General features: G+C 47.0%; 5 protein-coding genes and 1 non-coding gene across 6 annotated transcripts; 4 read left to right on the top strand and 2 right to left on the bottom strand.

Moving 5' to 3' along the window:
- Nucleotides 1-36,497: 36,497 nt before the first annotated feature.
- LOC125512374 (DIMBOA UDP-glucosyltransferase BX8) lies at nucleotides 36,498-38,458 on the bottom strand. The gene has a single exon (XM_048677464.2). The coding sequence runs from the start codon at nucleotides 38,082-38,084 to the stop codon at nucleotides 36,681-36,683; it is 1,404 nt and encodes a 467-aa protein (XP_048533421.1). The 5' UTR covers nucleotides 38,085-38,458; the 3' UTR covers nucleotides 36,498-36,680.
- Nucleotides 38,459-38,953: 495 nt separating this feature from the next.
- LOC147963747 (dehydration-responsive element-binding protein 2D-like) lies at nucleotides 38,954-39,334 on the top strand. The gene has a single exon (XM_087529681.1). The coding sequence runs from the start codon at nucleotides 38,954-38,956 to the stop codon at nucleotides 39,332-39,334; it is 381 nt and encodes a 126-aa protein (XP_087385807.1).
- A 9,770-nt stretch (nucleotides 39,335-49,104) lies between these two features.
- On the top strand, nucleotides 49,105-49,264 carry LOC125517817 (U1 spliceosomal RNA). Its single transcript, XR_015609584.1, has one exon. It is a non-coding gene; the product is annotated as a U1 spliceosomal RNA (small nuclear RNA).
- A 1,857-nt stretch (nucleotides 49,265-51,121) lies between these two features.
- LOC125512375 (uncharacterized) lies at nucleotides 51,122-53,249 on the bottom strand. Its single transcript, XM_048677466.2, has 5 exons — nucleotides 53,073-53,249; nucleotides 52,771-52,983; nucleotides 52,506-52,682; nucleotides 52,053-52,406; nucleotides 51,122-51,455 (listed from the first exon to the last, which is right to left on the bottom strand). Exons 1-5 carry the CDS (start codon nucleotides 53,184-53,186, stop codon nucleotides 51,222-51,224), a joined length of 1,092 nt encoding a protein of 363 aa, XP_048533423.1. The 5' UTR covers nucleotides 53,187-53,249; the 3' UTR covers nucleotides 51,122-51,221.
- Nucleotides 53,250-59,064: 5,815 nt separating this feature from the next.
- AUG4 (HAUS augmin-like complex subunit) lies at nucleotides 59,065-63,156 on the top strand. Its single transcript, XM_048677468.2, has 13 exons — nucleotides 59,065-59,294; nucleotides 59,363-59,410; nucleotides 59,488-59,586; nucleotides 59,850-60,203; nucleotides 60,429-60,528; nucleotides 60,631-60,676; nucleotides 60,973-61,066; nucleotides 61,187-61,258; nucleotides 61,354-61,412; nucleotides 61,653-61,721; nucleotides 61,859-61,910; nucleotides 62,702-62,779; nucleotides 62,895-63,156. The coding sequence occupies exons 1-13, from the start codon at nucleotides 59,145-59,147 to the stop codon at nucleotides 62,958-62,960; spliced, it is 1,287 nt and encodes a 428-aa protein (XP_048533425.2). The 5' UTR covers nucleotides 59,065-59,144; the 3' UTR covers nucleotides 62,961-63,156.
- A 79-nt stretch (nucleotides 63,157-63,235) lies between these two features.
- On the top strand, nucleotides 63,236-66,006 carry LOC125512376 (butanoate--CoA ligase AAE1-like). Its single transcript, XM_048677467.2, has 2 exons — nucleotides 63,236-64,064; nucleotides 64,328-66,006. The coding sequence occupies exons 1-2, from the start codon at nucleotides 63,504-63,506 to the stop codon at nucleotides 65,813-65,815; spliced, it is 2,049 nt and encodes a 682-aa protein (XP_048533424.1). The 5' UTR covers nucleotides 63,236-63,503; the 3' UTR covers nucleotides 65,816-66,006.
- Nucleotides 66,007-70,978: the final 4,972 nt, after the last annotated feature.

Genomic DNA, 70,978 nt, shown 5'->3' with positions numbered 1-70,978 from the left:
ATTGGCTGTTCAGACCAACATAGATAACGGGGTATGGCCGGTTCAACAGAGTTGACCGCCCGCCTCTGAACTTTTTGGTCTCGCTTGTCCAGACTAGTGGTGAAGACATGATACTGCCCATTACTCAACTGCTTTGGGTTGCTCTGGTAACCTGACTGTTGCTGCTATTGGTTGTAACCACCCTGGTTGTTCTAACTATTTTGACCATTATGTCCGCCCGGATTACCATTGAATCCTGAACCGGAACTTCCTCCTCCGTAACCCGGCCCGGATCCCGAGCCACCGCCAGACTCGTGATCATACCGGAAATTATTAGAATTCTTGAACTCCTGCATAATAAAGCAATCTTTCCAAAGGTGGTTTGCCGGCACCTCCTTCGTCCCATGTCTTGGACAGGGCTGGCTTAGCAGATAGTTTAGGCGGTTTGGGTTAGGGTTGGGCGCTCCATTACGATTTTTCGGCCTACCCTTGCGTCGCTGGCCATTGTCCTGTGCGTTGGTATTAGCCACAAAGTCCATGTTACCATCCGCTTTACGCTTGCCTCCTCCACCATTGCCTGCCCAGTGATGTTGCTGACCTTTGGAGCTGCTGTTCTTCTTCCCTTTCCCTGTCTTGTCATCATCAGATTCGGGGTCCTTGGTGCTATCAGAATCAGCATATTTCAGCAAAGCGGCCATGAGGGTCCCCATGTCGGTGCAATGACGCTTCATCCGTCCCAACTTCAGCTTCAGGGGTCCAAACTGGCAGTTGCCTTCTAGGGTTAATACTGCGGTGTCAGCGTTGATGCGGTCTGAGGAGTGCAATACTTGTGAAACCCGGCGCACCCAATGAGTCGTTGATTCTCCTTCCTCCTGGACGCATGCAGCTAAGTCCACTATCGACATAGGTTGTTTACAGGTATCTTTGAAATTGCTGATAAACCGGGCTCGTAATTGGGCCCATGAACTGATAGAATTAGCCGGCAAGCTTTTTAACCATGTACGAGCCGTTCCTTCGAGCATCATGGTGAAGTATTTCGCACACGCCGCGTCATCCACATCAAGCATCTCCATGGCCATCTCATAGCTCTCCACCCATGTCTCTGGAGGTTGATCCGACGTGTAATTTGGTACCTTGCGTGGGCCTTTGAAATCCTTGGGCAGGCGCACATTGCGTAAAGCGGGGATAAGGCAAGGCACCCCCAAAGAACTAGAAGTAACACCAGGTTCAGTCAAGGTGGTTGGACGAACCGGCGTGAGCTGCTGAGCCTGATGCTGTGTGGCTAACTCGGCCTCCCTGCGCGCGCAGGCCCGGTCCACCACTCCCTGAGCGTCATCAGCACCAGCCGCCGGGTTGTTGTCATGAGGTGCCCCACGTCGTTCATTACTCGACACTACCGGTTCATCCATGTGTCTGCTATAGCTCCGGCTTGGATGGGGGGTCGAGTGGATCCAATCGCGGCTGTACGAGTATGCTTCCTGTTGGGCCAAAGCTGTCCTCAGAAGTTCCTTGACCCGTCACGTCTCTACTGCCTGCGGCGAGTCACCTTCAATTGGAATGGCCACCAGCCGTGCAGCAGCGGCAACAAGATTGTCCATTGGGTTGGAGTAGTGACCCGGAGGTGTTAAAGCAGCCTGAGGTACAACGGTGTTTTGACGAGGCGGGTCCATCTGACGAGGCTGAACCGCTGCACCGATCCCAGGGGCTTCTACTCGGTTTCCCTCCAGCGGATTGCCGGCTCTTGGTCCTGGAGTGTTGAAAAGGTCTCTGGCCTCGAAAACCGGAGGTAAGCGGGATCGGTGCTTCCTCCTCATGACTTCATGCGACGCGCTCTGGTCCAACATAAGCTTGTAGGCCTGTGCATCTAAAGCGGCCCGCTCTGCGGCCATCCTGGTGTCCTCAGCCGCCAGATTCGCCTTGGCCTGGGTGATCTGTTCCTTTACCTTTGCAATCTCCGCGTTGTGAACATCCTGATCCGGCGGATTAACTTCCGCCATAAGCACAGCCAACCCATCAAATAGTTCGAATAGAACCTGAGCCGGCGGGCGCACAGGGCCTCCTGCCCCGGCAGCCGTCGCCGTTGCTGAACCGGAGACCGTTGCCGCAGCTGTCGAAGAATGAAGCGATGCTTGTGTTCCGGCCATGAATATTCCAACCCGGTTGGGCAGATCAGAGGGGTCCGGAATACTATCGCCATCGGAACAACTCCCAATCCGGCCATCTTGTAGCTGATAAAGAGATTCGATTTCTCCGGTCGAAGATTCGTCACCGGAACAAACGACTGTCGCGCCGCGAAATTCCGATCCGTCCTCATAACTTCCTCCATGGATGACTCCCACGAAGGCATGCTTCATGGCCGGTTTAACCCGGGCGGATCGCGCACGCTGAGCCGTCTCGACGAGGTCGGTGCAGATGTCCAGCTCAGGGCCCGGTTCACCGATCTTGCCAATGAAAACGTGAATGCTACCAAAGGGGACCCGGTACCCGTACTCCATTGAGCCGGCCTCGGGGCCCCAGCCTGCGTCGTCGATGTAGAGCTTACCGCGACGACTCTTAGTCATCCGGCCTACAGTGTAGCCCTCGAGTCCTTCAAAGCGGCCCTCCAAGAACCGGAAACCATCGTGCGACAGCCCCGCGGTGGACGCCAACTGTCGTGGTTTTGTCACGGCAGATGTCCTAGAGAAAGGACTTAGTCGTGGAGCCATCGCGACTGGTTAGCTTGAAGGGGTTAAAGCGGACATAAGGACGCAAGAGAGTTTATACTAGTTCGGCCCCTTCGATGAAGGTAAAAGCCTACGTCTAGTTGTTATGGAATTGATGGGGCTTCGATGACTAGGGAGCAAACAAGCTTCGCCTATGTCTCGAGTTGTTGTCTGTTGTCCTTGAACCGCCGCCGGGTCGTCCCCTTATATACACGGGGGACTCCCGTCGGCTTACGGAGTCCCAATACCGGCTCATAGATGTGTCCGGTTTGGTATCTACTTATTCCTAACTTACAATACAGGTTAACTACTAACGCCGGTTTATGGCTACAGGCCTTGAACCGACCATGGGCCTTGAGCCCTCCTCTGTCTTCTTGGGTTTTAACATACTTAACTACTGACGAAGTTAACCCGGCCCAAATAGGCCAGTTTACGCCCAGTAGTAATATCCCCAACATCCGGGGTGTTACAACACTCCACCACTACGAAAGGATCTCGTCCCGAGATCTAGGACTGGAAAAACTCCGGGTACTCAGAACAGAGGTGATCCTCGCATTCCCAGGTGGATTCACGGTCGGAATGGTGTGACCACTTGACTTTGAGGAATTTGATTGACTTGTTGCGAGTCTTGCGCTCAGTCTCTTCAAGAATAGCAATTGGGTGCTCATGATAAGAAAGGTCTTCTTGGAGATCAATGCATTCGAAGTTGACGGTGCGGTCAGGAGTCTTGAAGCACTTGCAAAGCTGAGAGACATGGAACACGTCGTGCACATTTGCAAAGTTGGAGGGAATCTCAAGTTGATAGGCGAGATCGCCTCTCTTACTGACGATATTGAAAGGACCCACGTACCTAGGGGCAAGCTTCCCTTTGATACCGAAGTGATGAGTACCTTTCATTGGAGAGACGCGGAGGTAAACATGGTCTCCGATCTCGAAAGCTAAATCACGATGCTTAATATCATAGTAGCTCTTCTGGCGTGATTGCGCTGCTTTGAGGTTATCACGAATGACTTTGCACATCTATTCTGCCTCTATGATCAAGTCATTGCCAAGAAGTTGATGTTCACCAATCTCTGACAAGTTAAGAGTAGTACGGCACTTCCTGCCATAGAGAATTTCAAATGGGGCCTTGCCCGAACTCGCTTGGAAGCTGTTGTTGTAGGAGAACTCGGCATATGGAAGACAATCTTCCCACTTCATACCGAAAGAGATAACGCAAGCCCTGAGCATATCTTCAAGAATCTGATTGACACGCTCGACTTGGCCGCTGGTTTGAGGATGAAAAGATGTGCTGAAACAGATGTTGGTGCCCATGGCCTTCTGAAAAGAATCCCAAAACTTCGAGGTGAAGATGCTGCCATGATCTGAAGAAATCAACTGCGGAATACTGTGCAGAGAGACAATCCGAGAGATATCAAGCTCTGCCAATTGAGCTGCTGTGATAGACTCTTTGATAGGAAGGAAATGAGCCACTTTAGTGAGTTTGTCGATGACAACGAATATAGCATCATTACCACGCTTGGACTTTGGAAATCCAGTCACGAAGTCCATCTCAATGTGGTCAAACTTTCATTCTGGAATGGCAAGAGGTTGGAGGAGACCAGCTGGTCATTGGTGTTCTGCCTTCACTCTTCTGCAGACATCACATTCATTCATGAACTGAGCAATCTCGCGCTTCATTCGAGTCCACCAATATGCCTGCTTGAGGTCATGGTACATTTTCGTACTCCTATGGTGGATGGAGAGGAGTGAATTGTGAGACTCATCCATAATGACTTTACAAAGGTCACCTTTAGGCACAACAATGCAATCATAGAGTATCCTTGTCGTCAAGGCGATAGCACTTGTACTTGGATTGACTCTTGGCAATCCCAATCTTCACCTTCTTCACCATAGCATCAAGAAGTTGAGCCTCGCGAATCTGATCTTCCAAAGTAGGAGAGACTTGGAGGTTGGCGAGGAAACCTTGAGGAACAACTTGCAGACTGAGTTTGCGGAAAGCTTCACAAAGCTCGGGTTGGTAAGGCTTGAGAATCAGACTGCTGCAGTAAGCCTTCCTGCTCAATGCGTCAGCAATTACATTGGCCTTGCCTGGAGTATATTCGATACTCGGATTATACTCTTGAATCATTTCGACCCAACGAGTCTGCCTGAGGTTGAGATTAGGCTGAGTGAAGATGTACTTGAGACTCTTGTGGTCATTGAAGATGTCCACTTTTCTTCCCAATAAGAGATGTCTCCAAGTCAAAAGAGCATGCACAACTGCCGCCAACTCGAGGTCATGAGTGGGGTAGTTCTTTTCATTGACCTTCAATTGGCGAGAAGTATAGGCCACAACTTTCTTCTCTTGCATCAACACTGCACCAAGACCTTGAAGAGAGGCATCACAGAAGACCTCGAACGGTTTGGATTCATCGGGAGGAGTCAGAACTGGAGCAGTGACTAATTTCACTTTCAGGGTGTTGAAAGCGATGTCACATTCTGGAGACCAAACGTACTTGACGTGCTTCTGGAGAAGGTTGGAAAGCGGCTTCGCGATCTTTGAAAAGTTCTCAACAAACCTTCGACAACAGCTTGCGAGACCAAGGAAGCTGCGGAGTTGCTTCACGTTCTGAGGTGGTTCCCAATTCACAATTGTAGACACCTTCTCAGGATTCACCGCTATGCCCTTGGCAGATATGATATGCCCAAGGTAGAGAACCTCATCGAGCCAAAACTGGCACTTTGAAAACTTGGCATAGAACTTATGTTCTCTGAGCTTATCCAGCACCAAACGCAAGTGCTTGGCATGATCCTCCTTGTTCTTGGAAAAGACCAAAATGTCATCGAGGTAGACCAAGATGAAGTCATTTGTGTAGGGGTTGAATATGAAGTTCATCATGCGAGAGAATGTCGGAGGAGCGTTGACGAGGCCAAAAGACATGACAGTGTATTCATATGAACCATAGCTTGTTCTGAATGACGTCTTGGGGATATCTTGATCATGAATTCGAATCTGGTGATAGCCCATACAAAGATCAAGCTTGGAGAATACTTGAGCACCTTTGAGTTGTTCAAACAGCTCGTTGATGTTGGGAAGTGGGTTCTTGTTCTTTATAGTCTTCTTGTTCAATGGACGATAGTCAACACAGAGTCGGTCCGTTCCATCCTTCTTCTTCGCGAAAAGAACTCCACAACCCAACGGAGAAGAACTAGGTTGGATGAGACCCATTCGCTCTTGAATATCGAGTTGCTTCTTCAGCTCCTTCAACTCTTCAGGTCCAAGCTTGTAAGGACGTTTGCAAATAGGTTCCGTGCCAAGCTCAAGATCGATGACGAATTCAACTGGCAGGTGCGGAGGCATTCCTGGAAGCTCTTCTGGAAAGACGTCTTGATATTCGCAAACAATTGGAATTTGAGAGATGGCATCCAGTTCACCCTTCTCATTGAGAGAAAACAGACGGATGGTGTCATCACGAGCGGCAAAGACAATTACATCCTCAGACGAATGAGTCAATTGAATCTGCCTGGCAGCACAATCAAGATGAGCCTTGTGCTTAGAAAGCCAATCCATTCCAAGAATAAGATCGATATCCGAGTCGCCCAGAACAATAGGAGAAGCTAGAAATTTGTAGTCGCCCAGCGTGATAGTAACATCCAGGACGCAGATATTAGCTGTCATTTGCTTGCGCGGGGACACGATTTGCAAAGGTCTTTGCAAATGCTGATGATCGCACTCATACTTTGATGCAAAAGGTTTAGAAATGAAGCAATGTGATGCACCAGTGTCAAAAAGAACTTTTGCAGGAACATCGTTAACAGGAAGGTTACCCATAATCACATCTGGCGAGTCCTCTACCTGAGGTGCATTCAACAAGTTGACCTTGGCGTGCTTGGGGTTATGCTTGACCACTACAGTACTTGCCGATCTCACAGGAGGAGGAGGAGGGAGACACCTCTGATTGAAGCATTTGTTGGCATAGTGACCCTTCTGTTGTCACTTGTTGCACGTGACCTCCGAGAGTGGACGGTGATACGGAGCACTCGATCTTGGAGCTTGAGACGAAGTCTTGTTCTGAAAGCCAGAGTTGGGTGGGTGGGAAGATCCACTGCCACCTTTGCTCTTCTGCTGATAAGGCTGACGGAACGGAGGAGGAGGAAGCCAATACTTTTGCTGCTTAGCCACTTGAGTTGAGGAAGAAGGAGTTGCATCTCTGACTCGCTTCTTGGAAGCATCGCACTTCAGTTGAGTAGTCTCTTGCTTCATTGCCATATTGTAAAACTCATCGTACTTCTTGGGCTCAAAGAGGACGAGAGCTAGCTGGAGTTCTTCTCTGAGACCACCCCTGAACTGGTATATCATGCTCTTCTCGTCAGGGACGTCTTTCTTAGCAAAACGGGCGAGCTTCTGAAACATGATGGTGTACTGGTAAACAGACATAGTGCCTTGCTTCAGGTTGCGAAATTCCTCACGCTTGCTCTCAACCACACTCTGAGGAATATGATGAGCTTTGAAGTCTTGACGGAATTCATCCCAGGTAATCGCACGGGCTCCTCTGGAATCTTTGTACTGCTGAAACCATTCAGCAGCTTGGTCTTTGAGTTGGAAGTAGGCAAACTTGACAAAGTCCTCAGGCCTGACGTTACTGCACTCAAAATGCTTGCATATGTCCATGAGCCAATCATCAGCGTCTGAGGCCTCGACACAGTTGCTGAAGGTCTTTGGCTGGTTAGCAAGGAACTGGTTGAGTGTAGCGAACTGATTCTGATTGTTGCCATGGCCCTGGTTCCCTTGGTTGCGCTCTTGAAGAAGTTGCATGATCATCTACGTGTTTGCATTGGTAGCGGCCATCACAGCTTGCCATGCCTCCGAAGGTGGAGGTGGTGGTGGCAGATCAGGATTCGGAGTCGTGCGCGTTGGAGGAGCCATCCTGAAGAGGTTGACATCCATTAGCATCTTCACAGACAAATATTTAAGTTGAATCAAGTGGGTTGAAATTGTAACATAAAGTCTTCACATCCGAACAAAATGAACGAATGCATTCCAATTGAAATGGTCACATATCCATAAATTGAGAAGCCACTTAGAATTGAGGTAGAAGAAAAACAACAAGGTACGGACAAGAGCAAATACTTGGTGAGGATTACCCAATCCCAAACCAAATATCCGCGGAAGAAGAACTAGAGCTACAAGAATTCCCACCTATGAAACTCCCGAACCTTTCCGGTTATGCAATCAGGTGTTGGGGATACAGGGGAAGCATAATATCTCACCCAAATCTAGCAAATCCTACATCCAGCTGTATCCATCCTTCAACACATAACCGAGAAACCTTCGGAAATCATCTACCTCAACTTCGAAAAGCATCCGTTATACAAGTTATGGCAATACTCCCGAACTCCCGCCCCAGTACTGGGTGGTGTCGAGGTTATCTCACCAACAACTGCATAAAAGAGATTTTCGATGTTGGCGAAACTCAGGTATTCCAGAATCTCAACGATAAAATTGTGACGACAACACCTCGGAGCTCAACTCCCCGGGACACTGCCACAACCCCTAAATGACAGGAGGCACCAAGAATAATGTTCTCGTCACAAACCATCGGAACGATTCCAAGATACCCGCGTGATCCTAAAAAAAATTTAGTGAAATTTGAGAAGAGAAGAGTTAAAACTCTACGTCAGGATGCCTTACCAGAGCGATGAAGGGACTGGGGAGTAAAAAGAATTCCTAAACTCTCTGATATATAAATCCTAAATGACTCAAAACATTTTTCTAGACTCAACAACGCCAACGATTCGATCAAGCAGGGGGGCTCCTAAGGTCGGGGAAGGCTCTGATTACCAACTTGTAACGCCCTTGATGCGGCTATATCTCCTACGTGTCGAAGCACGACTTAGAGGCATAACCGCATTGAAAGCAATGTCGCAAGTAAGGTAATCTTCACAACAACCCATGTAAATAAATAAAAGGGGAAAAATACATAGTTGGCTTACACTCGCCACGTCACACAAATACATGAATAACATTACATTCATCCAATACACTCATGGTCCGACTACGGTACCAAAATAAAGATCAACCCCCACATGCGACAAAGTCCCCGATCGCCCAACTGGGCACCACTACTGATCATCTGGGAAAGACACGTAGTAACGGCGAGAGTCTTCATCGAACTCCCACTTGAGCTCAAGCGCATCGTCTGGAACGGTATCATCGGTCCCTGCATCTGGTTTTGGAAGTAAACTGTGAGTCACGGGGACTCAGCAATCTCGCACCCTCGCGATCTAGACTATTTAAGCTTATAGGTAAGGCAAAGGTATGATGTGGAGCTGCAGCAAGCGACTAGCATCTACGGTGGCTAACATACGCAAATGAGAGCCAGAAGAGAAGGCAAAAGCACGGTCGAACAACTATGATCAAGAAGTGATCCTAGAACAACCTATGTCAAGCATTACTCCAACACCGTGTTCACTTCCCGGACTCCGCCGAGAAGAGACCATCACGGTTACACACGCGGTTGATTCATTTTAATTAAGTTAAGTTTCAGGTTATCTACAACCGGACATTAACAAATTCCCATCTGCCCATAACCGCGGGCACGGCTTTTGAAAGTTCAAATCCCTACAGGGGAGTCCCAACTTAGCCCATCACAAGCTCTCACGGTCAACGAAGGATATTACTTCTCCCGAGACATTCCGATCAGACTCGGCATCCCGGTTACAAGACATCCTCGACAATGGTAAAATAAGTCCAGCAACACCGCCCGAATGGTCCGTCAAATCCCGATAGGAGCTGCACATATCTCGTTCTCAGGGCACACTTAGATGAGTGCTCCATACAACTAAAACCAAACCTCGAGTTTCCCCGAGGGGGCGCTGCACAGGGCTCTAGTTTGGACCAACACTCAGAGGAGCACTGGCCCGGGGGGTTTAAATAAAGATGACCCTCGGGCTCCGGAAACCCAAGGGAAAAAGAGGCTAGGAGGCAAATGGTAAAACCAAGGTTGGGCATTGCTGGAGGAGTTTTACTCAAGGCGAACTGTCAAGGGGTTCCCATTATAACCCAACCGTGTAAGGAATGCAAAATCCGGGAACATAACACCGATATGACAGAAACTAGGGCGGCAAGAGTGGAACAAAACACTAGGCAAAAGGCCGTGCCTTCCACCCTTTACCAAGTATATAGATGCATTAAGATAAACAAGATAATATGGTGATATCCCAACAATAAACAATGTTCCAACAAGGAACGATCTCCAATCTTCACCTGCGACTAGCAACGCTATAAGAGGGGCTGAGCAAAGCGGTAACATAGCCAAACAACGGTTTGCTAGGACATGGTGGGTTAGAGGTTTGACATGGCAATATGGGAGGCATGGTAAGCAAGTGGTAGGTATCGTAGCATAGGCATAGCAAAAGAGCGAGCATCTAGCAAGCAAAGATAGAAGTGATTTCGAGGGTATGGTCATCTTGCCTGCAAAGTTGTCAAAGTTGACTTGATCCTCGTAAGCGAACTCAACGGGCTCCTCGTTCACGAACTCATCTCCCAGCTCTACCCAAACAAGAACAACAAGCAAAAGGAGCACAATCAACCACGTGCAATGCTCAAGCAACATGATGCAAACATGGTATGATATGCGGGATGCGGTATGTGATGCATATGCAAGATTTGACAAGGAAAGATAGAACCTGGCCTCAACTTGGAAATCCAAGAGTGCCACTGGAAAGGTGAGGTAATTTCGGTTGAAATCGATATAAAGCTCACCAGAATCGGATGCACGGTTTGGAAATGGCAAGCAAAACAAATATGGCACCGGTCTGCGATAATCAGCAAGTGACCAACTAAATGCATCAAGATAAATATGCTACAGCACTCAAACATGACAACAAAATACATGGCAGGGATCCACTCATGAAGCCTGACAAAAGATGAACACTGAGCTACGGCTAGTTCATCCATTAATAGGTTCAAACAAGCATGGCAAAAGTGCAAATGATAACAGGTTCCAGACTTGGTGAAATTAACACAAGTCTGGAATTTATCATCAGGAAGCACACTTTAGAGCATGAAAACTACATTCTACAGGAACTTAACATGGCAAAGCAAGGCATGGCATGAAGCTACTCAAAGCACTTAACAAAAGTCCCTTAGTGACCTTGAGCCAAAAAGGGATCAAAAAATACAATTGCAAGCATGTGAACATAGCAAAAACACAAACAGATTCAGACTTAGTGAAAAACTGGAGCATGCAAAACAGTTGACGAGTAGGCATGCTTATGAGCTCGATGCACTCACTACAGAGCAAGGCATGACAAACTAAGCATACACTCATCAAGAAGACATAGCATAGAAGCTATACATGGCAAGAACAACAACATAGCATGCACGGATCAATAGCAACATCCTCGGCAAAATCGCTAAACATGTCAACAATCTGCCATGATCATTTTATAGCAAAAGTAGAGCTCGATTGACTCAAGCTAGTCTGCTCCATAAATGCAAACAAAGACATGGATGGATAGAGCACCACAATGTAAACAAAACATCCTTACTGATCATCCTCAAAAGAGGCACGGATCACTAGGAAACAACATGAACATATGGCATAACAACAAAAATAGAACAAGGACTTGGTGAAATTCTAATTCCCTGAAATCAGCATTGCCAATTACGCTACTTTGCAAGCTTGTGCTAGTCACCACAAATATCACAAAAATACATGGCAAGCACCCATGTAAAGATGACATGGCATATAACAAAACACATGTAGAGCTCAGGATCATAGCATGCACACATTAATCATGGCAAAAATGACAAAAGGCTATTTGCTGAAACAGATCTGACAAATTCATCACATAGCCCTCTTCCAACAGCATTTCGGGCATTAAGATGAGCTCAAATGAAAATGATGCAATGAGATGAAATGATGTACTTGTCGAGGCAAATATTTTGATATGCTACACGCACAAATCGGATCTATGATGAGAGAGTTATGACATGCCAAAGTTTGCAAAACAATTAGGGTTCGAGGATGAAAAAGTCGACCCTCAAACTCAGATCTGGATCCAGATCGGCACGGTCGACGAGGTGGCGGCGGAGCTCGCCGGAAATGGAGAGGCAACGGCGGCCGGCGAGGCTCTCCGGCGCGGGGAAGTCGGGGAACCGGAGGGACGGCGAGGGCGCGGCGATCGTCGGGCGCGGCGCAGTGCTCGCCGGCGCGGTGCGGGGCGGCGGAGGCGAGATGAGGCGGCGGTCGCCGGAGCTGAGGCCGGCCGGAGCGGGCGGCGGTGGCCGTTGTCGACGCCGGCGAGGGACGCGGCAGCCATCGCGGGCGGCGTCGGGCGGAGGTAGGCGGCGGGGCGCAGGCGAGGCGGCTCGGCCCGGTTGCTGGCCGGGAGGGCCAATCGTGGGCCGGGCGGGCCGCGGCGGCGGAGGGACAGGTGGCGAGGCCTCAGTGGCCACGGGCGGCGGCGGCGACTGTCCGAACCGGGACGGACATTGTCCGGCGTGGAGATGGGATTTTTAGGGTTTCGGGGAAGAGGAGACCCAGGATTTTGGAAGGGGTCTATTTATAGAGGTAGAGGGAGCTAGGAAGCTCCAAATGAGGTGCGGTTTTCGGCCACGCAATCGTGATCGAACACTCTAGATGATGGGAGAGGTTTAGGTGGGTTTTGGGCCAGTTTGGAGAGGTGTTGGGCTGCAACACACACGAGGCCTTTTCGGTTCCTCGGTTAACCGTTGGAGTATCAAACGAAGTCCAAATGGCGCGAAACTGGACAGGCGGTCTACCGGTAGTAAACCAAGGCCGCATGACAAGTCTCGGTCCAATCCGGAAATGTTTAACCCCCACACACGAAAAGAGGTAGAAAGGACCACCGGAGGACATAGGAGCGCCGGAATGCAAAACGGACAACGGGGAAAATGCTCGGATGCATGAGACGAACACGTATGCAAATGCAATGCACATGAAGACATGATATGAGATGCATGAAAAAGACAACAACACACAGAGACAAAAACCCGACACCGAGGAAATAAAATAACTTAGTGCCGGAAACGGCAAGAGTTGGGATACATATAAGGTAAATTACATCCGGGGTGTTACAACACTCCGCCACTACGAAAGGATCTCGTCCCAAGATCTATGACTGGAAAAACTCCGGGTACTCAGAACGGAGGTGATCCTCGCGTTCCCAGGTGGCTTCACGGTCGGAATGGTGTGACCACTTGACTTTGAGGAATTTGATTGACTTGTTGCGAGTCTTGCGCTCAGTCTCTTCAAGAATAGCAACTGGGTGCTCACGATAAGAAAGGTCTTCTTGGAGATCAATGTCTTCGAAGTTGATGGTGCGGTCAGGAGTCTTGAAGCACTTGCGGAGCTGAGAGACATGGAACACGTCGTGCACATTTGCAAAGTTGGAGGGAAGCTCAAGTAGATAGGCGAGATCACCTCTCTTGCTGACGATCTTGAAAGGACCCACGTACCTAGGGGAAAGCTTCCCTTTGATACCGAAGCAACGAGTACCTTTCATTGGAGAGATGCGGAGGTAAACATGGTCTCCGATCTCGAAAGCCAAATCATGATGCTTAATATTATAGTAGCTCTTCTGGCACAATTGCGCTGCTTTGAGGTTATCACGAATGACTTTCCACATCTCTTCTGCCTCTGTGATCAAGTCATTGCCAAGAAGTTGACTTTCACCAGTCTCTGACCAATTAAGAGGAGTACGGCACTTCCTGCCATAGAGAATTTAAAATGGGGCCTTGCCCGAACACGCTTGGAAGTGGTTGTTGTAGGAGAACTCGGCATATGGAAGACAATCTTCCCACTTCATACCGAAAGAGATAACGCAAACCCTGAGCATATCTTCAAGAGTCTGATTGACACGCTCGACTTGGCCGCTAGTTTGAGGATGAAAAGTTGTGCTGAAACGGATGTTGGTGCCCATGGCCTTCTGAAAAGACTCCTAAAACTTCGAGGTGAAGATGCTGCCACGATCTGAAGAAATCAACTGCGGAATACCGTGCAGAGAGACAATCCGAGAGATATAAAGCTCTGCCAATTGAGCTGCTATGATAGACTCTTTGATAGGAAGGAAATGAGCCACTTTAGTGAGTTTGTTGATGACAACGAATATAGCATCATTACCACGCTTGGACTTTGGAAATCCAGTCACGAAGTCCATCTCAATGTGGTCAAACTTCCATTCTGAAATGGCAAGAGGTTGGAGGAGACCAGCTGGTCATTGGTGTTCTGCCTTCACTCTTCTGCAGACATCACATTCATTCACGAACTGAGCAATCTCGCGCTTCATTCGAGTCCACCAATATGCCTGCTTGAGGTCATGGTACATTTTCATACTCCCAGGGTGGATGGAGAGGAGTGAATTGTGAGACTCGTTCATAATGACTTTACGAAGGTCACCTTTAGGCATAACAATGCGATCCTCGAAGAATAGAGTATCTTTGTCATCAAGGCGATAGCACTTGTCCTTGGATTGACTCTTGGCAATCCCAATCTTCACCTTCTTCACCATAGCATCAAGAAGTTGAGCCTCGCGAATCTGATCTTCCAAAGTAGGACAGACTTGGAGGTTGGTGAGGAAACCTTGAGGAACAACTTGCAGATTGAGTTTGCGGAAAGCTTCACAAAGCTCGGGTTGTTAAGGCTTGAGAATCAGACTGTTGCAGTAAGCCTTCCTGCTCAATGCGTCAGCAATTACATTGGCCTTGCCTGGAGTATATTCGATACTCGGATTATACTCTTGAATCATTTCGACCCAACGAGTCTGCCTGAGGTTGAGATTAGGCTGAGTGAAGATGTACTTGAGACTCTTGTGGTCAGTGAAGATGTCCACTTTTCTTCCCAATAAGAGATGTCTCCAAGTCAAAAGAGCATGCACAACTGCAGCCAACTCGAGGTCATGAGTGGGGTAGTTCTTTCCATTGGACTTCAACTGGCGAGAAGTATAGGCCACAACTTTCTTCTCTTGCATCAACACTGCACCAAGACCTTGAAGAGAGGCATCACAGAAGACCTCGAACGGTTTGGATTCATCAGGAGGAGTCAGAACTGGAGCAGTGACTAATTTCTCTTTCAGGGTGTTGAAAGTGATGTCACGTTCCGGAGACCAAACGTACTTGACGTGCTTCTGGAGAAGGTTGGAAAGCGGCTTCACGATCTTTGAAAAGTTCTCAACGAACCTTCGACAATAGCTTGCGAGACCAAGGAAGCTGCGGAGTTGCTTCACGTTCTGAGGTGGTTCCCAATTCACAATTGCAGACACCTTCTCAGGATTCACCGCTATGCCCTTGGCAGAGATGATATGCCCAAGGTAGAGAACCTCATCGAGCCAAAACTGGCACTTTGAAAACTTGGCATAGAACTTATGTTCTCTGAGCTTATCCAGCACCAAACGCAAGTGCTTGGCATGATCCTCCTTGTTCTTGGAAAAGACCAAAATGTCATCGAGGTAGACCAAGACGAAGTCATTTGTGTAGGGGTTCAATATGAAGTTCATCATGCGAGAGAATGTCAGAGGAGCGTTGACGAGGCCAAAAGACATGACAGTGTATTCATATGAACCATAGCTTGTTCTGAATGCCGTCTTGGGGATATCTTGCTCACGAATTCGAATCTGGTGATAGCCCATACGAAGAACAAGCTTGGAGAATACTTGAGCACCTTTGAGTTGTTCAAACAGCTCGTTGATGTTGGGAAGTGGGTACTTGTTCTTTATAGTCTTCTTGTTCAATGGACGGTAGTCAACACAGAGTCAGTCCGTTCCATCCTTCTTCTTCACGAAAAGAACACCACAACCCAACGGAGAAGAACTAGGTTGGATGAGACCCATTCGCTCTTGAATATCGAGTTGCTTCTTTAGCTCCTTCAACTCTTCAGGTCCAAGCTTGTAAGGACGTTTGCAAACAGGTTCCGTGCCAGGCTCAAGATCGATGACGAATTCAACAGGCCGGTGTGGAGGCATTCCTGGAAGCTCTTCTGGAAAGACGTCTTGATATTCGCAAACGACTGGAATTTGAGAGATGGCATCGAGTTCACCCTTCTCATTGAGAGAAAACAGACGGATGGTATCATCACGAGCGGCAAAGACTATTACATCCTCAGACGAATGAGTCAATTGAATCTGCCTGGCAGCACAATCAAGATGAGCCTTGTGCTTAGAAAGCCAATCCATTCCAAGAATAAGATCGATATCCGAGTCGCCCAGAACAATAGGAGAAGCTAGAAATTGTTGGGGATCGTAGCAGAAATTTAAAATTTTCCACGCATCACCAAGATCAATCTATGGAGTAATCTAGCAACGAGGGGAAGGAGAGTGCATCTACATACCCTTGTAGATCGCTAAGCGGAAGCGTTCAAGTGAACGGGGTTGATGGAGTCGTACTCATCATGATCCAAATCACCGATGATCCTAGTGTCGAACGGACGGCACTTCCGCATTCAACACACGTACAGCCCGGTGACGTCTCCTAAGACTTGATCCAGCAAGGGGAGAAGGAGAGGTTGGGGAAGACTCCATCTAGCAGCAGCACGACGGCGTGGTGGTGGTGGAGGAGCGCGGGACTCCAGCAGGGCTTCGCCAAGCACTACGAGAGACGAGGAGGAAGAGGGGTAGGGCTGCGCCAACAGGGGAGGAACTTCATGTGTTGGGCTGCCCCTTTGCCTCCACTATATATAGGGGGAGAGGGAGGGCTGCGCCCCCACCTAGGGTTTACTCCCTAGGGGTGGCGGCAGCCCTAGATCCCATCTAGGGTGGCAGCCACAAGGGGGGGAGGGGGAGGCGCACCTGAGGTGGGCCTTAGGGCCCATCTGCCCTAGGGTTTGCCCCCTTCCCCTCTTGGAGGCGCCTTGGGCCTTGGTGGGAGGCGCCCCAGCCCACCTAGGGGCTGGTCCCTTCCCACTATTGGCCCGTGTAGGCCTCCGGGGCTGGTGGCCCCACCTGGTGGACCCCCGGACCCCTCCGGTGGTCCCGGTACACTACCGGTGATGCCCGGAACACTTCCGATGGCCAAAACCATACTTCCTATATATTAATCTTTACCTCCGGACCATTCCAGAACTCGTCGTGACGTCCGGGATCTCATCTGGGACTCCGAACAACATTCGGTAACCGCGTACATACTTTCCCTATAACCCTAGCGTCATCGAACCTTAAGTGTGTAGACCCTACGGGTTCGGGAGTCATGCAGACATGACCGAGAGAACTCTCCGGTCAATAACCAACAGCGGGATCTGGATACCCATGTTGTCTCCCACATGCTCCATGATGATCTCATCGGATGAACCACGATGTCAAGGATTCAATCAATCCCGTATACAATTCCCTTTGTCTATCGGTACGATACTTGCCCGAGATTCGATCGTCGGTATCCCGATACCTTGTTCAATCTCGTTACCGGCAAGTCTCTTTACTCGTTCCGTAACACATCATCCGTGATCAACTCCTTGGTCACATTGTGCACATTATGATGATGTCCTACCGAGTGGGCCTAGAGATACCTCTCCGTTACACGGAGTGACAAATCCCAGTCTCGATTCGTGTCAACCCAACAGACACTTTCGGAGATACCTGTAGTGAACCTTTATAGACACCTAGTTACGTTGTGACGTTTGGTACACCCAAAGCACTCCTACGGTATCGGGGAGTTGCACAATCTCATGGTCTAAGGAAATGATACTTGACATTAGAAAAGCTTTAGCATACGAACTACACGATCTTTGTGCTAGGCTTAGGATTGGGTCTTGTCCATCACATCATTCTCCTAATGATGTGATCCCGTTATCAACGACATCCAATGTCCATGGTCAGGAAACCGTAACCATCTATTGATCAACGAGCTAGTCAACTAGAGGCTTACTAGGGACATGGTGTTGTCTATGTATCCACACATGTATCTGAGTTTCCTATCAATACAATTCTAGCATGGATAATAAACGATTATCATGAACAATGAAATATAATAATAATAACTAATTTATTATTGCATCTAGTGCATATTTCCAACAGTCTCCCACTTGCACTAGAATCAATAATCTAGTTCACATCGCTATGTGATTAACACTCACAGGTCACATCGCCATGTGACCAACATCCAAGAGTCTACTAGACTCAATGATCTAGTTCACATTACTATGTGATAAACACTCAAAGAGTTTTGGGTTTGATCATGTTATGCTTGTGAGAGAGGTTGTAGTCAACGGGTCTTGCCATATTCAGATCCCTATGTATTTCGCAAAACTTTATATCATAGATGCTGCTACCACGTTCCACTTGGAGCTATTCCAAATTGTTGCTCCATTATACGTATCCGGTATATCTACTCAGAGCTATCCGTATAGGTGTTAAGCTTGCATCGATGTAACTCTTTACGTCAAACTCTTTATCACCTCCATAACCGAGAAACATTTCCTTATTCCTCTAAGGATAATTTTTGACCGCTATCCGGTGATCTACTCCTAGATCACCTTTGTACCATCTTGCCAAACATGTGGCAAGGCACACATCAGGTGCGGTACTTCAGCATGGTATACCGTATAGAGCCTATGACAAAAGCATAGGGGGACGACCTTCGTCCTTCCTCTTTCTTCTGCCGTGGTCAATCTTCGAGTCTTACTCAACTTCACACCTTACAATTCAGGTAAGAACCCCTTCTTTGACTGATCTATTTTGAACTCCTTCAAAAACATGTCAAGGTGTGCGTTCTTTGAAAGTATCATCAGGCATCTTGATCTATTTCTATAGATCTTGATGCCCGATATGTAAGCAGCTTTATCCAGGTCTTCCTTTGAAAAACACTCTTCAAACAACCGTTTATGCTTTCCAGAAATTCTACATTATTTTGGATCAACAATATGTCATCCACATATACTTATCAGAAATGTTGTAGTGCTCCCACTCACTTTCTTGTGAATACAAGTTTCTAGCAAACATTGTATAAACCTAAAAGCTTTGATCACTCCATCAAAGCATATATTCTGACTCCGAGATGCTTGCTCTAGTCCATAGAAGGATTGCTGGAGCCAGCATACCTTTTAGCATCCTTAGGATCGACAAAACTTTGATTGTATCACATACAACTTTTCTTACGAAAAGTGGTAAGAAAACTTGTTTTGACATCCATCTGTAAGATTTCATAATCGAAAAATACAGCTAATGCTAACATGATTCCGACGGACTTAAGCATCGCTACGGGTGAGAAATTCTCATCGTAGTCAACTCCTTGAACTTGTGAAAAGACTCTTTCCCACAAGTCGAGCTTCATAGACGGTAACATTACCGCCCACGTCCGTCTTTTCTTAAAGATCCATTTATCTCAGTGGCTTGCCGATCATCGGGCAAGTCCACCAAAGTCCATACTTTGTTCTGATACATGGATCCTATCTCGGATTTCATGGCTTCTAACCACTTGTCGGAATACGGGCCCACCATCGCTTCTCCATAGCTCGTAGGTTCATTGTTGTCTAACAACATGATATCTAAGACAGGATCACCGTACCACTCAGGAGTAGTACATATCCTTGTCGACCTATGAGGTTCGATAGCAACTTGATCCGAAGCTTCATGATCACTGTCATTAACTTCCTCTTCAACAGACGTAGGTGCCACAGAAAACATCTTTCTATGTTGCATCACTCTCTGGTTGAAGTAAAGATTCGACAACCTCATCAAGTTCTATCTTCCTCCCACTCAATTCTTTCGAGAGAAACTCCTTCTCGAGAAAGGACCCGTTCTTAGCGACAAACAAATTGCCCTCGGATCTGAGATAGAAGGTATACCCAACTGTCACCTTTGGGTATTCTATGAAGATGTGTTTGTCCGCTTTTGGGTTCGAGCTTCTCCGGCTGAAGCCTTAAGCATCGCAGCCCCAAACATTAAGAAACGACAACTTTGGTTTCTTACCAAACCAATGTTCATATGACGTCGTCTCAATGGACTTAGATGGTGTCCTATCTAAAGTGAATGCAGCTGTCTCTAACGCATAACCTCAAAATGAAAACGGTAGATTGGTAAGAGACATCATAGATCGCACCATATCTCATAGGGTTCGATTACGACGTCCGGACACACCATTACCTTGTGGTGTTCCAGGTGGCTTCAACTGTGAAACAATTCCACAATGTCTTAAGTGATTGCCAAACTCATAACTCGGAAAATCCCCTTTTGATCAGATCGTAGGAACATGATCTTATTGTTATGATGATTCTTAACTTCACTCTGAAATCGCTTGAACTTTTCAAATGTTTCAGACTTGTGCTTCATTAAGTAGATATACCTATATCTACCCAAATCGTCAGTGAAGATGAGAAAATAGCGATATCCACCGCACGCTTCAATTCTCATTGGATCACACGCATCAGCATGCATGATTTCCAACAAGTCACTTGCCCGTTTCATTGTACCTGAAAACGGGGTCTTAGTCATCCTGCCCATGAGGCATGGCTCACATGTGTCAAGTGATTCAAAATCAAGTGACTCCAAACATCCATAGACATGGAGTTTCTTCATGCATCTTACACCAATATGACCTAAGCGGCAGTGCCACGAGAAAGTGGTACTATCATTATTAACTCTACATCTTTTGGCGTGAACATGTGTATTACCATGACCGAGATTCAATGAACCATTCACATAGGGTGCATGACCATGAAAGGTATCATTCATGTAAACAGAATAACCATTATTCTCTAACTTAAATGAATGACCGTATTGCACTGAACATGATCTAATCATATTCATGCTCAACGTAGAAACTTGATAACATTTATCTAGGTTCAATACTAATCCCGAAGGTAGATGGAGCGTGCGATGGTGATCAACTTTGGAAACACTTCCAACACACATCGTCACCTCGCCCTCAGCCAGTCTCCGTTTAGTCCGTAGCTTTTGCTTCAAGTCACCAATAATAGCAACTGAACCGGTATCCAATACCCAGGTGCTACCAGGAGTACTAGTGAGGTACACATTAATAACATGTATATACTCTGTTGAAGTTGCCAGCCTTCTTATCTACCATGTATTTGGGGTAATTCCGCTACCAGTGACTGTTCCCCTTACAATAGAAGCACTTAGTCTCGGGTTTGGGTTCAACCTTGGGTTCCTTCACTAGAGCGGCAACTGGTTTGCCATCCATGAATTTTCCCTTCTAGCCCTTGCCCTTCTTGAAACCAGTGGTCTTGTTAAACCATCAACACTTGATGCTCCTTCTTGATTTCTACCTTTTACGGTCTTAAGCACCGCGAACAGCTCCGAGATCAACTCCATCCCCTGCATGTCATAGTTCATCACGAAGATCTAGTAGCTTAGTGATAGTGGCTAGATAACTCTATCAATCACTATCTTATCTGGAAGTTTAACTCCCACTCGATTTAAGTGATTGTAGCACCCAGACATTCTGAGCACATGCTCACCAGTTGAGCTATTCTCCTCCATCTTGTTGGCTAAAGAACTTGTCAGAGGTCTCACACTTCTCAACACGGGCATGAGCCTGAAATCCCAATTTCAGCTCTTGGAACATCTCATATGTCTTATGGCGTTCAAAACGTCATTGGAATCCCGATTCTAAGCCATAAAGTATGGTGCACTAAACTATCAAGTAGTCATCAGGATGTGTCTGTCAGGTGTTCACAACATCCACAGACGACGTTGTAGGGGTTTGCACATCGAGCGGTGCATCAAAGACATAAGCCTTCTGTGTAGCAGTGAGGACACTCCTCGGACTACGGACCTAGTCCGCATCATTGCTTACAATATCTTTCAACTTAATCTTTCTCTAGGAACGTATTGAAACAAGGAGCTACAACGTGAGCTATTTATCTACAACATATTTGCAAAGACAATTTAGACTATGTTCATGATAATTGAGTTCATCTAATCAAATTATTTAATGAACTCCCACTCAGATAGACATCCCTCTAGTCATCTAAGTGAAACATGATCCGAGTCAACTAGGCCGTGTCCGATCATCACGTGAGATGGACTAGTCAACATCAGTGAACATCTTCATGTTGATCGTATCTTCTATACGACTCATGCTCGACCTTTCGGTCTTCCGTGTTCCGAGGCCATGTTTGTACATGCTAGGCTCGTCAAGTCAACCTAAGTGTATTGCGTGTGTAAATCTGGCTTACACCCGTTGTATTCGAACGTTAGAATCTATCACACCCGATCATCACGTGCTGCTTCGAAACAACGAACCTTCGCAACGGTGCACAGTTAGGGGGAACACTTTCTTGAAATTATTACGAGGGATCATCTTATTTAAGCTACCGTCGTTCTAAGAAAATAAGATGTAAAACATGATAAACATCACATGCAATCAAATAGTGACATGATATGGCCAATATCATTTTTGCTCCTTTTGATCTCCATCTTCGGGGATCCATGATCATCGTTGTCACCGGCATGACACCATGATCTCCATCATCATGATCTCCATCATCGTGTCTTCTTGAAGTTGTCTCGTCATCTATTACTTCTACTACTATGGCTAACGCTTTAGCAATAAAGTAAAGTAATTACATGACATTTATGTTGACACGCAGGTCATAAATAAATTAAGACAACTCCTATGGCTCCTGCTGGTTGTCATACTCATCGACATGCAAGTCGTGATTCCTATTACAAGAACATGATCAATCTCATACATCACATATATCATTCATCACATCCTTTTGGCCATATCACATCACAAGGCATATGCTGCAAAAACAAGTTAGACGTCTTCTAATTGTTGTTGCAAGTTTTTACGTGGCTGCTATAGGTTTCTAGCAAGAACGTTTCTTACCTACGCGAAAACCACAACGTGATATGCCAATTTCTATTTACCCTTCATAAGGACCATTTTCATTGAATCCGATCCGACTAAAGTGGGAGAGACAGACACCCGCTAGCCACCTTATGCAACTAGTGCATGTCAGTCGGTGGAACCAGTCTCACGTAAGAGTACATGTAAGGTCGGTCCGGGCCGCTTCATCCCACGATGCCGCCGAATCAAGATAAGACTAGTAACGGCAAGTAAATTGACAATATCGACGCCCACAACTGCTTTGTGTTCTACTCGTGCATAGAAACTACGCATAGACCTAGCTCATGATGCCACTGTTGGGGATCGTAGCAGAAATTTAAAATTTTCTACGCATCACCAAGATCAATCTATGGAGTAATCTAGCAACGAGGGGAAGGAGAGTGCATCTACATACCCTTGTAGATCGCTAAGCGGAAGCGTTCAAGTGAACGGGGTTGATGGAGTTGTACTCGTCGTGATCCAAATCACCGATCATCCTAGTGCCGAACGGACGGCACCTCCGTGTTCAACACACGTACAGCCCGGTGACGTCTCCTAAGCCTTGATCCAGCAAGGGGAGAAGGAGAGGTTGGGGAAGACTCCATCCAGCAGCAACACGATGGCGTGGTGGTGGTGGAGGAGCGCGGGACTCCAGCAGGGCTTCGCCAAGCACTACGAGAGACGAGGAGGAAGAGGGGTAGGGCTGCGCCAACAGGGGAGGAACTTCATGTGTTGGGATGCCCCTTTGCCTCCACTATATATAGGGGGAGAGGGAGGGCTGCGCCCCCACCTAGGGTTTCCTCCTTAGGGGTGGCGGCAGCCCTAGATCCCATCTAGGGTGGCGGCCACAACGGGGAGAGGGGGAGGCGCACCTGAGGTGGGCCTTAGGGCCCATCTGCCCTAGGGTTTGCCCCCTTCCCCTCTTGGAGGTGCCTTGGGCCTTGGTGGGAGGCGCCCCAGCCCACCTAGGGGCTGGTCCCTTCCCACTATTGGCCCATGTAGGCCTCCGGGGCTGGTGGCCCCACCTGGTGGACCCCCGGACCCCTCCGGTGGTCCCGGTACACTACCGGTGATGCCCGGAACACTTCCGGTGGCCAAAACCATACTTCCTATATATTAATCTTTACCTCCGGACCATTCCGGAACTCGTCGTGACGTCCGGGATCTCATCCGGGACTCCGAACAACATTCGGTAACCGCGTACATACTTTCCCTATAACCCTAGCGTCATCGAACCTTAAGTGTGTAGACCCTACGGGTTCGGGAGTCATGCAGACATGACCGAGACAACTCTCCGGTCAATAACCAACAGCGGGATCTGGATACCCATGTTGGCTCCCACATGCTCCACGATGATCTCATCCGATGAACCACGATGTCAAGGATTCAATCAATCCCGTATACAATTCCCTTTGTCTATCGGTACGATACTTGCCCGAGATTCGATCGTCGGTATCCCGATACCTTGTTCAATCTCATTACCGGCAAGTCTCTTTACTCGTTCCGTAACACATCATCCCGTGATCAACTCCTTGGTCACATTGTGCACATTATGATGATGTCCTATAGAGTGGGCCCAGAGATACCTCTCCGTTACACGGAGTGACAAATCCCAGTCTCGATTCGTGCCAACCCAATAGACACTTTTGGAGATACCTGTAGTGAACCTTTATAGCCACCCAGTTACGTTGTGACGTTTGGTACACCCAAAGCACTCCTACGGTATCCGGGAGTTGCATAATCTCATGGTCTAAGGAAATGATACTTGACATTAGAAAAGCTTTAGCATACGAACTACACGATCTTTGTGCTAGGCTTAGGATTGGGTCTTGTCCATCACATCATTCTCCTAATGATGTGATCCCGTTATCAACGACATCCAATGTCCATGGTCAGGAAACCGTAACCATCTATTGATCAACGAGCTAGTCAACTAGAGGCTTACTAGGGACATGGTGTTGTCTATGTATCCACACATGTATCTGAGTTTCCTATCAATACAATTCTAGCATGGATAATAAACGATTATCATGAACAATGAAATATAATAATAATAACTAATTTATTATTGCGTCTAGTGCATATTTCCAACAGAAATTTGTAGTCTCCCAACGTGATAGTAACATCCGGGACGCTGATATTAGCTGTCATTTGCTTACCCGGGGACACGATTTGCAAAGGTCTTTGCAAATGCTGATAATCGCACTCATACTTTGATGCAAAAGGTTTAGAAATGAAGCAATGTGATGCACCAGTGTCAAAAAGAACTTTTGCAGGAACATCGTTAATAGGAAGGTTACCCATAATCACATCTGGCGAGTCCTCTGCCTGAGCTGCGTTCAACAAGTTGACCTTGGCGTGCTTGGGGTTATGCTTGACCACTGCGGTACTTTCCGATCTCACAGGAGGAGGAGGAGGGAGACGCCTCTAATTGAAGCATTTGTTGGCATAGTGACCCTTCTGTTGGCACTTGTTGCACGTGACCTCCGAGAGTGGACGGTGATACGGAGCACTCGATCTTGGAGCTTGAGACGAAGTCTTGTTCTGAAAGCCAGGGTTGGGTGGGTGGGAAGATCCACTGCCACCTTTGCTCTTCTGCTGATAAGGCTGACGGAACGGAGGAGGAGGAAGCCAATACTTTTGCTGCTTAGCCACTTGAGTTGAGGAAGAAGGAGTTGCATCTCTGACTCGCTTCTTGGAAGCATCGCACTTCAGTTGAGCAGTCTCTTGCTTCATTGCCATATTGTAAAACTCATCGTACTTCTTGGGCTCAAAGAGGACGAGAGCTAGCTGGAGTTCTTCTCTGAGACCACCCCTGAACTGGTATATCATGCTCTTCTCGTCAGGGATGTCTTGCTTAGCAAAACGGGCGAGCTTCTAAAACATGATGTTGTACTGGTAAACAGACATAGTGCCTTGCTTCAGGTTGCGGAATTCCTCGCGCTTGCTCTCAACCACACTCTGAGGAAAATGATAAGCTTTGAAGTCTTGACGGAATTCATCCCAGGTAATCGCACGGCCTCCTCTGGAATCTTTGTACTGCTGAAACCATTCTGCATCTTGGTCTTTGAGTTGGAAGGAGGCAAACTTGACAAAGTCCTCAGGCCTGACGTTACTGCACTCAAAATGCTTGCATATGTCCACGAGCCAATCATCAGCGTCTGAGGCCTCGACACAGTTGCTGAAGGTCTTTGGCTGGTTAGCAAGGAACTGGTTGAGTGTAGCGAACTGATTCTGATTGTTGCCATGGCCCTGGTTCCCTTGGTTGCGCTCTTGAAGAAGTTGCACGATCATCTACGTGTTTGCATTGGTAGCGGCCATCACAGCTTGCCATGCCTCCGGAGGTGGAGGTGGTGGTGGCGGATCAGGATTCGGAGTCGTGCGTGTTGGAGGAGCCATCCTGAAGAGGTTGACATCCATTAGCATCTTGACAGACAAATATTTAAGTTGAATCAAGCGGGTTGAAATTGCAACATAAAGTCTTCACATCCGAACAAAATGAACGAATGCATTCCAATTGAAATGGTCACATATCCATAAATTGAGAAGCCGCTTAGAATTGAGGTAGAAGAAAAACAACAAGGTACGGACAAGAGCAAATACTTGGTGAGGATTACCCAATCCCAAACCAAATATCCGCGGAAGAAGAACTAGAGCTACAAGAATTCCCACCTATGAAACTCCCAAACCTTTCCAGTTATGCAATCAGGTGTTGGGGATACAGGGGAAGCATAATATCTCACCCAAATCTAGCAAATCCTACATCCAGCTGTATCCATCCTTCAACACATAACCGAGAAACCTTCGGAAATCATCTACCTCAACCTTCGAAAAGCATCCGTTATACAAGTTATGGCAATACTCCCGAACTCCCGCCCCAGTACTGGGTGGCGTCGAGGTTATCTCACCAACAACTGCATAAAAGAGATTTTCGATGTCGGTGAAACTCAGGTATTCCAGAATCTCAACGATAAAATTGTGACGACAACACCTCGGAGCTCAACTCCCCGGGACACTGCCACAACCCCTAAATGACAGGAGGCACCAAGAACAATGTTCTCGTCACAAAACCATCGGAACGATTCCAAGATACCCGCGTGATCCTAAAAAAAATTTAGTGAAATTTGAGAAGAGAAGAGTCAAAACTCTACGTCAGGATGCCTTACCAGAGCGATGAAGGGACTGGGGAGTAAAAAGAATTCCTAAACTCTCTGATATATAAATCGTAAATGACTCAAAACATTTTTCTAGACTCAACAACACCAACGATTCGATCAAGCAGGGGGCTCCTAAGGTCGGGGAAGGCTCTGATTACCAACTTGTAACGCCCTCGATGCGGCTATATCTCCTACGTGTCGAAGCACGACTTAGAGGCATAACCGCATTGAAAGCAATGTCGCAAGTAAGGTAATCTTCACAACAACCCATGTAAATAAATAAAAGGGGAAAAATACATAGTTGGCTTACACTCGCCACGTCACACAAATACATGAATAACATTACATTCATCCAATACACTCATGGTCCGACTACGGTACCAAAATAAAGATCAACCCCCACATGCGACAAAGTCCCCGATCGCCCAACTGGGCACCACTACTGATCATCTGGGAAAGACACGTAGTAACGGCGAGAGTCTTCATCGAACTCCCACTTGAGCTCAACGAAGGATATTCCTTCTCCCGAGGCATTCCGATCAGACTCGGCATCCCGGTTATAAGACATCCTCGACAATGGTAAAACAAGTCTAGCAACACCGCCCGAATGTGCCGACAAATCCCGATAGGAGCTGCACATATCTCGTTCTCAGGGCACACTCAGATGAGCGCTCCATACAACTAAAACCAAACCTCGAGTTTCCCCGAGGGGGCGATGCACAGGGCTCTTGTTTGGACCAACACTCAGAGGAGCACTGGCCCGGGGGGGTTAAATAAAGATGACCCTCGGGCTCCGGAAACCCAAGGGAAAAAGAGGCTAGGAGGCAAATGGTAAAACCAAGGTTGGGCATTGCTGGAGGAGTTTTATTCAAGGCGAACTGTCAAGGGGTTCCCATTATAACCCAACCGTGTAAGGAACGCAAAATCCGGGAACATAACACCGATATGACGGAAACTAGGGCGGCAAGAGTGGAACAAAACACTAGGCAAAAGGCCGGGCCTTCCACCCTTTACCAAGTATATAGATGCATTAAGATAAACAAGATAATATGGTGATATCCCAACAATAAACAATGTTCCAACAAGGAACGATCTCCAATCTTCACCTGCGACTAGCAACGCTATAAGAGGGGCTGAGCAAAGCGGTAACATAGCCAAACAACGGTTTGCTAGGACATGGTGGGTTAGAGGTTTGACATGGCAATATGGGAGGCATGGTAAGCAAGTGGTAGGTATCGTAGCATAGGCATAGCAAAAGAGCGAGCATGTAGCAAGCAAAGATAGAAGTGATTTTGAGGGTATGGTCATCTTGCCTGCAAAGTTGTCAAAGTTGACTTGATCCTCGTAAGCGAACTCAACGGGCTCCTCGTTCACGAACTCATCTCCCAGCTCTACCCAAACAAGAACAACAAGCAAAAGGAGCACAATCAACCACGTGCAATGCTCAAGCAACATGATGCAAACATGGTATGATATGCGGGATGCGGTATGTGATGCATATGCAAGATTTGACAAGGAAAGATAGAACCTGGCCTCAACTTGGAAATCCAAGAGTGCCACTGGAAAGGTGAGGTGATTTTGGTTGAAATCGATATAAAGCTCACCGGAATCGGATGCATGGTTTGGAAATGGCAAGCAAAACAAATATGGCACCGGTCTGCGATAATCAGCAGGTGACCAACTAAATGCATCAAGATAAATATGCTACAACACTCAAACATGACAACAAAATACATGGCAGGGATCCACTCATGAAGCTTGACAAAAGATGGACACTGAGCTACGGCTAGTTCATCCATTAACAGGTTCAAACAAGCATGGCAAAAGTGCAAATGATAATAGGTTTCAGACTTAGTGAAATTAACACAAGTCTGGAATTTATCATCAGGAAGCACACTTTAGAGCATGAAAACTACATGCTACAGGAACTTAACATGGCAAAGCAAGGCATGGCATGAAGCTACTCAAAGCACTTAACAAAAGTCCCTTAGTAACCTTGAGCCAAAAGGGATCAGAAAATACAATTGCAAGCATGTGAACATAGCAAAAATACAAACAGATTCAGACTTAGTGAAAAACTGGAGCATGCAAAACAGTTGACGAGTAGGCATGCTTATGAGCTCGATGCACTCAGTACAGAGCAAGACATGACAAACTAAGCATACACCCATCAAGAAGACATAGCATAGAAGCTATACATGGCAAGAACAACAACATAGCATGCACGGATCAATAGCAACATCCTCGGCAAAATCGCTAAACATGTCAACAATCTGCCATGATCATTTTATAGCAAAAGTAGAGCTCGATTGACTCAAGCTAGTCTGCTCCATAAATGCAAACAAAGACATGGATGGATAGATCACCACAATGTAAACAAAACGTCCTTACTGATCATCCTCAAAAGAGGCACGGATCACTAGGAAACAACATGAACATATGGCATAACAACAAAAACAGAACAAGGACTTAGTGAAATTCTAATTCCCTGAAATTAGCATTACCGATTACGCTACTTTGCAAGCTTGTGCTAGTCACCACAAATATCACAAAAATACATGGCAAGCACCCCTGTAAAGATGACATGGCATATAACAAAACACATGTAGAGCTCAGGATCATAGCATGCACACATTAATCATGGCAAAAATGACAAAAGGCTATTTGCTGAAACAGATTTGACAAATTCATCACATAACCCTCTTCCAACAGCATTTCGGGCATCAAGATGAGCTCAAATGAAAATGATGCAATGAGATGAAATGATGTACTCGTCGAGGCAAACATTTTGATATGCTACATGCACAAATCGGATCTATGATGAGAGAGTTATGACATGCCAAAGTTTGCAAAACAATTAGGGTTCGAGGATGAAAAAGTCGACCCTCAAACTCAGATCTGGATCCAGATCGGCACGGTCAACGAGGTGGCGGCGGAGCTCGCCGGAAATGGAGAGGCAACGGCGGCCGGCGAGGCTCTCCGGCGCGGGGAAGTCGGGGAACCGGAGGGACGGCGAGGGCGCGGCGATCGTCGGGCGCGGAGCGGGGCGGCGGAGACGAGATGAGGCGGCGGTCGCCGGAGCTGAGGCCGGCCAGAACGGGCGACGGTGGCCGTTGTCGACGCCGGCGAGGGACGCAGCGGCCGTCGCGGGCGGCGTCGGGCGGAGGTAGGCGGCGGGGCGCAGGCGAGGCGGCTCGGCCCGGTCGCTGGCCGGGAGGGCCGACCGTGGGCCGAGCGGGCCGCGGCGGCGGAGGGACTGGTGGCGAGGCCTCAGTGGCCGCGGGCGGCGGCGGCGGCTGTCCGGACCAGGACGGACATTGTCCGGCGTGGAGATGGGATTTTTAGGGTTTCGGGGAAGAGGAGACCCGGGATTTCGGAAGGGGGTCTATTTATAGAGGTAGAGGGAGCTAGGAAGCTCCAAATGAGGTGCGGTTTTCGGCCACGCGATCGTGATCGAACGCTCTAGATGATGGGAGAGGTTTAGGTGGGTTTTGGGCCAGTTTGGAGAGGTGCTGGGCTGCAACACACACGAGGCCTTTTCGGTTCCTCGGTTAACCGTTGGAGTATCAAACGAAGTCCAAATGGCGCGAAACTTGACAGGCGGTCTACCGGTAGTAAACCAAGGCCGCATGACAAGTCTCGGTCCAATCCGGAAATGTTTAACCCCCACACACGAAAAGAGCTACAAAGGACCACCGGAGGACATAGGAGCGCCGGAATGCAAAACGGACAACGGGGAAAATGCTCGGATGCATGAGACGAACACGTATGCAAATGCAATGCACATGAAGACATGATATGAGATGCATGACAAAGACAACAACACACGGAGACAAAAACCCGACACCGAGGAAATAAAGTAACTTAGTGCCGGAAACGGCAAGAGTTGGGATACATATAAGGTAAATTACATCCGGGGTGTTACACATGGGGAGGCACTACAGTGGTACCCCATGGGCCCCGTGCAACAAGGGTGGGCCCATGGGCCCCACAAGCACCTCTGGCTCCAGTTTTATTCAAATTATGCAAGTTAGAGGACAAAACATATCATAAGTGCTCGGGGTAGTCGATATGTATGAGATGCATCAGCTCCCTCAAACTTGCTTCTTGTCCTGCAGCAATTCGGTTCATAAACTGATGCGATAAAGAAAACTTTTACGAACACTTCTGTAGGTGTATGCACAGAAATTTAGTCAATGATTACTTTACATCTATCTTATGATAGTAACCGCATGAATAAAAAAAGCTTAACAATTATGTTCTCTTATGATAAGATTTTAATCAACTAGCAAATTATAATAAATCGTCTCAAACACCAACATGATCAAAGTGGGCATGATGCAATATAACAATATATCATCCCGCTGTACTTTTGTGAAGCAATCCATAAATGCAAGACACGAGAAAAGTTCAAGTAGTGACTATATATTATGATTTAGCATAAAAGATCATATATTGATGCATCACCTAATGTTGCTTAGACAGAATCCATGTTAAACTAAGAATGATAACTATTGTCCCTAAGTTGGTGCTCTAGGAAGATGATGACACAATGTAAAAGTAAATAGATAGACCCTTCGGCCATTGTCATTTCATCTGCATAATCCTCCTTTCATTTCATCTACACAATCGTTCTCGCTGGACAAGTCGTCGAACACCTCAATGTAGTGGTCGTACACATGCACGAATCCATTATTTCAAAGAAGGGACAAAAAAATAGCGCTTGAATTTCACCAAACACTTGTTGGGTGTGGACACGTGGTGACCCCCCATAAGGGCCGATGATACATACACAACGGACTGACGACAGGTGTGGACCGACGGCGCGGGCGAAGCCGCATGGCGGCCGGGTGGAGCGACGAAGATACAGGGAAGGGCTTGGCGGGAAGCCAGGGTGGTAGAGTTGCGGCGACGATTAGGGAGGAACCGGATGCCGAGAAAGAAGGAAGGGGTGAAGACATGGGTCCGAGTGCGGTTTTGGGTGGGTCGGAGGTCTCAGAGTACTACTTGGCGGCGATCCACACTCCCACGAAGCCTCTAGTTTGCTTTCGGTTAGTGGGAAAACAGAAAAGCGACTGGTATGAGGCCAATGTGGGACGGCGTTGGATGCCAAACTGCGTTCGGACAATGTGGTCTGAACGTTTTGTGAAGATGCCTCTGGTATATAGACAGGGTAAATTGCCAAAAACCTCCATAATTGCGTCTGGCGGTACCAAAAACCACCGTTTTCATAAAAGTTTGTGAAAAAACACCGATTTTGAGTAGTTGTTTGCTTAAAACACTAAAATGACGATTGATCATGTTTTGACATGAAATCTGACCGGTGGGCCGCATCATCAGTACTGATGTGGGAAATGTCACACCATTTGATTGCTCCGTTAAGTTGGATGAAGGGATAACCTGTCAGATCTTCATTTTCCCTCTCTCTCATCTCCTTAGTGGCATTCCATGGAGCATCTCGTGTGCATCATCCCACAGGTGCGCCGCCAGGCATGATAGATGCTGCCGTGGAGGCGGGAGTCGCCTAGGTAGAAGCAGCGCCGTCGTCGTGCGTGCCCAGGGCACTGGGGGAGCTACGTTCAGCCCTGCAGGGGTCGTCCCCCGGAGGACATAGGAGCGCCGGAATGCAAAACGGACAACGGGGAAAATGCTCGGATGCATGAGACGAACACGTATGCAAATGCAATGCACATGAAGACATGATATGAGATGCATGACAAAGACAACAACACACGGAGACAAAAACCCGACACCAAGGAAATAAAATAACTTAGTGCCGGAAACGGCAAGAGTTGGGATACATATAAGGTAAATTACATCCGGGGTGTTACACATGGGGAGGCACTACAGTGGTACCCCATGGGCCCCGTGCAACAAGGGTGGGCCCATGGGCCCCACAAGCATCTCTGGCTCCAGTTTTATTCAAATTATGCAAGTTAGAGGACAAAACATATCATAAGTGCTCGGGGTAGTCGATATGTATGAGACGCATCAGCTCCCTCAAACTTGCTTCTTGTCCTGCAGCAATTCGGTTCATAAACTAATGCGACGAAGAAAACTTTTACGAACACTTCTGTAGGTGTATGCACAGAAATTTAGTTAATGATTACTTTACATCTATCTTATGAGAGTAACCGCATGAATAACAAAATCTTAACAATTATGTTCTCTTATGATAAGATTTTAATCAACTAGCAAATTATAATAAATCGTCTCAAACACCAACATGATCAAAGTGGGCATGATGCAATATAACAATATATCATCCCGCTGTACTTTTGTGAAGCAATCCATAAATGCAAGACACGAAAAAAGTTCAAGTAGTGACTATATATTATGATTTAGCATAAAAGATCATATATTGATGCATCACCTAATGTTGCTTAGACAGAATCCATGTTAAACTAAGAATGATAACTATTGTCCCTAAGTTGGTGCTCTAGGAAGATGATGACACAATGTAAAAGTAAATAGATAGACCCTTCGGCCATTGTCATTTCATCTGCATAATCCTCCTTTCATTTCATCTACACAATCGTTCTCGCTGGACAAGTCGTCGAACACCTCAATGTAGTGGTCGTACACATGCACGAATCCATTATTTCAAAGAAGGGACAAAAAAATAGCGCTTGAATTTCACCAAACACTTGTTGGGTGTGGACACATGGTGACCCCCCATAAGGGCCGATGATACATACACAACGGACTGACGACAGGTGTGGACCGACGGCGCGGGCGAAGCCGCATGGCGGCCGGGTGGAGCGACGAAGATACAGGGAAGGGCTTGGCGGGAAGCCAGGGTGGTAGAGTTGCGGCGACGATTAGGGAGGAACCGGATGCCGAGAAAAAAGGAAGGGGTGAAGACATGGGTCCGAGTGCGGTTTTGGGTGGGTCGGAGGTGTCAGAGTACTACTTGGCGGCGATCCACACTCCCACGAAGCCTCTAGTTTGCTTTCGGTTAGTGGGAAAACAGACAAGCGACTGGTATGAGGCCAATGTGGGACGGCGTTGGATGCCAAACTGCGTTCGGACAATGTGGTCTGAACGTTTTGTGAAGATGCCTCTGGTATATAGACAGAGTAAATTGCCAAAAACCTCCATAATTGCGTCTGGCGGTACCAAAAACCACCGTTTTCATAAAAGTTTGTGAAAAAACACCGATTTTGAGTAGTTGTTTGCTTAAAACACTAAAATGACGATTGATCATGTTTTGACATGAAATCTGACCGGTGGGCCGCATCATCAGTACTGATGTGGGAAATGTCACACCATTTGATTGCTCCGTTAAGTTGGATGAAGGGATAACCTATCAGATCTTCATTTTCCCTCTCTCTCATCTCCTTAGTGGCATTCCATGGAGCATCTCGTGTGCATCATCCCACAGGTGCGCCGCCAGGCATGATAGATGCTGCCGTGGAGGCGGGAGTCGCCTAGGTAGAAGCAGCGCCGTCGTCGTGCGTGCCCAGGGCACTGGGGGAGCTACATTCAGCCCTGCAGGGGCCGTCCCCTCCCCCCCCCCCCAAATCTTAGGTAAAAGCTATGAAGAAATTTCTTTAAAGCCAGCTTAGATTAGAAAAATTAGAGCCTTTAGCCCCTCCAAACATGCATAATTTGTGTTTGGCCCCCCTGAATATCCTGTCTAGCTTCGCCACAGGCCCAGGGTGCAGTCGAGCGTGCACAAGCATGACGCGTCTCCCGCCTATGATGGATTCACTCTGCCCGGGGAGGAATGGCGGAACAAGGAGAGACCAACAAGACAAGGCTTAGCTTTAAATAAAAAATGACAAGGCTTACTATATATGACACGTGGAGCAGACTAATGCCACGTCAGTTTTAACTGGGTGCTCCTCTCGTCCGCTCTCGCCCGCTCCTTCCCTCTCGTGTCCAGCCTGGACCCACCGGGCAGCGACCCGTACTTCCTGCCATATGAGGACTCGAGGTGCAGGCCACAGCGGGATTGCGGCGGCCGGCCGGCCGGTGGTGCAGGCCACGGCGGCGGAGGAGCGCAGCGGGCAGTCGGCCGGTGGCGGAGGAACGCGGCGGGCCGGTGGGCTGGTGGCGGAGGCCCGCATGACCACCACCACCACGGCATCCTCGTCGCTCTTCTCCCTACCCATACACCGCTCGCCCCACCACCACCACCTCCTTCCTCCGCCTCCACTTCCCCAGCCAGCCCAGTTCGCCGTCGCCGCAGGCAACCTCGAGCTCGTCTCCGGCCCCCGTCCGGCCTCTCGTGCGCCTCTGTGTCTCGCCGCGTCCGGGCTCCCTCCCTCTCCTCGGTGCCTCGCCTGGCCTCGCCGCGCCCGACCCCGGCAGCACCCGGCGACGCGCCGGCAGCGCCTGGCCTCGCCGTGTCCGCCCCGGCAGCGCTCGGCCTCGCCGCGCCCGACCACGCGCCGGCAGCGCCTGGCCTCGCCGCGCCCGACCCCGACAGCGCTCGGCCTCGCCGCGCCCGGCCACGCGCCGGCAGCACCTGGCCTCGCCGCGCCCGGCCACGCGCCACGCTCGGCCTCGCCCCAACCCGCCAGGCCTCGCCGCGCCATGCTTGTGGCGCTCGCCGTGCCGCCCCTGCCGTGGGGTTCGAGCTTGCCCGGCGGCCTCCTCGCGCGCTGTGAGCTCCCTTGCCCTGCCTGCAACGTGTTTGAGGAAATGTCAGGACGGGCATGTCAAATGGGTCTGGCTACCGTTGGGCGCACTCGCAGACCCAAATGAAAAAACGGACACGGATGCGCGGACGGGCAACCCAAACGGACAAAAAGCAGACAAAACCGGTGTCCGTTTGGGTCGCCCCGTTGGAGTTGCCCTAAATTCATTATATTTTTGGCATATTTCAACTAATAAGCAGATGGCATTTTTTAACCCGGTCCAGATCTAAATATTGGCACGCCGTCTGTGTTTCACGTGATTCATCCGGGAGCTGATCGCGCAATTGTGTACACTTTATATGAAATTTGAATAAACAGGACAACTCTTGCAAACCAGATGATTTTTATTTAAATCGGATCAAATTTATTATATTCGACATATTTCAATTTTGAGAAAAGCAGATGACATATTTATATCTAGTCTAAATCTTCGTCGACCATGTAGGCGTCGTGTATGTGCAGCTGTGCACAGTGATACTGATCATGCAACTGCATACCTCAAACGTGCGCATACATTTCAAATGAAATTACCTCATCTCTAATTACCTCAAATCTCTCAAATAAAATTACAAACAGAACAAGCGTGAACGTCCTCATATATTTCAAATGAAATTACAAACAGAACAACTTTTATGCAAATCTAATGATTTTTATTTAAACAAGATGAAATTCATTACATTTTTAACATATTTAACTAAACAAAAAGCATATCACATTTTTTATCTAGTCTAAATCTTCGTCCGTGGTGTAGGTGTCAGTGTTTTACGTCCTTTCTTCGCCCGCCGAAAGTTGGAGATTGTGGCGTTAGTCCTTCTGCGTTTGCCAGAACATCGGCACTAGCGGCGTCTTCCTCCATGACCTACATGAATGTGCGGCAACCACTTCAACAAAAGAGGGTATCTTCACCACTGGCCCAGGGTGCAGTCGAGCGCACACAAGCATGGCGCGTCTCCCGCCTATAGTGGATTCACTCTGCCCGGGGAAAAAAGGCGGAACAGGGAGAGACCAACAAGCCAAGGCTTAGCTTGAAATAAAAAAGACAAGGCTTACTATGTATGACACGTGGGGCAGACTAATGCCACGTCAGTTTTAACATGGCAAACATGATTCGGCCGTCTCCAGTCAACTGCCACATCAGCACTGACAACGGCCCCACCGGTCAGGTTTTGCGTCAAACACGCTTAACTGAGCATGTTTTCGGCAAAAAAAATCCCAGAAAACGGTGTTTTTCATGAACTTTCATGAAGACGATGGTTTTTGGCATTGTCGGAGGCAATTGTGATGATCTTTGACAACTTATTGTAGACTACATAGACGCAGATCCGGACAAACAAAACACGTGTGGGCTCGTGGCCCAGAAACAGACTACAGAGTACGGACTACTACCTACGGGGTCTGACACGGGACTTCACAGCGACAGGATGTGGTTCACCAGCTTGTCGACGCTGAGCCGGGACGACCCGCCATCGGCGACGGCCGCGGCCGCCCTGCTCCGGAGCTCCCGGGCACGGCCCCTCATTCCCTCCCCCTCCTCGCCCCGCATCAGCCGCCGGACGGCCGCCTCCACCGCGCCCCGCTCGAGCACGCCGCCGCCGTCCAGCGCGATGCCCGCGCGCCACACGTGCTCCACGTGCCTCGCGTTGCCCATCTGGTCGCCGAAGCAGGGCCGGCAGAGCATCGGCACGCCCCCGCACGCGCCCTCCAGCGCCGAGTTCCACCCGCCGTGCGTCCAGAACCCGCCCACGGCGCGGTGCGCCAGCACCTCCTCCTGCGGCGCCCAGCCCACCACCAGTCCACGGTCTCCGGTCGCCGCGGCGAACCCGTCGGGCAGGGCGGCGCCGCGGGCGAGGCCCGGCCGGAGCGCCCACAGGAACGGCTGGCCGCTGTCGGCCACGCCCCACGCCGCCTCGGCCAGGTCCTCGCCGCTCATGCTCGCCAGGCTGCCGAAGCTGATGTAGAGCACGGACGCCGGGGCCTGCGCGTCCAGCCAGTCGAGGCAGGAGAGGTCCTGCTGCAGGAGGCTGCTGGACGACGCCGGGGAGAGCTTGTGGAGCGGGCCGACGTCGAACACCGGCACGCCGGCGAGGTCTCGCCGGATCGTCGCCAGGTCGGCGGCCTCCAGCGCGTCGAAGGTGTTGAGGATGAACCCGGCGGAGCTCCGCACCGCCTCGACCGCCCGGGACAGTAGCTTGCACATCAGATCATGCCCATGACTGCTTCTGCTGTCGGCGCCCATCAGGTCCCGGACGCGGTACGGCGGCAGCTCCTTCACCGGCGCGTCCAGCTGCGACTCCGCGCTCACCGGGAGGTAGCCCCTGTCGCAGAGCATGGGGTTGGCCACGAAGTTGCGGAAGCAGGCGGCGCTGCCGGTGCGCAGCACCAGCCCCGGCACGGCCAGCCGCCGCGCCACGTCCACGAGGGTCAGCAGGTGCGCGTCGGCGACCAGGCACGCGACCTCGTCCCGGGCGCCGGGAGGCTCCAGCAGGGCGGCCAGGCGCTCCCGGAACGGCGCCTCGAGGGAGCCGTTGAGGGCGAGGATGTGTTCGAGGGTCTCCACGATCGTGCCGGGGCCGGCCGCCGGCAGGCCCTCGGGGACGGGGACGAAGTCGTAGGCCGGGTGGCGGACCGGGTCGGGCGCGTTGAAGCGGGCGTGGAAGACGGTGACCGCGAAGCCCCGCGCGTGGAGGAGGCCCGCGAGCTGGAACATGGGGTTGATGTGGCCCTGGTACGGGAGCGGGAAGAGCAGCACGCGGCGGCGGCGGCGGCGGGACGGGCCGCCGGCGGTGGCCGCGTTTGCTTCTCCCGGCGCCATGGTGGAGTCGATGGGTGTCGTGGCGTCCCGGGTTCCACTTCCACGGCACTGGCACTTCACACGGTGAGTGAGCGGGCGGGAGGTGCGTGCTGCGTGCGTATATGACGATCGTACGTGCTACGATGGGGTTGGAGGAGAAGCACAAGTTGGATTCCAAGACAGATGCTCGTTTTGAACGAGAGAGTGAGAATCTGGGGAACGGGACAAACGAGATGCGGCATGCCAACTGCAGTTATTTTGGAGTATTTGCTCAGGCTGACCGGCACGCTGGACCAGAGATCGAAGACAAGTTCCCGTTTCCATCCTTGTTCGATTCAAAGGCACCGATCTAGAGGGTACAGGTCTATGTGTATCGGAAAACCAATGTAAAGAAAAATGAAGAAAGAAGTAAAACATATCTGTTCATTGTTAAAGAAAACATTTGACCTGTGTAAAAATAATATTGAATGCCAAATGGTGTACTTATTAACGAAGAAGCACTGCTATTCTGTTTCGCATGAAAATTGCCAATCATTATTGTTACACTAATAAGAAAATATACAATAAGAGCAACTTCAACGGGCCGATCCAAACGAACGTTATTTTTGTTCGTTTGGGTCGGCCGCCCGCCCGCCGTCCGCCCTTTTTTAGTTTTGGGTCGGCAATGCGCCTAACAGGCCGGTCCATTTCATGACCGCGCGCGTTTAAGATCATGACGTCGTCCTGGTTTTGGTGCTCCAGCGCGCGGGGGGAAAGCGGCCTAGCGCACGCTGGTTTTGGCGCTCCAACGCGCGGGAAAGGTTCGCGCGCGTCGCGACCGGCGCTCGTTATAAAGAAGACGCTTCCTCCACACTCTGTCCGCCACCCACTCTCGCCGTCTCTGCGCCACCATGTCGATCCGCCGCCTGGGCGCTTCGGATTTTCGCGGAGTCCGCGAGCGCCGCTCCGGCACCTTCTCCTCCGAGATCTGGTTTCGCGAGAAACATCTCATCCTCGGCACCTTCGGCACCGCAGAGGAGGCGTCCCGCGCGCACACCGCGGCGGCGTGGCGCCTCCTGAGGCCTCGTCGGGATATGAATTTTCCCAACGTGTCGAGCCAGCGGGCGCAGAATCTGGCGCCTCTCCCGTGGCTTTTCACCGACGAGGATCGTCGTGTCCACCGGAGGCGGCAACGTCGCCTCGCCATCAAAGAGAAGGACGTGGAAGCTTTGGTGGTGTGGCGCGGAGGCTTCCCGCAGGACATCGTCGACGAGCGCCAGTTCTACAAGTAATTGAGGTTGGAGAGGGACGCGAGGAGGAGGGAGCGAGCCGCCTATCGGGAGGACAAGCGTTCGCGGAAGCAGGCAGCTCAATTGAAACTGAAGTTACGAGAAACGTCGGGTTGGGACTTTGAAGACAAACAGCTTGCTGACGCCTACACTCAGACGTCGAAGGAGGACATTACCGAGTCGGAGTCGAAAAGCGACGAGTGGTGTTCTTTTTCTTTTATCTGTGTACGCTAAAACTATCTATGTATCCATTTTAATCTGAAAATATGGCCGGCGGCGTCGGCGACGTAGCAGGCGGGCGAGGGTGTGAATCCAATGTGCCACCAACCAATGGGCCCGGTGAGGAAAGAGGGCGAGCGCGCGCGCATCCGTCTTGTATCCGCACCGACGCAAATCAGGCTCAAAAATGGGCCGGAAATAGGTCGACGGACGAACGAAAGCGGACGCACGTCCGTTTGGGTCGGCGCGTTGGGCTGGCTTTTTTGTCCGCGCCGATTCAAACGGACGGCCGCGGACGAAATGGGTCGCCCCATTAAAGTTGCTCTAAAAATCCAAATTTTTAAAATTTATTTATTATTTATTTTGAATTAGTATTCATCAGGGAACATATGCACCCCGAGAACCACAACGGCCATCTCTCTGTATAGGTACTTCTGTTACGGGCATGAGGGCATGAGTAGATCCACACACAACACAACCTACTTGGCCTCTTGGGTCACCCCAAGCGACTCCGAAGGCATCTGCGCCCCCACACCCAAACCTCCCCCTCCCTTCCCCCCTCCCCCCTCCTCCACCAGCCATCCAACCCCTCACCACCGTCGAAGAAAGCCATTGATCCTTTCGTCCCTCTGCCACTCCATCCTCATGGGACCCCTACGTCCCGATTTGCAGCATCTGGGAGCTCGCCAAGTTCTTCACACCGGAGTGGGAATGGATGTGCAGGGCGCTCTCCGCCATGGCTAGGGGCGCGTCCTTAATTGCGGTGGCAGCTCTGTGTGCGGGCTAGTCTTGCTGGAATTTGGTCTATTTTGAGCCAGCCTAATAACCATTTTCAGAACTCCTAATAAATTCTAGAGGCCCACTTAGCCCATTCATGCAAGGCAAGAGGTGGAACTAAATTGGAGAGCTCCTGCTCGCCACTTCAAGCGCCAAGGAGATTCCCTGGCGTTCACACGCCGGCGCTGGTGGGCCGGCCCATGTACACGTTCACATTTGAGAAAAAAACAAAAAACAGGAAAAAAATCGCAAAAAAAGTAAATTAAAAAAGTTCATGGATTTTAAAAACAATCATGAACTTGAAAAAGTTTATCAAATTGAAAAAAAGTTCATCAAATTCAAAAAGTGCATCTATTTTGAAAAAAATCATCATTTTTTAAAAAGATCATTGAATTTGAAAAAAAGTTCAACAATTTTGAAAAAAGTTCTCCAATTTTGAAAAAGAGTTCATCATTTTGCATAACATTAAAATCATTGACTTTGAAAAAATTTCACCAGTTCTGAAAAAGTTCACAAAATTGAAAATTTTCATCTTTTTTTAAAACTTCACTAATTTTGTACAAAAATCACGAAATTAAGTAAAGAAAAAATAGCCAAACGGGCCAGCCCAGCTTGGAGGGCTTCACGCGCCCTTTTGCGAAATCCACAATAACGGACGCCTGAAGCGCTAAACAGGATCTGCCCTAAAGTTAGTCTTATACTACTAGTTTAGTAGGAGTCAGACCTCCTTATAAGGGAGGTTAATTTTCCACATGTATGAACATGAGAAAAAGAGAGACGTATACACGCGCTCCTCCTTCGTCGCCCGCCTCGTCATGCCTCATCACGACGCGCGCGTGCCGCAGGTTGCGGGAATGAGTTGAGTCGTTATCTAAACTTTTGCGATGCATGAATGGTATATGAAAGGTCACACGGGAGCTGAAACATTTTTGCTTTAGTGGAGATTGAATACAGACATTGCACCCTTCGACTGTTGCCTGTTCGTTTCATCTCCCATCTCTTTGGTTCATCTCCTGTCACTGCCAGTTCGTCTCTTCCTCACGTGCCTATAAAAGAGAGGTCGCTCCTCTCTATAAAGACACACTAGAACATCATCTGCCTCAAGCCACTGAGTTCCAACCACTGAGCTACCGCCATATTCTTTCCCAGCCCGGCTTGCAACATGCACCGTAGGTCAAGACAATAGGCCTCTGAAACCCCACCACGAGTCTTGTATGGGAGAAGGGTGATAAGATTTTTAGGAAGCACTTTGCGCGACTACTGAACTCTTCATCACAGACATCACGGACGCCGACGATCACTTCCCCAACATCGACAACCTCTTCGACGACATGGGTGACAACAACGTCAATGCTACCGCCACTGCTCAATATCTGTTCATGTCTTTTCTCTTCGAGTTCATGCTAGAGTTTCTTGTGCTAGCATCTGTTCCAGATATGTTCTGATCAAGTTCACAAATTTAGATGTTGTTGTCCTACTCTTTGTTAGATTGCATGACTTGTCTCGTCTCCGTTATTGTGGTCATGTTTTATCCTCTGTTGGAAAAGGCAGTGCCTAGGAGGCGCTTAGGCACGCCTAGGCGCTAGGCAATGGCCAAACGCCTCGCCTAGGGCATAAATGGAGGTCTAGGCAGGGCAAGCAAGGAATTGCCTACCCAAGCAAGAAATTATGCCACATACTGCACTGATATGCCAAATGGGTTATATTCCAATGACAGTAGATGGTAATTAACTTATTTATATGCCCTAAACTAATATCAACATTCATATAATAATCACAAATACACTATGAGTAAAAACTATATTACCGCCTAGGCCGCGCCTAGGGCGCTTAGGCACCGCCTAGGCACTAGGCGAAGGCCAACCGCCTCGCTTACGCCTACTGCCTTTTCCAACCTTGGTTTTATCTGCTGTTCATTTCATTTAAATCATATGGTAAATTGCTCATATCTTCAACAGGTCTTCGGTCAGATCTTATCGGATTTAGCACCAGGGGCCCGGTGGACCGCAGTGGCGAGGTGCTGGCCTTTGGTACGTGCAGTGGCTGAACGACGGCGCTATGGTCCACAGCTTGGTGGTGGCGATCCAGATCTGATTAGACGGATGGTGGTGACTGCAAATTGTACTGCGGTGATTTCCTACTGCTCAACGACAATGGTAGTCATCGAAAGGTCTTTGGGAGTGGTCATCTTTCCTGATCTGGTGACCGACTTAGGTGGTGCGTTACAAATTATGGACGACGGCTTCACACATAGGTACGGTTGTGCAGTGGCGGCGGTTGTATCGCATGTAGCTGTTCGGGTCGCGAAAAATTAATGGTGATAATACATGGGTAAGATGCCGGTGCTACTCGAGCACTCTGTCTCGAGCTCCGAGCAAAAATCTAGGTTAGACCTGAATGGTTATACCTGGCAATGACGATGTTTTTCTTATGTCATTACTTTGTTGAAGACATTGCTCAGATGTGCTCGAACTGTTTTTTCATGGTGAAAACCTAGATTTTGGCCTTGTGGTTGTATTCCGTAACAGTGACGCTTGAGTGTCGCTCCTTTATTAAAGGCATTATTGTTGAAGAATCTTGTTGTCCATGTGGTGTCATGAGATGGTTGATGCGGATAAGATCATTGTTGTAGTTTCGGATCGCAGATCTGACCGCTTTAAGACTTTTTTCTTTTTTCTCCGCTCCTATTCATGATTTTTTTGAAACTATGATGATTTTTATAGCGAATTTGGAAATATACATCCTAATGGAGAAAAATCAAAAGTATCACCCCGTCGGCCTCTTTTTCGGCCAACAGTTGGCCAAAAAAGACTTTTCGGCCAACGGTTGGCAAAAAAGTACTTTTCAGCCAACAGTTGGCCAAAGAGTCCCTCTTCGGCCAACACCTGCTCTACTTTTTAGAAAATTCATATCAAATAGGATTTTTAGTATTTTAATTTGATTCTTTTTGCATTAGATTAGAAATTTAACGAAGTTTCTATAGATATCAAGTTTGACTAGATTTGGAAGTTTGAATTTGAATTTTCATAAATTTTCTCAAAACACTAGATTGCCTATAATTTGAGTTAGGAGTATTCTTTTTAGATGATTCTTTTTGCTACTGGTTCTTTGTGACTTTGTTTATCAGTAGTAATTAATTGGTGAATTTTAGGATTATTTAAAATTAGGTTTTTACGTCATTCCCTCCCTCCATTTTCTCCCGCCATTTTATTTCTCGCCACACTCTCCCTCCATTTTCTTTCCCGCCATTCTCTCCCGCCATCTTCTTTCCCACCATCTTCTTTCTCGCCATCTTCACTTCTCAACTTATAAAACGAGCCTCATGGTGTCCACGATCGTAGATAACATCGTCTGACACGGTCTATGTCTCCTGCGTCGGTGCTGCTGGTGGAGTGTGAAACACTGTCTGAGAGAAGTCATAAGTGTTTGCAGCTTCGTCATCATCATCGGAGAGTGTTTCACACTTATGACTTCTCTCACACAGTGTTTCACAGTCCACATGAAGGCATCATCGTCATCCTCCGTCGATGCAGCACTCCTTAGTGTGGCGGGAGAGAATGGCGGGAAATAAAATGGCGGCAAAGAAAATGGAGGGAAAAAAGATTGCGGGAAAGTATTTTTTTGTCATGTATAAAACGGCAATGGTTGTACAGGATTTACAAGGCACTTTTAAATATAAACTCCTATGAAGCTCAAAACAAGTTTTCTAGTAGGATAAAAGAAATAAAATACAAAAAAATACTACAAATAAAATAGCTACTGATAACTAAACAGAAACAAAAAGAATAAGTTAAAAAACTAAAGAAAAAAATTTAAAGCAATTAAAATTAAAAGAAATAGCATAAAACCTAACAAACACTAAAACAGAACTGTCTTCATAAAAACCTAATTTTAAATAATTATAAAATTCGCCAATTAATTACTATTGATAAACAAATTCACAAAGAACCAGTAGCAAAAAGAATCATCTTAAAAATACTCCTAACTCAAATTATAGGCAATCTAGTTATTTGAGCAAATTCATGAAAAAATTAAATTCAAACTTTCAAATCTATTCAAACATGATATCTACAGAAACTTCATAAAATTTCTAATCTAATGCAAAAAGAATCAAATTAAAATACTAAAAATCCTATTTGATATGAATTTTTTTAAACAGTAGAGCAGGTGTTGGCCGAAGAGGGACTCTTTGGCCAACTGTTGGCCGAAAAGTCCTTTTTGGCCAACGGTTGGCTGAAAAGTCCCTCTTCGGCCAACAGAAGGCCGAAAAGTCCCTTTTCGGCCAACAGGAGGCCGACGGGGTGATACTTTTGATTTTTCTCCATTAGGATGTATAGTTTCCGAATTTGCTATAAAAATCATCATAGTTTCAAAAACAATCCCTATTCATAACCTTTGTCTTATATGATTTTGCTAGTTGCCTTGCTGGCGTATTTTTACGTGTGTGCGAGTTAGTATTGAACGTGTGTATGATTATCATTGTATTATATATATCTTCTTGATGCTTCATTTTAAACAAATGGAATCCATCCTTTATCAGAAAAATGAGCATGGGCGTGAAGCTATTTTTTACGACCTCATGAAAAAGATGAACATCTTTCTCTTTGCCGACCACTATGTAAGTTCCACAACGTCCCGGGTCTACGCACTTGTTTTGTTTTGAAACGTCAAACTGCATGAGTGATAGAGATCTAAAAATAAATGAAAATTATTTTCTGTTACAAATGTTTTGTTTCGATAAAACATTTGAACCTCGTCCATCAAAGAAACGGCCTCGACACGAAAATAAAACACAAAAAATGAAACCGGCCGTCTCCAGGAACTCGCCTCTACGATATCGCGCGGATCAAAAGAAAAGAAGAAAATAGGGCATACGAAAAGCACGAAAAAAACAGAGGATGAAAGAAAGCCACCACCATCTCTGTGGACAAAATATCATGAGCACACCAAACAGAAGGCAGCAGATCGAATACAATCAAGTCTCACATGCGACTATTAGGTCATTGACAATAACCAAAATTGTCAACAAAATAGTCAGGTCATCGAGAAATCTTTTTTTAACGGAGGTCATTGAGAAATTTTAGCTAAGTAGTACTACTAAACATGCTCAAATAGATTATACGATCAGACGGTGCGCAGAGGACATCCACCTCCAAGGGTAGATATCACCACCATCTTCTCGCCGCCCTGCTATGTTTCAAAAAAAAAAGAAACTTCTCGCCGCCCTGCTTTCTGAGTAATAGAATAAGGCCTCATGGCATGTATTGTCCAGGCGGATGATGCACACGCTGTGACATTTCCTAAGTCATGCTCGTAGCGGCAAATAGATGTTGCGGCGCATGGGGGTGACCGTTGTGCGACCGATACGGGTCGGCTCGACGACGACGTTTTTTTTCTTCTCAAATACATACGAGTGTGCGTATCATATGTTATAGAAAAACGACGACATTTTATTAGTGCTACAAGCCTTCCAATTATTCTTGATTTTTGGTTTCAATTTTTGTTTTGCTACTGGTTTTCGTCTGGTTTTTTGTTTTGTCAGTTATCATTGTTATTCGCCTTTTCTTATTTTATTTTTATTTTTTTCATCCTTCTTAGTGTTTACTTACAATCTTTCTTTATTTTCCTCCGGTTTAAGTTTCCTTTCTCCTTTTCATTTTTAATTTGTCTTTTCCATAAATATTTTTACTACAAACATTTTCCAAATATACAATGAGTGATTTATAAATATGTGTTGAACATTTTTAGTATGAAATAAGTATTTTTATTTTAATATATGATGAACATTTTTCCAAGTACGCAACAAATTTTTAAGATGCACGCTAAACATTTTTAATACACAATGAACATTAACATATGATGTTCTCCAAATAAATGTTTAGAAGAAGCGAACCAAACTATTGTTGGATGGTTTGAAGGATAATGGTATCCGCATCAGACTTCAAGTCTCAGACTTGACATTGGTGCTCGCATTTTTTTGGATTTATCTCAGGCCTTTCGGCGATGTGGGTTCAATGGGAGGAGATGTTTTCGTCGACTACAAAGGTGTATATGGCGACTTCGTTAATCTAAAGGTTGTGTCGGCTCGGTGTCTCGAAGGTACTCATAAAGTCATAGCGGTAGGGTGTGTGCGCGCGCGTTCATAGAATGGGTGTATTTACGTATGTCTGAGCGTTTGCGGATGCACTATGTTAAAAAAATGTTTAGAAGAAGTCACGGTACCATTACCAATATTTGATTTACTTTTAACAATACTTTTATAAACATATTTTAAACTTATATAACCCAGTTTAAACCTGTTAATTAATGAATATCACTTTTCCAAATAAAAAAACGAATATTTTTAGGTCTAATAAAAAGGCTAAATAATAAACTAAAAGGACCGCTCCCCTTTCAGCCCATATTTTTTTGAGGGGTCCCTTCCAGCCCATTTAGGCGGGTACTGGTGTTTCCCCAACTATTTGACGCATAAAGCGTCGGCGAATCCTAAACGGCGCCCGTAACAGGGTTAACGGTACACGGCGCACACCCCTCCTCCGCGATGGGCCAGCCCATGTTCATTTTTTTTCTTTATTTTCCTCCGGTTTAAGTTTCCTTTCTCCTTTTCATTTTTAATTTGTCTTTTCCATAAATATTTTTACTACAAACATTTTCCAAATATACAATGAGTGATTTATAAATATGTGTTGAACATTTTTAGTATGAAATAAGTATTTTTATTTTAATATATGATGAACATTTTTCCAAGTACGCAACAAATTTTTAAGATGCACGCTAAACATTTTTAATACACAATGAACATTAACATATGATGTTCTCCAAATAAATGTTTAGAAGAAGCGAACCAAACTATTGTTGGATGGTTTGAAGGATAATGGTATCCGCATCAGACTTCAAGTCTCAGACTTGACATTGGTGCTCGCATTTTTTTGGATTTATCTCAGGCCTTTCGGCGATGTGGGTTCAATGGGAGGAGATGTTTTCGTCGACTACAAAGGTGTATATGGCGACTTCGTTAATCTAAAGGTTGTGTCGGCTCGGTGTCTCGAAGGTACTCATAAAGTCATAGCGGTAGGGTGTGTGCGCGCGCGTTCATAGAATGGGTGTATTTACGTATGTCTGAGCGTTTGCGGATGCACTATGTTAAAAAAATGTTTAGAAGAAGTCACGGTACCATTACCAATATTTGATTTACTTTTAACAATACTTTTATAAACATATTTTAAACTTATATAACCCAGTTTAAACCTGTTAATTAATGAATATCACTTTTCCAAATAAAAAAACGAATATTTTTAGGTCTAATAAAAAGGCTAAATAATAAACTAAAAGGACCGCTCCCCTTTCAGCCCATATTTTTTTGAGGGGTCCCTTCCAGCCCATTTAGGCGGGTACTGGTGTTTCCCCAACTATTTGACGCATAAAGCGTCGGCGAATCCTAAACGGCGCCCGTAACAGGGTTAACGGTACACGGCGCACACCCCTCCTCCGCGATGGGCCAGCCCATGTTCATTTTTTTTCTTCCGTAAAAAACAGCAAAAATTGGTTCAAGCAGGACTCGAACACGCGCACCAGGGTTTCGACGCAACACGCGATAACCACCACAGCCAGTCAACTTATCTGACCAGGAACAGCTTCTTCCTTCTTTTAATCTTTTTGTTTTTCCTTTTCTTTCTTTTCTTTTTGTTTCTTGTTTCTTCTTTTTATTTGTTCTTTTCCTTTTTTGTTTTCTTTCTTCATTTTCTTTTTCTAATTCAATACAAAACGTTAAGCAGATTTTACGAACGTTTTTTCAAATTCGATGAACTTTTTTTAAAGCCGATTTACTCTTTTCAAAATCGATGAACATTTTCAAAATCGATGAACTCTTTTTCAAAATCGATGAACCTTTTTCCGAAAATTGATGAACTTTTTCAAAATCGATGAACTCTTGTTCAAAACCGATGACTTTTTTTCAAAATTGATGAACTTTTTTTAAAGCCGATGAACTCTTTTTCAACATCGATGAACCTTTTTCCCAAATTGATGAATTTTTTTCAAAATCGAGGAACTCTTTTTCAAAACCGATGAACTTTTTTTCAAAATTGATGAACTTTTTTTAAAATTGATGAACTTTTTCTAAAATTGATGAACTCTTTTCAAAGTTGATGAACTTTTTTTAAAAATCGATGAACTGTTTTTTAAATTCACTAAAAAAATTCATGAACTTTTTCGAAACTTGATGAACCCTTTTTCATTAAAAAATGTAACTTTTCCAAAAAAATCAAATAACTCAAAAATCAAATAAATAGCGCGTATAAAATGGTTCTTAAAGTTTTCGCGTTGTTATTGATCACAACTGCTAAGCAGGTGTGGTGGTTAGCCAAACAGTCCGTCAGTTTCTAGTTGCGCGGCGAGAGTTCGACTCCTCATAGCAACACATTTTTTTGTGTGTTTTTCGCGAGACAATTAATGGTGTCGCGCGCGATGGGCCGGCCCATATGTCCACGCGCGTGGGCGCCGGAAGCTCTAACCGGCGCAGAAGGCGCCGATTAGGAGGTCCCTAAAGCGTCAATAGGACTCGGACCGTCTGGTCTGCAGCCGAACAACCAGGCTGGTTGGCCCATGTCAGTGTATCGGCCCATGCGAAGTGTCCAGTTCGAATTAGCCCACATCTTTGAAGCCAAGGCCGCAGGACAGATGCGCTAATTACCCGTTATTAGTACCACCTCGCTTGCTACAGGTTGATGGAGGGAGTACCCTCACTATATAATCAGCGCCTACTGTTCCTTTGAAACATACTTACCTGGACGGGGTCTATGGCCGATCAAGAAGGGTCATGGCCTAGGCTAGTGGCTAACATTGCACTTGGTTGGTGTGCTGGCCTATCATCTCCCTAAGTGGGAGAATGAACGTCATAATTTGTGATAGAGGGGGTACGCGATCGCGCGGCCCTTGCTAATTTTTAAATTAAAAATCTTTTTATGAATGTTCTATAAACTTGTACTAGTTTTTGGACACTGCATATGTATATGATGACAGGGGACAGCTGAAAAAACAACCACAGCGGACTTATCCCTCCCCTCCCCCCGCGTCGCTCCCGCGAGCGACGGGGGGAAACCCTAGCCGCCGCCGCTCCTAGTCCCCTCCCCTTCCCTCGCCGCCGCCGCTGCCCCCTCGAGCGGTGGTGGGCGACGCGGGGCGGCCTCGTCGATTGGGGGCGCGGCGGCGCTGGTGGCTGCTGTCTCGGCGTGGTGGGCTATGTGGTGTGCCCGGCGGGATGTGCCCCTGGTGGTGGCGGTGGCGCGAGCCTGGCGGTGGCGGCCCAAATCGGCTGGATCTGGTGGCTCTCCCTCGACAGGCGGCGCGGGGGCTGGCTTCGACCCAGCGTGGTCGTGGCGTTGGGAGTGGACCGCGGCAGCGCGTGGCGAGCTGCTACAGCGGCGGCTGCCGGTGGTGCGGTGGTCCCTCGGTGGATGGGCGCTCTGGAGGCCCTCTTTGGCGGCTGGGTGCGGACGGGCCGGCGGCCCTCGATGGTGGACGGATGGCTGATGTTGCCCCGCGTGGGGCTGCGGGAGGCCGTGGTGGGGCGTCAGGGGTGACGTGTGGGGAGGTTGCAGGGGGATGGGTGGTCTCTCTACCCGTCACCGGCGCAGGGGGCGCTGGTCCGGACATGCTCCGCTCCTCTTCTCCCCATTTCCCCTACCTAGCGCTTCTGAGCTCCAGATCACTGTTCGGGGCAGTCCAGTCATCGGCGGCTCTGCTATGATAGGGTTTTGCCGGTCGGTTCCAAGTCCGTCCCTTTGTTGGTGTCTGGAGCGTCGGGATGCAAGGCAGCGGCCTTGGTGGCGGGAGCGGCGTGCTCGTGGGCGGAGCTCGCGGCTTAGGTGCGGGCTAGTCTCCATGGTCGTGTGGGCGGCATGGCGGCTGGTGCTTGTCGATTGGTGGCTGTGATGCGGCGTCTGTCCCCAGGACTGGTCGCAACCTGTTCGGAGCCGGAGTGTGTCTACCTGGGTGAATACCCTGCCTGGCATTCCCAGGCCGACGGAGGCGTCGTCCGTGGACGTCGTGATCTTCTTGAAGGCTCCGTCGTGGTTACTCCATGTCCTCCAAGGTGCCCCAGATGAAAATCGTGATCCTCTGGATCAGGTGGTGGCGGCACTCCGATGGCGTATCCTTTTTGAAGGCATCACCTTGGGGCTCATAAATCGACAGCGGGTAGCTTGGTCTCTTCTCGGTGGCTTGTTCCCGGTTGAGTGCTCCCTCGACTTCCTAGTGAGGCTTAGTGTCTATCTATTGTTTCCTTGGATTTGTTGTGGGAGTGTTAGCTGCTTCTTAGCATCTTTGTACCTTGCCTTGGGTGCGTGTGGTGTTGTATCACTCGTTGTATGTTGGTTGTGGCTTTATATATAAAGCGGGGCGAAAGCCTTTTTTGGTATATGATGACAGGGAAGACATGGTGAAGGCGCGTTTTTTTTAAATTCGTCTCTTTTCTTGTACGTATTTGTGAAAGCCTCTGTATGTATGGTGTGATTTTCTCATTAATATAGTTCAGTAATTTCTAAATTTGATTCGATATTTTCGGTGAAATACGATCATGGATATCTTTTGTTTTGATTTACATCTGTGTTGTCATCTAGAACGGGATCAGATGGCGAATCTTTGCTTTCTTCTGCACTCATCTGATTGCATTTCTTCGCTCCATCTTTCATTTAAGGTTTGTAATTCTCATGCAATTAGAATTTTAGATAATGGACGAAAAAGACATGGATGCAGAGAACCTTATGACACGCATACTGCTCCCAGCGCACAGCAGAGACAGAAACCATTATTTGAGAGAAGACTTTCACCTTCGAACACAAGCAAAGTAAATCACAGCACCCTCAAGTACACACAAGCAAACGGTGTTTTTTTTTTACAGGAACAGCCTTTCTCTGTCGTGTGGGGCATTGTAATCGATGTTGGGGCCTTGGGGGATGATCCCGTAGGGGTTGATGGAGGGGTGGCTCCCGTAGTAGTGCTTCCTGATGTGCTCCATGTTCACCGTGCTGCTGATCCCGGGGATCTGGTACATGTCTTTGGTGTAGTTGAACAGGTTCGGGTACTCCCTCAGCAGCTTCTTGTTGCACTTGAAGTGAACCGCGTAAACCTGAAAAGAGGAACGAACCGCGGGTCAAGAATCAAAATGTATGTTTCTACATGGAAAGCCGTAGCATTTGATTTCTTAGCGCGTGGTATGGTTTTCGCTGATACAAGTTTGCGAGAATAGCTTGTGATATATACATGAACCTCAAATTTTAGTAGATATTCTGAATATAATGTGCACATTCTGAACTTCATTGTTAAAATTATCACCTTTCCTGATTCTTTCCGTAAAAAGCCAGACAGTTCCCTGATTTTTAGCGTGGTAGTAAATTCTCACCAAATTTGATGACTTTGCAGCTAACAGCTGACCATTCTCCAAAATCTGGATATATATACTTCTCTTATGGTGTTTTGGCCAGTCTATTCTACTAGAAAGGGACCATCCACTCCACTAGATTCATAGCACAACTCTTTTGGATCCACTGATAAGACAGAGTGGACCAGCTCAGCAGACTATTCCACATTTGCATAACGATAGATAGGCACAAATCTTAGCATCATCATATAGGACAATGGTGTGAGATTCTGATCTGTTGTTCTTCACATTTGTTTCATAAATAATGCTTAAAAGAGCAGAAGAAAGGAACGCATGTATATATACCTCGTCAAATCTGATGAGCGTGACGAAGAGGCGGACGTCGGCCTCGGTGAGCTGGTTGCCGCACATGTAGCGCTGCTTGCCCAGGATCTCCTCGCACTTGTCCAGAGCCTCGTACAGCCTCGTCACGGCCTCGTCGTACGGCCCCTGCTTCTTGGCGAAGCCGCACTTGTAGACGCCGTTGTTGATGGCGTCGTAGACGAGGCCGTTGACCTCGTCGATGGAGCCCTGAAGGTGCGCCGGGTTGAGGTCCAGCCCGGGGTTCTCGGCGATGTCGTTGAACTCGGCGTTGAGCATCCGGATGATCTCGCTGCTCTCGTTGTTCACCACCGTCTTCAGCTCCTTGTCCCACAGCACCTGCCATGGCGACCAAAGATCCATTTCCTGCTCGATCAGATCATGTGTCCAGTCGAGTGGGGATGAGGATTGAGGAGAAGAGCCCAGATTCAGACTCACGGGGACAGTCGGTTTGCCGGTGTAGTTGGTGCTCGCGATCTCGTACAGATCCCTGACGCTCTTGGCGCCGTTGAAGGGGTCGGGGCTGGCGCCGGGCACCTCGTCGGCGGTGGCCGGGAACACCCACCCCAGGTGGTCGTCGGACTCCCTGGTCCGCTCGAAGATGGGCTTCACCGACTGGGATTCGCAGGCAGGCAATCTATCAGCGGATGCTCAAATCAATTCTATCATCGGATGTTTGGTCTGGGTCCGCAGGTGTGCTCACCGAGAAGCTGATGGCGTGGTCGAGGCCCTTGAGCTTGAGGTAGGCGAGGCAGCGGGACGCCCAGGGGCAGGCGTAGGAGACGTAGAGGTGGTACCTGCCCGCCACCGCGGGGAAGCGGGCGGAGGCGTCCCTGGACACGAAGCTCCGGAAGGTGGACGGCGTCCGGTCGAAGGCGCCGGTGTCGGTCACCTCGTCCAGCGCCGAGCGCGCCATCTGACAGAAAAGCAGAGCACCAACTAACCACTGAGCACAACCGACTCCGTCGACCGAGCACCGAGCAGCCGAGCGGGGCCGTGAGTTACCTTGACGGAAGAGGAGGAGGAGGAGTAACCGGCGGCGGCGGAGAGCGTCCTGGCGGCGGCGAGGCTGCGGGAGAGGAGGTGGGCGGATGAGGAGGAGGGGACAAGACCCGGCATGGTCAAGCGATGGAGGGAGGAGGGTGTTATAGGTGGCACCGTGATGAACCTTTTTGTTGTTTATTGCCGGATGTAGGCTCGGCACCGGGGCCGGAAAGCGGCCAGGTGAGTGAGTTGGTCGGGCGGGGAAGCTGCGCGGTGGGGGGTGGGAAGGCGCCGCTGGCGGCTTCTTCACGTGATGGGAGCAGTGACGACGTGGTTGGACCTCGGACGGATGGTGGTTTGCGGGAGGAAGCTGGCGTGGCGTGGCGTGGCGTGGCGTGGTTGGAAGCGCCGTGGCGACGACGGAGGAAAGGTCGCAACGTAGTAGGACAGCGGCGGCTATGGCCGGGCTTCGTGGTCGTTGACTTGGCACTGTGGGGGCAGGATGTTGCTCCACACAAATTGAGTTTTTTTTTCTCTGAATACGCAAAGCTTACGTAATCATTTTATTGATAGAAGGAATAGAGTGGGTATAGTGAGGAATACAACACATGACACAAAAGCAGGCAGACATGAATTCACATGGTCCCGAAGGCAGATAGAGATGCTCGGCCGAACAGAGGAAACAACACACCTAAAACCATCCAAGCTCGAATCAAGAGCGGCAATGCCAAACCAGCGATATGTCCCGACATTGCCAAAGCCAACATTGCGAGCGAGTGATCAAGCTTCAAGAAAGAAGACGGCGCTGGAACGCCTTTGAGAAGGAAGCAACCACCCCCACAACCTGACGCAAGTCCCGCGCCCAACCGCGCCCAGTAGCAACATCAGTGGATGGCTGGGCCATGCCGTCGAGGGGGAGGAAGGGCTCCATGGATGGGTGCCCATGGCTGCGGCCAAGGCACGACGCATCCATGTATGGAGCTCAGTGATGGGGGGGGGGGGGGGGGAGGGTCGACAAGGAGAGACCGGATCCGCAACTCAGCACGGCCAGGGCACACCGACAGCCCAACCGGACCAGTAGGAAACAGCCGCCGGGGTGTGGGTCGTCGTGGCGCCGATAGTGGAGGAGCGTGCGAGGTGCCATATCCGCCCCACCGCCACCTTCCTGGGGCTCGGTGTGGCTTCACCGACCAGCCCTCCGGTGGTGGCAATGCGGGGGAGGTGCCTGCTAGCGGCGGTAACCCGGGTTCCCCGTGTCGCCAGAGGAGGGCGACACGGAGGAGGGGGGGATATGTTATGACGAATTGAATTCTCATTTATTAAGTTAAACTTTGTCGACCGACCCCGTAGGTTGGCGCATAGCAACATGTCGCTTGACCTCATCTGCTACGTACACTTGGCCGACCCAACTAGCCCTCATTTCCTGTTTTGGGAAGGTTAGATCGGGGTATTTTGCTTTTCTTTTGGTGTTTTTGCTTTTTTCATTTTCATTTTCATTTTCAAAGATGTCGAACATTTTTTTCAAAATCAGGAATATTTTTTAAATTTGTGAACATTTTTTGAAATTCGTGAAAATTGCTTGAACTTTGGGAATATTTTTTGGGGATTTTAAGAACAATTTTTAAAATTCTTGAACATTTTTTGAATTTGTGAAAAAAACAACTTCGAATTTTTTTTGACATTTGTGGACATTCATTTAATTCATCACCAAATTTTAAAATTCATGGACATCTTCTAAAATCCGTGAACTTTTTTTAAAATCCTGGAGCAATTTTCTAATTCATGAACATATTTTTAATCAGGAACTTTTTAAAGTGTATGGTTTTAGAAAGTCAAAACATTATTAGAAATTCAAACCATTTTTAAAATTAATGAGCACAAATAAAAAAGAAAAATGCATTTCCTAGTATTTTTAAAGACATAAATAAAAAAGGAAATAAAAAAATGTGAAAGCTAGGGCCACTCACCCTGCAGATGGGTCGGTCTAAAAAGCCCGCGTGGGAGCGGGTTGTCTCGTGTCGCCCTACGCAGGGAATAAGAGGTCTCGTGGACATCGGGCACGATGGCCTGCCACACAGCCTTAGGACCATGTTGGCACGATGGCCCGCGACACAGCCTTAGGACCATGTTGGCACGGGGCAGTCTCCACTTAAATAATATCAACCATTAGATGTGTCGGTGGTGATTTTTGCATTGGGGGAGGGAGGCGTCTTGTGTCGCCCTATGCGGGGAATAGGAGGTCTCGTGGACGTTGGGCGCAATAGCCCGCCACACGGCCTTAGGACAATGTTGGCACGGGCAGTGTCCATGAACCATCAGAGATGTCGGTGGGGTGATTTGGGGTGAGGGGGCGGGGGTTGTGATCTACCTTGTGGCATGATATCGGCGACACATTTGAGCTAAGTGGATTTGAGAAAAATGGGAGGCCTCTATGTGCATTTGTCATGATGCCTTACTCAGGTGGCGGTAGGAGCACGGTCATGCAGTAGAGCATGAAGTCCCCGCAGTTCACCCGGATGCATCATGACCGCTGGAGGAAACTTTTTAAAAATGTTAGTCTGATAATATACTTTTTGTGACCGTCACTATATTTTGTTGGTAACGTCCAAAAATACATGAGTGGTTTCTAAAGCACCCAGATAGAGTATAGTATAGCAATGATGCATACATGACATGATTACATCGCACACTATGAACCATACATGACATCATGATTACTCCCTCTGTCCTTTAAAGAGTGTACTTCCAATTTTATTGGAGGGTCAAACTATCTCAAAGTTTGACCAAGTTTGTGCAAAAATATATCAATGTTTGTGAAATCAAATAGGTATATGATGAAAGTATATTTTATCATGAATCTAATGCTACTAATTTGATGGCATAAATGTTGATGTATTATTATATAAACATGGTCAAATATAAAAAAGTTTGACTTTCTAAAAAAAGTTGGAGGTACACTCTTTAAAGAACGGAGGGAGTACATCCTAAGGCAACTATGAACATAAGGGGTGGGGACACTCATTCCAAACCAGAAATTCAAACTCAAAGAGCTCCAAATTGACCGATTTGTCGATAAATTGTCTCATAAACCTATGCAATGTCTTGATGTTTTTCACATGATTTTATCCTTCAGTTATCTTAAAAGACCAATTTAGCCCTACGTATTCTATCTTTGAGTGCCATTTTCAAATGATTTTTCAACTATCAGAGAAAACTAAGGATTTAGTCTACACAACAACCTTGCTTGATTCATTATTGCTAGTGTGCATCTAGTTATTGTCACTCCTAAAATCAAGACCGGCGATGGATAACATGGAACCTAAAAAATCATACAACGATTAATTCGGCTTCGATGTGAGGTTGGGCCTCCTTGCCGAGGTTCGTCTTGTTCTCCAAATCGACAAATCATGCTTCGGATCATCAACGCATGCATCTCCAGATAACGTTTGTTGACTTGCTAGACACAATTAAAGTGACTTGGGCATTGAGCTAGGCCAACGGTGTGTCACCATCTTGTGCAGGTTGAAGATGAGGATATATTTTCCTTGGGCTTATTTGTAACTTCTTTATTTTTATTACGAATGTTGTTATAAGGCTTAGATTTAGTCTAGTATTCAGACTTCCTGCCTACGCAAAAATAAACAAATAAGTATACATAGAGTTCTTGTGTTAGGGCATATACACCGGTGTTCCTTGTCCAACTCTTATTCGAAGAATAATGATTGATGAGAAAGAAAGTGAACACAGGAGATAGTAAAACTCAGGCTCTTAACCAAAGAGTCGGCTGAGTCGACCAAGTTACCTTTGTTAATAATTCATGTAAAGTCGAAGTAAGACACGACTTACTTTTGTCGACTTCAAGTGAGAGTATGAAAAATCAAGGACGTCATCGACGTGACATCGCTGTCGAGTGATGCTGCCAAGTGTTTACATGATAACACGATGATGTCACTCTTTCATCGCACCATGCACGCGGTGACCAGAAGCTGAAATCCAACTGCTCACAAGCAATCACGTTGGAAGTCCTCGCAACGAACGTGCGCTCTAGAATTACTGAAAATCAATGTCTAGAATTGTCTCCATAAATGCCTTTAGGGCATTTTCAATGTTGACCCTCAAACCTCCCGTATATGTCCAAACCGTGCTGTTTGAATTATGGAAGTCATCCACATAGGTCTGTATCGATCCGTGGTGTGGTCCGGATGTACTTTCTTCAGCAAATCGGAGACAAACGTGGGGAAGCTTTACAGACGTCCGGACCGCTTCCAAGCCCACTTTTGACCACATTGGCCCACCCCCTCCTGCGTTTTTCCTTCTGATGCACATGCAACTTACCACGCCGCAATGCCGCCCCAAAGCACAGAGCGCATGACATTGATGTCAAGCGATGTGACCGGACGGAGAGTGGTGCTGACCGATGCGACCTCCCGGCAGCCGCCGCTTCAATGCGGACGCAACTTCCCGAGGAACCAACTACGGGCCGCTGCGCCGCATTGATCGGGTTTGGATCGACTAGAACAATATCAAATCCATATCCATAACTATGAAGACAATCTTTGCCCGTCCATGAAGAACCCATGGGTGAAATATTGTGTCTATATGCAAACCCGTTGGATATCCATTCCCACAGGATATCCGTTGGGTCCTCTCAAGACATATAAATAAGACATAACATATTGTTAGCACTAGACGACATCCGCACGTTGTTGCGGGAATATTTTGCAACATATTTCAATGTGACTCATTGTATGAAACATGAATATTTGAAGTAATAATATAGTAAGCTAACAACAAAAATACATATAATTTATTGTGCTTGATTACTATATAGTCGTAAAATGTTTATTAAATGTACATAGCATAATAGAATGAAAACCCTCATGTACGTTACATGTTGAGATAGGTCTTTGTTCCATGCATGTCATGATGAAGTGGCACGCTTGCATGTTGAGAGACATATGATAGTGGGGGTGGGCCTTTTCTCATGCATGTTGTGTGATGATGTGGCATGCTTGCATGTTGAGAGAAATAGTTAGTGGGGGCTAGCTATTTAGATATAGAAGATAAGCTCTTCCATTCTTCACCTCGTGACAAGATGGGCTTCATTTATTATGGTAAATCAACATCCACTAACAACCAAATATCATTTAGTATTTTTCTAAAAGATGAGATTGATGAAGCATTTAACGAGGAGATAAAAATAAAGGAAGGGGCGCTAGAGTATGTTATGGTGGGGATTGAATGTCATCTAATAAAGGTTACGGCGGGCATTTTGCAATTTCTTTTGCATGTTTTAGATAACAAAGTGTAAAATTATAGTAGGACATGTTACTGTGGGGTAGGGATAACATATTTTTGCCCATTAAGTCATACTATCTTGTCGGGTTTGGGTGTAACCACGGATACAAAATTATATCCAGCCCTACCCACGAGCAATCAGGTCGGGTTTGGGCCCCGCCCATGGGCACAAAAGCGTATCCAACCCGTATCCATGCGGGTCGGATATCCATGGGTATCCATGTCCATGGATAAATTTGTCATCCTTAATTATGTACGATTTTTAATGAAATCCGTCGTGTTTGAACGAATTTCGTCCCTTTGGTTTGGATTGTTGTTGAAATGTATGCGGACAACGCTGAATGGCGGGTTCCCGTGTTAATGTCTGCTGACTGGTCCCCCTGTCCATGCACGGATGCGGGAGTAAATTTGCCGGTCGCCGTTGTAGATGCACTTAGTAAGTTATTATCGCAAACACATCCACGCAAACACACATAATTTTCTTTGATGGTTTAGAAGATATATCGTGATATTTGAGTTCCATGTTTTCTCTCAATCAATTGTTTTCGTTTCTAGTGCTAGCATTCCTGCCTCCATAGACATCTCGCATCAGCGGCCCCGAAATTCAAATTCGAATTCATCTCGTGATAAGCCGGCCGGCCGGCCGGCCACAGCTGCGGTCGATCTCGCCCGTCCCTGTCCGATCCAACGGCTGTGGGCTTCCTCGACCTGACGAATCCACCACCCATTTCCCACCAGTTCGAACGCCAACTTGGAACCAACTCGTCGAAGCCTCCGCCGGAGCCGCCGCCCGCGATGTCCAAGGCCGCCGCAGCAGCCGCCGCCGCGGCGTCCCTGCCGCCACCGCCTCCGGAGGTGGCTCACCTGGTGGAGCAGCTCCAGCGCCACCACCTCGCTCCGGACGCCTCCCTCCTCTCCAGCTCCGCCCACTCCGACCTCCTCCAGGTACGTCGCGCGCGCGCCACCCAACCTCCCCTCTCTCTCACCACTGATCCGGTGTTGTGCCCCCGCAGGCGCGCGAGGAGGTCGCGGCGGAGCGCGCGCGCTACCTCGAGGCCCTGGTGAGTTTTGCCCCCGCCCGCTCGCCCGATCTAGAATTCGCGCGGTTCTGATCAGATCTGATGCTACGATTCGGTAGGCGGTGTACGCGGAGGCGATGGCCATGGTGGAGGAGTACCAGCACGCGACCGCCGCGGGCAGCGCCGGTGCCGCCAAGAAGCTCAACTGCTCCCCAGAGGTAGGTTCAGCTTCTCCCAATCTCTGAAATGTTAGCACCTGTCCGGTGATTTTCCTTGCAGATGGGCTAGAAAATGGGGATCGAACTGGTTAAATAAGTACTCCCTCCGTCCCAAAATATAACAAAATATAAGAACGTTTTCCGTGCAGAGGGAGTAGGAAACATTTACTGCCAATTTGATCAATTTGGGTGGTGATCCAGAAATTACCTGACAAAAAATGGAACCTGGTGGGAGCTTACTTACTTTGCTGGGAATGGTTCAGGTGTACGAGTCTCTGGAGCACCATTTGGCGGTAGCGGAGGCGGCCCAGAGGTTGAGGCTCCCACTGCTCTCGCAGGACGGGGAGGTGCATGAGGAGGAGATTGAAAAGCTGAGCACCTTGTCAAGGGTTTCATTTGACAGTACCGGAACAAGTGCCACGCCCAGCTCAACCTCAATCTCGACTGGCTACAATAACTATGGCAGCACCGGTAGTGCGTTGACTGTTGGTGCTGCCGCTGGTGGTGGTGGTTCGGAGCTGGTTGAGCCCGGCGCAGGTGGTGTTCCTGATCGTTTTCTTGGGATAACATCGGATTATCTCTATCAGGTGCAGCAACAGCAGCCAGCCATGACTGTGGTATGTAAAATCCTTGAAGCTCTCGCAGTCTTAAGTTATTTTCTGAACTATCACCAAGTGATTTCACAATTTGTTTAAGTGTTGTGTAATTCATGTATGTTCTTTGTGGAATTGTGAAACTGTTTATTGCTTAGTTCTTAATTGCAGTGATGGATTGGTTTTAGTCAAAGTGAAAAAAAAGTGGTTTTATGTTTGAAAGCATCCACCCGTTATCTGACATTGCAGGACATGGTCGAGTATCAGAGATCTGTGGCCAGAGAGATTGAGGCTCGGTTAGAAGCTAAGTGTGACGCTTTAGCTGATCTTTTTGCAATGGATGAAAGGGGTTCGTTACTGAAATACTGAATCTCATGGACTTTCAGATATAATTTTTTAATGATCTATAAGCTTTGACCTTCTCTCATCATAACGTTTGAATATGTTGCAGATTCGTCATCCATCAATCAGATTTCAAGTGCCAGGCTTCCAGAAAGGTGATTATCTTCCCATCTTATTCTCTCTTATGATTGTTGTTTTACACAACCAAGTTTTCTTTGGCCAGGTGTAATTTCTGAAGAAACTATCATCATTTTTCTTGTAACATCTTACATCGATTTTTAGAGCTTTTTTATAGTACTGATGTCATCTCTTCTCTTTGGACAGCCCCATCATTTATATAGTTAACTTCTTGTTGACAATGCCCAGTTGTTCACCTTTCTTGTTTGGAATTAAAGATTAACTGGGAGTTCCTTATACACACTTATCTTAGTTCCCTTTTTTCCTTGGGCAGGGTGAAATTAATTATCGAAGGAATAGAAAAGGAAGAGTCCCTTCTACTGGAGGATCTTGCTTCGATGGACAGGAAATTTGCTGAGCACTATAATGTGAGTCTTCATAGGCGGACAAATTTCTTAAACATAACTTTGGTGGCTAGTCCACTTTATTTAATGCAAATTCATTCGCTGAAATCTGTCAAAATATTTGTGGCTGTTCAAACTTCCAAGGTCCTGGAGCAAATTCTTGCTGTACTTATACAGTTTGTTAAAGACAAGAAGTTAGAACACCAGCACCAATATGTAAGGCTTTTTCATGCTCCTTTTATACTGGTACTTATTAATGGGGTTAGTACTATTTCTTGACGTCTGTTGGCTTTCTATGTGTGGCCTAACAGGATGATGTGAAGAAGACCTGGCTTATTAAAAGATGCCGTACTATGAATGCTAAACTAAGGTTGGCACCTGACTTGTCGGCACCTTAATGTTGGACTAGTGTGTAACTTTTCAGTTTTCAGTAAGCTGATATTAATCTGTATCGCGTTAAGCATAATTGAACAGCATTATATAAGCTCTTGCTAGAAAAAAATCATTGAGCTTTGAATCTCTCTGCCTTTTATGTATTTTTTTTTCTATAATCAGTGATAGGATCAGAAGACTGAATGAACTGTATTTTTTTCTTTCCTTTTTATTCTAGCTACCTGGAGCACCATCTCTTGCGTGACACCTACACGAAGGAAACAGTACCTGCATTGCATAGAATCAGGTACATCCAACTTAATGTACCTTGAAACCGATCTTATCATTGAGGGAAGCAGCACTTATTATTTCCAAACAAGAAACATGTGTAGGTGTTTTCTCTGTAGTAAGCAACCACCTTACCAGATTTATTGTTTATTGCAGGAAATATCTTGTGGAGGCAACGAAAGAAGCATCCAATTCCTATAATGAAGCGGTATGATACGACATCTTCCTTGCTCTGTGTTAGTCTTTCAAATGTTTGGTCACTGGTAGCAAACGTAATTCGCCAGTTAAGGCCCTTTCATATTCACCCAATGTTGTTAGAAACATTTAACTATGATTGTTTTCCATTTAGACTTATGGACGGTTAGCTTATCGGTTCTTAAGATAATGGTGTAGGGCGGTCGTTGGCACTGATATACCACTGGTCGAAATTAAGCAAGTCCCACGTGCTTTCTGTTATATGAGTAAACTCGTTCAGTCATGTGAGTGAGACCTTTATCATGGAGCATGGTGTTCACACCTTCAGTAAATTTTGACATAAGCTCACAAAGAGTATGAGAGTTACCAGAGGCAACAATAGCAACTGCTTTTGACAATGTCAGAGAAGCTAGTGGCCAAGGAACACTGATGAGGGTCCATCCTGCTGAAAACTGAATGCTGTGTGTCCTTGGAAGTTATGTGAAGGTAGTTCTGTAGTAGTACCAGTCAGTTAGTTGATGTTGAGTTTCTTAGGGTGCATTGAGAATCTGGCAAGTTCAGTTCACCTTACCTTTTTTTTTGCCGGTGTTCAGTTCACCTTACCTAATATCCAGGGATGTCAAATGCTTACAAGATGTATAATATATTGTACAGTCATCAATTTTAGCTGCATTTTTAGACTTGAGAGAAACAAAGTATGTCATCTTGTATAATTCAGGACCCACCTAATCCGATAAGAAGACCATCCAGTGTCCACTTCATTCATCTAACGGTCATGTTTGTTGTTCTGATCCCCCATGTCAGGTCTCACGGCTCCGCGAGTACCAAGGCGTAGACCCGCACTTTGACGTGATCGCGAGGCAGTACCATGAGATCGTGAAGGTAATGCTGTTTCATTTCCATCGCCGTTAACTACCGTACGCAGCACGCTCTACGTGTCTCTGTGCTAACCTGATGATCCTGAACCGCGTGCTGACCTGATGATCCTGAACCGCAGAAACTGGAGGGCATGCAGTGGACGATCCACCAGGTGGAGATGGATCTGAAGCCGGCCTCGTCATGATCACGCGCGCGGGTCTCCGATCCCCGTTTCTCCCGGTGAAGTAGACGTCCGCCCAACTCAAGTTTTGTGGAATGTGCTGTTTGCTGCTCGCAATCGAGCGGAGCTTCGCTCGCCGTATATGCTTGTCGTTTTTTTTTGTCTTCCAGTTCCAGATATTGGGGAAAACTGATGCATGAATCAACCACATTGATCTTGATGTGTCCTTGGCCTACGCTTGTAGTGCAGTCCGCTGGATTCAGAAGGCTGCTTCTTTTGTAGTCTGTCGCCGGTGTGCAGCGCGGGTTCGGGCAGGGAAGCGGTTTGCATCGAGCAAAACGCGGAAAGAGTGGAGAGGAGATACCAGAGCACGCGTTACGTTCTTTTGCTGGTTGGTTGGAAGTTGCAGCGACGACGGCTGGTCCGTCTGACTGACCGGATGATCGGCGACGGTTCTGCTTGTCCTATTTAAGCTCGCGTGTCGCCGAGCACCTTCGGCGGCGATGGATGGAAATAAGTACTCCTAGGAAGCGGTGACATGTTCCTTTTTAGAGCTGCGTCTGACAAATGGCGGTGCCATTTGGAGGTCGCCTGCTGTCGCAGCTCTTCCGTTTCAGGCTCTTGTTTTCGTCATTGCTCCGTCGATCTCTGTCGCGTTGGGGAGCGGGACCCACGCGCTGCGGATACGCCGTCGGGCTCGACAGGATGACGCTGACGGTGAGTGCGTCGTGCGTGCGCCCCTCGCGCACGCACGCTCGCTCTGCTCCACTCGATATCGGCATCAGCGGCAGTATTGTATTCGCCTCACCGAAGCCGAAAACCAGAAACAATCCCACCACGAGCCCCACGAGCCTCGCTCCCGCTCCGCCGTGTCTTCAGCCTGCTAGCAGCTCGCCGCCGACGGGCCGGGGGATGAAGATGATGGAGGGCGCCGTGCTCTGCGCCGCCAACCACGCGCCGCTCACGCCCCTCTCTTTTCTGGAGCGCTCCGCGCTCGTCTACCCGGACCGCCCCGCCGTCGTCGCCGCCGCCGGCGACGCGCCGCCCCGGACGTGGCGGGAGACCCGGGCCCGCTGCCTCCGCCTCGCCGCCGCGCTCGCCGGCCTCGGCGTCCGGCGCCGCCACGTGGTACGTAAGATCCACACAGGAGCCCCAACTCTCTGTTGCTTGCTCGTTTGCTCCTCTTCCTTTCTTTTAGAGAGTCACAGTCACAGGGCAACTCTGTTCCATAGCATCAGCCCCTCTACTCTCCGTCGTCATCGCAGCAGTCAGCTGCACTTTGATTTTCCTCCAAAAATCGCCATCTTTCGTGTCCCGGATTGGTTCTGACTCGCTGCGATCGTCGAGTGGGTCTCTTCTGACCGGCTGTGCCTTGCGCCGTTTGATGGCAGGTCGCCGTGTTCGCGCAGAACGTCCCGGCGATGTGCGAGCTGCACTTCGCCGTGCCCATGGCGGGCGCCGTCATCTGCGCGCTCAACTCGCGCCTCGACGCCGCCATGGCCTCCGTCCTGCTGCGCCACTCGGAGGCCAGGGTCATCTTCGTCGACGCCGCGCTGCTCGGCGTCGCGCGGGAGGCCCTCCGCCTCCTGTCCGACGCCGGCGCCACGCCCCCCGTCGTCGTCCTCGTCAGAGAGCTCCTCCACGGCTGCGACGACGACGGATCAACACCTTCTTTATCCGGCACGACGGGCACCGAGCACGAGTACGAGGCTCTGGTGAGCGGGGGCGGGTCGCCGGAGTTCGCGGCCCGGTGGCCGGCGGACGAGAACGAGCCGATCGCGCTCAACTACACGTCGGGCACGACGTCGCGGCCCAAGGGCGTGATCTACACCCACCGCGGCGCGTACCTCAACAGCCTCGCCGCCGTGCTGCTCAACGACATGGCGTCCATGCCGGTGTACCTCTGGACGGTGCCCATGTTCCACTGCAACGGCTGGTGCATGGCGTGGGGCGTGGCGGCGCAGGGCGGCACCAACGTCTGCCTCCGCAAGGTCACCGGCGCGGCCATCTTCGACGCCGTGGCCCGCCACGGGGTCACCCACATGGGCGGCGCGCCCACGGTGCTGGGCATGATCGTGCACGCCGCGCCGGAGGAGAGGCGGCCGCTGCCGCCGGGGAGGAAGGTGGCCGTGATGACCGGCGGCGCGCCCCCGCCGCCGGCGGTGCTGTTCCGGATGGAGGAGCTCGGGTTCCTGGTGATCCACTCGTACGGGCTGACGGAGACGTACGGCCCGGCCACGGTGTGCACGTGGAAGCCCGAGTGGGACGCGCTGCCGGCGGGCGAGCGGGCGGCGATCAAGGCGCGGCAGGGGCTCCACCACCTGGGCCTAGAGGTGGACGTCAAGGACCCCGCCACCATGCGCAGCGTCCCCGCCGACGGGGCCACGATGGGGGAGGTGATGTTCCGGGGCAACACGGTGATGAGCGGGTACTACAAGGACGCGGCCGCCACGGCGGAGGCGCTCGCCGGCGGGTGGTTCCGGTCGGGCGACCTGGCGGTGCGGGTCCCCGGGGACGGGTACGTGAAGATCAGGGACCGGTCCAAGGACATCATCATCTCCGGCGGCGAGAACATCAGCACCATCGAGGTGGAGGCGGCGCTGTTCGCGCACCCGGCGGTGGCGGAGGCGGCCGTCGTGGGGCGGCCGGACGAGCACTGGGGGGAGACGCCGTGCGCGTTCGTGGTGGCCAAGAATGGGGAGAGGGTGGAGCCGGAGGAGGTGGTGGCGTTCTGCCGGGGCAGGCTGCCGCGGTACATGGCGCCGAGGACGGTGGTGGTCCTGGAGGAGCTGCCCAAGACGGCGACCGGCAAGGTGCAGAAGTTCGCGCTCCGGGACAAGGCCAAGGCCATGGGCAGCCTCTCCACCAGCAAGCTCTGAATTACTCTACTCCTCCCCTAATCTGTTCTACGGTGATTGCAATCCATGTTTGGTTTGAAATGAATAATTGGAGTGAATCACAAAACGAATAATGATTTACAAATCTGTAAATATGGTGCCGGTAGCTTTTGTTCGGGCTTCATATTCGTATGTTATACCCGTGTTTCATTATCTTCATGATGATTTTTCTAGGCTTTTGGTTCGATATCCAGCCATCATTGTTTCTCTTTTTGATTTTTTTTTAGGGGAAAGCCATCATTGTTTCTGAAATGAGCCCTTCACCCAATGTCAAATGTTTGGGACTGACTACGTTCAGTCGATTGAAAATTTAATGATAAAAAAGAGTCATGTAGTACCATAGCTAGTTATTGTAATATCACGTATATCAAGACAAGATGAATTTATAATCTAATAAATATGAAGTATTGCATGACATCACATATATGTTACTCTTCACTGTAGAGGTAGTAACATAGACCAGTAATATATGCATGTTACTAGTCTAAGTTACTATCCATTGTGACTAGTCTAACTCGATCGCACGTGAAAAAAATCAAGGCGAGCAGGCCGGCCACTGTCACGCGCGATATTAATTCGCTACCGAGGAATTTGTACCCGCAGCGTTGAGCAGTGCACGGACACAACGTACGTACATATGTATCTGCACCAACACTGCTAGTTTTTTTTTTTTTTTGAGATAAACAAACACAGCTAGCTAGCTTACCTTCCTCTTCCTCATTTCTTTTTTCTCTTGGATCGGAGGACGGAGCCTTCAAACACATGCATGGATGCATTTCACGTACTCCACTGTACATGACTAGCTGCAAAAAAGTATCGCACATCACTTATCTGTACGCACATGCACTTCCTCCCATCGATCGATGGTAGCTAAATTAATGCATTTCAATCTAATAACAACCCATGCATGTTAGTCGATTGAAAATTAAATTTGGGTTAGTTGACTAACGCAAATTAAAAAAAATAGTGAAAAAACCTCATACAATTTACACATAAATTGTACTTTTTTTTAACATGCAACAAAGCACACATAATAATTGAAAGAAAATAAAATATAACTAAAACTGAACCAAAATTTGCACACAATTTACAAAGAAATTGCACTTTTTAAATATGCAAGAGTAAGCACATAATAGTGTAATTTCTAAAAAATAAGTTTTCTAATAGAAAACGAATCAGTGGCTTTGATATTGCCCTTATAGAAATAATAATAAATAAAATAAAATAAATAACAAATTTTTCTAAGGAAGAATGAATTAGTGACATTGGTATTACCATTTAAGAAGAAGAAAAGAAAAGAAAAAGTAATGACAAAATTTGCACAAAATTTATAAAAAAATTGCGTGTTTTATAATATGTAAGAATAAGTGTATAATAGTGCAATTTCCATGAAAAGGAAGTTTCCTTAGAAGAAATAGATTAATGGCTCTGTATTACCCTTAAAGAATAAACAAAATAAAATGAAAAGTAAAATAAATTCAAAATAATGAAGTTTTTGTAAGGAAGAATGAATTAGTGGCATTGTTATTACCCTTCCAGAAGAAAGAAAATGAAAACAATTGCACATAATTTACACATAAATTGCACTTTTCGTAATATGCGAGAATAAACTTATTATAGTGAAATTTTTGCCAAAAGTAAATTTTCTAAGAAAGAATTAAAGAAGACAATAAACCAAAAACTAAAAACTAAAACTAAATAAGAATGATGTTTTTTCACTATTTATTATAGTTTACACTCATTTGTGTAATACTTGTGTCTATACATTCATATAAAAACAACCCGACCAAAAAAAAATAAAAAGCAAAATAAAAAACACACACAAATGTCAAAAATTAATTTGAACCATATCTCATATCAATGGTACATCCCAACCTCACACATATGCACGACACACAACACACGTGCGCGCATAGAAAACTAACATGCAGAAAAAGAAAAGATAAAAAGAGGTGCAGCGTATACAGGCCTGAAGGCATGGCACCGCATGTAGCCATGCATACAGCTAGTCAAAGGCAATCTTGCATGCATGCATGTTCGGAGTAAAAAGAAAATTGACTGAACCAAAACGAAAAAGTCAGGCGACTGTTATGTAGCTAAGCTGTTAGCCTTGTGCCTAACCTCAAGCAAGTTGCACCCCTACACCATCAACCAACCCCACCACCACCACCCCCTCGGAAACAAAATGAATAATGATAAAACTTGCACACAATATGTACAGAAATTATGTTTTTTTTTATAATATGCAAGAATAAACATATGTGAGTGGAACTTTTAAAAAAAGACGTTTTCTCAGAAGAAATGAATTAGTGGAGTTGACAATGCCCTTAAAGAAGAAAGAGAAAAATAGAAACAAAAAAATTAATAATAATGAAGTTTTCTATGCTAAAATGAATCACTGGCATTTAATATTACCCTTCAGGAAGAAAGAAAATAAGAAAAATCTGAACGTTGACAGTACCCTTTAAGAAGAAAGACAATAAAAAACAAGTAATGGCAATATTTGCACACAATTTACACAAAAATTGCACTTTGTTATAATATGCAAAAAATAAATGTATTACTGTTAAAGAAATAAAATGAAATACAATTAAAATTAAAATGAAAACAAAACAATAAAATTTTCTAGGCAAGAATAAAACCATTTAAGAAGAAATAAAATAAATCAAACACAAAATAATGAAATTTTTTAGGGAAGATTGAAACCTTTAAGAAGAAAGAAAATAAAAAAAAGAACAACAAAATGAAATAATGATGTTTTCTAGGGCAGAATGAAACCCTTTAAGAAGAAATAAAATAAAAACAAAAACAAAATAATGAAGTTTTCTATGGAAGAATGAAACCCTTTAAGAAAACAAAATACTAAAGCTAAAACTAAAACAAAACAATAAAGTTTTCTATGTAAGAATGAATCCCTTTAAGAAGAGAGAAAATACAAAAAAATGAAATAATGAATAGGGGAAAATGAAACCCCTTAAGAAGAAAGAAAATTAAAAAATAACTTGCACACAAGTATGCCTTGAAATTGCACTTCTGTAATATGCCAAAAATAAGCATATACGGTGCAATTTTTGCTCTCACTATAATATACACACATGGTGTATCATACTTGCGTGTATACTTACTTACGAACACAAAAATAAAAGTAATATTTTCTAAGAAGAAATGAAGTATAGTGAGATTGGTACCACCCTTTAAGAAGAAAGGAATTCAAAAATAATAATGATGCAATTTGCACACAAATTACTCATAAATTACAGTTTTTTAGTTATCTAAGAATAAACATATAATACTGAATTTTACATAAAAACAAAGTTTTTAAACAAGGAACGAATAAGTGGCATTGGTATTGTTCTTGAAAACATGAAATGAATTAAAAACTAAACATGGTAAAACAAATAAAGTTTTCTAAGAGGGAATAAATTAGCGACATTGGTATTACTCTTAAGAAGAAAGAAAATAAAGAAAAAACTTGCACACAACTTTGCAGTGAAATTGCACTTTTTGTAATATGCAATGAATACACATATAATAATGCAACTTTAGCAGTCTAGTATAATTTACACACATATTGTATAGTTCTTTCGTGCATACATACATACAATAATAGAAAAATGTATTTAATTAGCAAAAAAATAGCACACAACAATTAGCATTGGCATTACCCTTAAAGAATAAAGGAAATAAAAAATAAAAAATCACAAAATTAGCATAAAATGCACTTTTTATAATATGTAGAATAAATATATAAGAGTGGAGTTTCTGTGCTGTAATTTAATTTGTACATGTAGTACTTGCATGTATACATTCCACGCACTCAACATCCGAAAATACACGTAAAGAAAAAAACTCAACTGAAAAATAAAAAATCTGCACATGCAAAAAACAAAATCAAACACATGGAAAAACAGCATGCACGCATGAAATTCAGCCCAAGAACGAAATCGACTGACCAAAATAGGTGTCAATCAAATCCAAACAGCCCAATACCCCCAGCAAAACATGACAGAAAAAAGAAAAACTACACAAATCTTAAAGCACAATCCAAGGGCCAGAAAGTTGATTGACCACAAGACAAAAATTCACCTGACTGAAATCTAGCTAAATTGCAAATGTTTGAATGCAAGTTTGCCATGCATGAAACACAATTTAGTCAAAGAAAAACAAGAAAAACTTAACAAGTAGGAGTATGTTTGTACAATTGACATGGTACGAAGAAAAATAAAAATTAAAGGCCATGCTACCTACATTTTTTTTTAAAATAACAAGCTAAGGAATTTTGTTATCCAGACAATCATGGTAACCTTTTTGGATTGGTGATGGGCGCATGGCAAAAGCAAGGGATTTTTGGTATTTGAAAAAAAAAGTCAAATGTTGTTATATAAAAGAACACGGTACATTTTATAAAAATGTAAGTTTTGTCGTGATACATGCAGTGAATTTGCCATGGTACATTAAAAAGGAAGTTTGCCAATGTCCAATTTTTTTCCATGGTCCTGGAAAAAAACAAGTTTGTCATGGTTTGTTCGTGAATTAAAAATTCCCAGGGTCCATAAAAGTGTATTTGCCGTGGCTCAATAACTATGATTAACATGCTCCATAAACTAATTTGTCATGGGTTCATAGAAAACAAAATTTGCCATGTTGCAAAAAATGAAGTCGCCACGTTATAATTAATAAAATTACCATGGTATAAATAATAAAAATTGCCATGATACCCACAAACAAAATATCATGGTCTAAAAAAAATTTGCCATGCCTAATTAATGTATTTTTCCCATGGTCCTAAACTCTTAATAGTGAAATTGTCATTCTACCTACAAAAACTACATTTGCTATGGTGCACAAAGTAAAAAAGATTGACATGATCCATATACAAATTGAATTTGTCATGATAAAAAGACTAATTTTTTCATGGTCCATATGAAACAAAATTTTCAAACATGCTTGTTACACTAACAAAAATATCTGCAGAAAAAAAATCAGAACTTTTAAAGTTTATTTACCATTTATTTTTAAATTTACTGATCATTCGGAGAGCATATGCACCCAGAGCCGAAATAGCCACCCCGTTGTGTTCAATCTTTGTCAAGCATTGTAACCAAAATGAGTGAATTTACATTCTAAAATATGTCTATATACATT

The sequence above is a fragment of the Triticum urartu genome, chromosome 6A, assembly GCF_056163025.1.
Source record: "Triticum urartu cultivar PI428250 chromosome 6A, HENAU_Tu73, whole genome shotgun sequence".
NCBI lineage: Eukaryota > Viridiplantae > Streptophyta > Magnoliopsida > Poales > Poaceae > Triticum > Triticum urartu.
This window is presented reverse-complemented; position numbering and strand designations above follow the sequence as displayed.

What these genes read in the sequence shown, in the direction of transcription:
- LOC125512374 (XM_048677464.2), bottom strand. Translation starts at nt 38,084, where the DNA reads ATGGCGCCGGGAGAAGCAAACGCGGCCACCGCCGGCGGCCCGTCCCGC.
- LOC147963747 (XM_087529681.1), top strand. Translation starts at nt 38,954, where the DNA reads ATGTCGATCCGCCGCCTGGGCGCTTCGGATTTTCGCGGAGTCCGCGAG.
- LOC125512375 (XM_048677466.2), bottom strand. Translation starts at nt 53,186, where the DNA reads ATGCCGGGTCTTGTCCCCTCCTCCTCATCCGCCCACCTCCTCTCCCGC. An exon ending in CCTCCTCCTCTTCCGTCAAG is followed by an intron (nt 52,984 to 53,072) that starts GTAACTCACGGC and finishes CTTTTCTGTCAG; the next exon opens with ATGGCGCGCTCGGCGCTGGA. An exon ending in CCGGCAAACCGACTGTCCCC is followed by an intron (nt 52,407 to 52,505) that starts GTGAGTCTGAAT and finishes TCGCCATGGCAG; the next exon opens with GTGCTGTGGGACAAGGAGCT.
- AUG4 (XM_048677468.2), top strand. Translation starts at nt 59,145, where the DNA reads ATGTCCAAGGCCGCCGCAGCAGCCGCCGCCGCGGCGTCCCTGCCGCCA. An exon ending in CGCGCTACCTCGAGGCCCTG is followed by an intron (nt 59,411 to 59,487) that starts GTGAGTTTTGCC and finishes ACGATTCGGTAG; the next exon opens with GCGGTGTACGCGGAGGCGAT. An exon ending in AGTGCCAGGCTTCCAGAAAG is followed by an intron (nt 60,677 to 60,972) that starts GTGATTATCTTC and finishes TTCCTTGGGCAG; the next exon opens with GGTGAAATTAATTATCGAAG.
- LOC125512376 (XM_048677467.2), top strand. Translation starts at nt 63,504, where the DNA reads ATGGCGGTGCCATTTGGAGGTCGCCTGCTGTCGCAGCTCTTCCGTTTC. An exon ending in GCGTCCGGCGCCGCCACGTG is followed by an intron (nt 64,065 to 64,327) that starts GTACGTAAGATC and finishes GTTTGATGGCAG; the next exon opens with GTCGCCGTGTTCGCGCAGAA.